This window comes from Ruditapes philippinarum, unplaced genomic scaffold (assembly GCF_026571515.1).
Source record: "Ruditapes philippinarum isolate M1 unplaced genomic scaffold, ASM2657151v2 ctg3229_1_1_1_1, whole genome shotgun sequence".
Taxonomy (NCBI): Eukaryota; Metazoa; Mollusca; class Bivalvia; order Venerida; family Veneridae; genus Ruditapes; species Ruditapes philippinarum.
In genome coordinates, this window is record NW_026859245.1 from 215,001 (window position 1) to 279,488 (window position 64,488).

At 31.8% G+C, this 64,488-nt stretch overlaps 3 protein-coding genes across 3 annotated transcripts; 1 reads left to right on the forward strand and 2 right to left on the reverse strand.

The window, feature by feature from the left end:
• Positions 1-4,859: 4,859 nt before the first annotated feature.
• On the reverse strand, positions 4,860-17,389 carry LOC132755775 (heart- and neural crest derivatives-expressed protein 2-like). The gene is made up of 2 exons (XM_060746691.1): positions 16,577-17,389; positions 4,860-5,404 (listed from the first exon to the last, which is right to left on the reverse strand). Exons 1-2 carry the CDS (start codon positions 17,132-17,134, stop codon positions 5,288-5,290), a joined length of 675 nt encoding a protein of 224 aa, XP_060602674.1. The 5' UTR covers positions 17,135-17,389; the 3' UTR covers positions 4,860-5,287.
• Positions 17,390-21,259: 3,870 nt separating this feature from the next.
• On the forward strand, positions 21,260-34,311 carry LOC132755771 (L-aminoadipate-semialdehyde dehydrogenase-phosphopantetheinyl transferase-like). Its single transcript, XM_060746688.1, has 6 exons — positions 21,260-21,480; positions 22,443-22,615; positions 25,006-25,231; positions 31,489-31,613; positions 32,527-32,746; positions 33,617-34,311. The coding sequence occupies exons 2-6, from the start codon at positions 22,451-22,453 to the stop codon at positions 33,742-33,744; spliced, it is 864 nt and encodes a 287-aa protein (XP_060602671.1). The 5' UTR covers positions 21,260-21,480; positions 22,443-22,450; the 3' UTR covers positions 33,745-34,311.
• A 612-nt stretch (positions 34,312-34,923) lies between these two features.
• On the reverse strand, positions 34,924-51,412 carry LOC132755768 (transcriptional regulator ATRX-like). The gene is made up of 16 exons (XM_060746685.1): positions 51,275-51,412; positions 50,507-50,687; positions 49,850-49,987; positions 49,258-49,433; positions 48,402-48,641; positions 47,400-47,581; positions 46,154-46,215; positions 44,568-44,748; positions 43,663-43,852; positions 43,069-43,187; positions 41,985-42,162; positions 41,333-41,518; positions 40,477-40,639; positions 39,851-39,984; positions 39,293-39,397; positions 34,924-38,300 (listed from the first exon to the last, which is right to left on the reverse strand). Exons 1-16 carry the CDS (start codon positions 51,395-51,397, stop codon positions 38,043-38,045), a joined length of 2,616 nt encoding a protein of 871 aa, XP_060602668.1. The 5' UTR covers positions 51,398-51,412; the 3' UTR covers positions 34,924-38,042.
• Positions 51,413-64,488: the final 13,076 nt, after the last annotated feature.

The window sequence follows — 64,488 nt, forward strand, 5'->3', positions numbered from 1 at the left end:
GCACATATATGTTGCCCCCGAGTTGTGTCATTTGATACAACAGGTAAAAGCAGACGACAAAATGCACCATCTTTAAAACATTATAAATTTGAAAGATTTAGATGTATCTTTAATATAAAATGGAGGAAGCCATGCTAAAAACTAAAAAGCTAAAGGGTGTGAAATTAAGTCGATTTTTCTGTCTTTAAAAATATCTTTTTGATTAATGAATATTTGGATGAAAGAGGACTCTTATTTACGGTGTCCCATTAGGATCATAACTCGAAACAACGAAAATACGATGGTGTGGTGAAAAGTCGATGGTACGATTATGAAAGTCGAGAGTACGATGGTAAAAAGTCCAACATATAATTTCGCGTTTTCACCATCGTACTTCAGACCTTTCACCGTTTCGTTATTTCGACTGTTGGAAAAACATAGCATATCATGACTTTATAATCCTATCTGTCAGACCTTCTAGTTTCATCAAAACTTTAATTGTATAAAAAAAAAACCTATAATGAAACAGGTAATTATCTAATACCATTTCGTATTTCTTTTTTTCCACGCACTAGAAAGGCGGGAAAGTTCGCGTGCAGAAGTAGACTCCCAGGGTGCACTCTGGTAATCAGTTAATTACATTATTGTTTTACATGCTGCTTGAAACACAGCCTGACAAATGTTAATTGCCTGAAACTCTCGCAAAGTCTCGTCTGTCAGCGGCGATCAATATTTCAACCTCTGAAATTCTGCGGTTTCCACATCTTTTAATCAAAAGTCCCATACATTAAATACATCTTCTGTCTCGCGATCTTGCATGCGTCAGCTTTTATTAGCGTTGTATACTTAATTCACTCACTAATTAATGCACTAATTAATGATTATAATGACATTTCAAGCTCGTAAGTTTCAATTTTTTTGGAAATTGACCAGGTGTGTACTGTAAATATTGTTAACAATTACTTTACTAGTCTTGCATTGCTTTTGAATGTAATGATTTATCTAATGAATTTCAAACTCCAAATTCTAAAATTTAGCAACAAATAAATAGTGTGTCGTCTGCTCAAACTGCACTGGGCATGTTATGATTAAGTAAATGGCTGATTATGAAATGGACACATACTGTTTTATTTTTCATTTTTACTAAAATAAGATACATTTTTGCCAACTAAGCCTTTATGTTAAATTGAGTCCTGTATATTTCATTCTACAGTAACCATTTTTCTGAGAATGTTTCTATTATAACACTTAAGTTACAAAGTAATTTGAGAGAAAATGATCATTTCGTTGTTTTATTTGTTTATTTATTTATTTATTCATTTCTTTCATTTTATTGACGAATTTATAGTTTTGTTTCGCAAATCTACTGTTAGGAAATGTATACAGACGGATTAACAAGGATTAACAAACAGTGCAGACCATGGTCAGACGGTGCGGATATGCCGACAACCCTTGGTCTGTACAGATTGCATGGAAAGACCCTAGCAGACAAAATGTTGATATCCCCTTGGAATTAGGATCATGCCGAGAAAACCACTCAATATGTTAAGGATTTGTCCTCCAACAAATCTCTACAGTAACATTTACTGTACTATTTTTTTTTTTTTTTTTTTTTGAGAAATTTGTAGAGTTCACATTGCACTACGTAAGCCAGTATCTATAAACATGGTTAACTGTTTGATTGTTTGACGATGACTGTTAAGTTTGTTGACATAAATAACAAAATAGTTAACCCAACAAATGCTTTTTAAAGGAAATCTAGCTTGTAAAGGACATCGTATGACGTGTACTGCGAATTCACTTATATTCGAGGGCATGAAATTTCGTGGTTTTATCAAAATGGGCATTTTCGTGGGTTCTTAAATTCATGGATTTTCAATTGCTTGAAAAAAAAATAACCTAACGCAAAGTAATCTTACACTTAATCGCCGCGCATTTTACTTACCGCATGTACATTATCTTTACGTATCAGATAGCGCTTCAATAAATTCATTACACAAAAATCGGCGGAAAAAGCGCTGATGCATGTTTGTAATATATAGAATAGAGACATAGCCAGAAGTATTTATTGGGACAAAATTTCGTTGGATCTTAAATACGTGGATTGACCTACCCACGAAAACCACGAAAATTCGTGCCCCACGAATAAAAATGATTTTACAGTATATTCGCAAGGACGTACAGTTCATTTTTTCAGTCAAAACCGTGTTGCCATTTTGTATTTTCATTGCACTCTTGTGTCTGTCATCAAAGCAAAGTCAAATGACAGCATTAGATTTTCTCGTTCGAACAGTTTTTTTTACTAGATTGTTGCGTCATTTTTACGAAATATTCTGAAAATGAAACTGCATCGAATTTAACTTTTTTTGTTTAAACGACATGTTCTTAACATACGTTAATCATACCTATTTAATCTATCTCTGTATAGAATTATAAAATTGAGTTTGCTTGGAACTCTTACATATACACAAAAATAAATAAATATCATGTAAGAACACAAGATTTAATATAGACCTGAAGTTTGTTTCTGTGTCGTCTGCAAGGCAATATGAGCAAATTTGTAAATTATTCCTGTTTATAAGCCTCCATTTTCTTTATTCCATGGACGATGCTTATTTTAGTTTCCTGAATATTGCTTGTTAAAAGATTAATATTTTACAGCCAGGCTAATCTATATTAGAAAATTATAGAAGGTAATGGCCATCTTAGCAAGATTTAGGAGTGCTCATTTACTTTAGATATCGGCTGTGTGGCGTGCAGACGAGACTTTACGTCTGCACTATGTCGTCTGCTGTTCTACCCTTTATGGGAAGCAATTGTCAAACGATAGGACACAAGAAGTCCCGAATTCAAGTCTTTATCAAGTACACTTTTGACTTTCTTGAGCAAGAAATTTCTTCTACATTGCTCACTCTACCAATGAGCACAAGAGGTTAAGAATTCAAGTCTTATCAAGTACACTAGATTTCTTGGGCAAAAAATGTCTTCTATATTGCTTGCTTCACCCATGGCGTGGTATAATTTCACAAGAGGTCACGAATTCGAGTCTTATCAAGTACACTTTAGTCTTTCTTTAGCAAGAATTTTCTTCTACAATGCTTGCTTTACCAATGGCGTTGTATAATTCCACGAGAGGTCCTGAATTCAAGTTATACTTCCTTGAGAAAGAATTTTCTCCTACATTTCTTACTATACCAATTAAATGGTTTAATTCCAAAAACAGCATGATATAGACTGTCATGTGCGGAGAGGAAGGTCGAATTATGGAATCTAGTAATCTAATGACTAAAGGTAACATGGCTAAAAGCGTGCGTATTTTCTGTTCACTCTTTTCTTTATATTCAAATCATATAAACTGACTTAAAAGATTTTTACATGAACAAATGGGCGTTATATGGTAAATAAGTTTTTCATAAAACAATTCAATATAATGCACGTGATACTAGAGTATTCAAATCAAGATGTAAAACGTTTAGTATGTTTCACATACATTATCACGAAGTCTGTGAGAATACATGTACTGCTTTTACGTGACTCAATTAATACATACATTATATATGTCAATTTTTAATTTTATTTTTATTTTTTTTATTTTTTTTTTGGGGGGGGGATCTTTTTACAAGTGTTCATGTATTTACAAATCAGTGAAAAACTTAAAACGCATTGGATCTATAATTTGACTACATTTACGTCTACAATAAACATTATATAATTAAGAAATAAATTAGCAATCATTGAAGTCATTCAAATTTGCATTTACACAATTTTGGGTTTGAGTGTTTCTGTGTTGTTTTTTTTTCTTCTTATTTGTAATTAAAATTTATAATAAACTCATTATAATTCCGATGAAAAATTATTATCATATTAATGAAGTTGCAACATAATCTTATTATTATATTTAATACAACACTTTGGAATGAGGCAGTAATTTGATTGTATGAGTTTTGCACGTTGTGCACGGGTCATTTTGTACACCTGTGGGGGCTCACCTGGGGCGGAACTATAATGTTGGGTCAATATATTTCTACATTTTTTACATGTTTTAATTGAGATGCTCATCTGATTATCTTTCAATCGTGCAGAACCATTCCATTTTGATAAACATGACATGTACCTTAGATTATATCAGATTATTTATCGTCTGCGTGCAATTATTTAGGGTCATTTATTGAAATGAATTCTTTGTTTTTCACCGTTAAGCATATCATTTTTTACTGCAAAAACTTTTTTATCATTATATTTTTGTATGTTCGCACAACGTTTCTAACATATTTGAGATATTAATGCATGTTCGCAGAGCCTCAAATTCCAAAAAGATGTTGTACATAAAGTTCGTCTGCTAAAACTTCCGTGGAATGATATCGTTACTTAATGCATTCGTAGATATTTTTTCTCATAGAAAAATGACAAAACTCCGGCAATTAACTCGATTTGATTGACACTCATATTTCAAACTTGATTATACGAAATGCTTCAAATTTTAAATTTTCACTATTATCGTCTGCTAGGCTGCCGCCTCAGCGAGAGCGTCGCCTATTCCATTTAGTAAACGCGGGAACCCGGTAGGGACTAATCAGTAGTTGGAGAGAGGGGAGCAGTTATTAATACTCTATGACAACATTTTTATGAGCGTAATAATGACTTCATGCTGGCATGATAAGTATAAATGTCATGGCATATCAATCAAAATTGTCACCGTATTTTCCCGGAATATTAAGGGAATATTGTTTTCAATAAATCATCTTTCTGTACATGAATTTAATTTGGGTTAAGGAATAAAACAGTTTATATATCCTGTATATAAATCAATTTGTACTTCATAAAGTTCGGGTGAATAAGTAAAAGATTTGAATACATGAGTATATGAGAGGAAAAATATGTCAAGTTATATATTTTATTGCTTCTAAATATAAATTAAAATAAGTGTAAAATAATAAAGTATAAATTGATTAAAATTCAACATTTTAACAACAACCATATATCCACAACAATAAAGTCTTTATTAGAATCCTGAAAAAGAACACTGCAACAACCTTTGTTTTCTTTGTGTTATGAACATGTTTCCATATATTTAGCAATCCATTAGTTCGGAGACAAACTTCTTTCTGATTGTCAACAATTCATAAGCAATTTAAATAAAATTAACAGTTTTTTTCTCGTTTTTTGGTCCCAGGTATTGAATACAACATTTTAGTAAGCTAAATACTGAAATGGCAGAGAAGTTCTTTCTCCTAACCCTCAATTTATTCTTCACGAGCTAACCTGCCGCCCGTCCGGTTTGCTTCACGTTTTAATTTCCACGAACGCTTCATTCGGATGGCTTCAGTTCTGATGCCCAAACATGTTCGGGCCACCCACTTCTTTTGTCCTTTTTACTTTGAGAGGGGGAAACATTCTCGTCTTCCTCGTCTTTTGGAGAGGCTTTCTGAAAATATATGATAAAATTGATACATTAAAGGCCCATTATGCCTCAGAAATCCATATTTTTTAAATTCTTTATAAATGCCAAACATGTGTTTAATAATATTTAAATTATGGTTTAAGAGCATGTTAGATATTCAACGACTGGAAAAAAAGAAACGCTGAACATGTAGTGATGTATTGTAAAGACTGCAAAATGTATACATTTTCCATACAAAATACTAATTCACTAAATATACCATTTGCTATCGGAGCAAAATGACCAAAATGATAGTTTATGTATATGGCAAATGAGTACTTTTTTGGAAACTTAGACAATATACCAAGAAATGGAAAGTTTTTTGAAAAATGAAAATTATAGCATTTTTAAAGCATAATTAATTGTATCTATATTAGATCTATAAATACGAATTTTTAGAAATATAATCGCTTTGTTAGAAATTTATAATTCGTGAAGATCTTGGCTTGCAACAAAAAGCTTTTTATTTAAATAGAAGCGATTCTAAAATATGCTTGAAAATATAAGTAGTTTGTAACAAACAATCAACAAAGAATCTGCACTGTTGTTATAAATTAGTTTTGGCATAAATGGCCTATTAGCCATCCATTTGTCTACCACTTAAGAATTCTTGCATCCGAAAGATTCTTAGCATTTTCCATAAAAATAAACTTTTTTTACGAACGGGCAGACAGAAAAACAAAACGTTGATTCTATTAGTTTTAATTTAGGAATTTTGCATTCATCATTTGAATGAATTATTTTTCATTCTAAACAATATGTATTATCTAAAACGGGTGTACAACGTAATATAGTTCTTGAAACTTAACCATGAAAATAATGGGGAAAATCCACCATCAAAATTAAGGAATAAGAACTCCTATTCTGTAATTATTCCTTAAAAAAGACTTTTTTCACATAAGATTTCCCATTCTGATTTATCTGTAAAATCTCATAACATTTTGGTTTATATTTCAATTAATAACATTGCGTAGATTTTTTTCTATTGCAATATAACCATTACGCATTTTTTATAACATACATTTGATATAAAATAGTCCCGTCAAGCGGTGATCTTGCCGTTTTTATGCTTATTTTTCCTTGAAAATATCATGCGTTGAAAAACAAATCTTACAGGCAAAATACATAACACTTATTAAATTTCAATATCACATGACTAGGCAAAAAATAAAATTTATATACATGCATAATTATCTCTTCATAAAGAATTTTCACGTGCACTTTTGCATGTCGTCTGCTCAAAGTTATGTGTTCGACTGTTTGCTTACAAAAAAATCTTATCTGAGTGTAAAATAATCTAAGGGAGACTTTTTCTCTTTAGTAATAGAATAACCAAGAGAAACTTTAATAAGAAACAGTTTCTGACAGTTTTCCGTCTCAAGTTTAAGCAAATTATAATAAAAAATTTCTTAACAAAATAAATGTTTTTATTTTTAAAGAAAGAAAAATGAAATCTGATTGGCACTTCCTACAGACTACCTAACATATTAGCGGTTATATAAATCTAATTATTTTAGAGTTATTAATGACATAATATATTTGTTACAGACGTATCTTGTACTGTCAGATTTTTAAATTGTTAATGTTGAATTTATGTCGGAAATGTTTGCCGGGTTCATTTATCTCTCTGTTGAATATTAGATTACCAAGATGATAAATGGGAACATGGAAACGAGGCCGGCACGTCCGTCATCGTCTACCAGACGACTTCTTAACATTTTCTGCCGAATAAAACTTGACCATCGTTGTCGAACGTTGTTATGTATTATAAAAGAGCAAAGGAAACAAGAGGGGAAATACACAAAACAACAACAACAACAACAACAAAAAACCAAAACAAAAAACAAACAAACAAAAAACGATTGTTGGAAGGGGTACAAAAGATACAAAGGCCAAAGACATTACAAAAAGACAAACCATCTAATAAAAACAAATTAAGTTAAAACACCGAAAAACGTTACTTTTTCTTTCACGGATATTTCTAAAACGGTTCTTAATTGAAATGAAAACGAATGCATGTTTAATTCAATATCAGTGAATCGAATGTTTTTAACAAAACTAATGTGAGAAACTGGATGGTTTCCAATGTCAAACGGTACAAACTCGCATCTCTTTTCAACTTGTTTTTTCTCCTTATCTTTGTTGATGATACTGTTTAAATGATAACAATTACATGCAGCTGGGAGGATGGAGGATGAGGAACATAACTATACAATCAAATCAGTTAAATACTAGAATAAATATGAAACGTAAGAAAAATTTGTGTCAAAATAACAGGGACATTTTTTTAAAAATTTTTTACAACCCGGTTATTTTTTATAATTGGGGTTTTTTGTTGTTTTTTGGGGCCCTTTTAAAAACGTAGCTTTAAGTTTTGGGGTTTTTGTTGAAAGGGTTGGGATTTCCTCCCGAGAGGCCCCAAACTATTTCAAGAAAATCAAACTGGAGACAAATGTACGTAGATTTTAAAGAGAAGTAAAATGATTCAAGTAATATTTCACTTGTTAACTGCGATTAATGACTGATTTTGCAGTGTTTATCACCATATTTCTACCGCGTTGCTAACGCAGTAAGGGATACTTTTGCATAATTTGACCTCTTTTTAGTAATTAACGTGGACTGAAAGCACCGATTGCAATTAGTAAATTACTTATATTGTTCACGTGCCAATCTTTAATTGCTTGAAATACTTTCTATCAAAATTTATATAACTTAAATGTATGAAGACCGTTTGAATGTAAACATCTTATTCATGATATATGATAAATGTCAATTATGTAATAATCATCTCTATGGAATAATGGGGTAATGCTAAAAAGACAAAATTGATCATGAATAATTGCCGTTTTGCCCTTTGTTTTAACAACCATTTTTAAAATATTTTGATTATTTCGTAAAGAAAAATCTTAACTATTTATTTGTAGCTTTGCAATATTCTTTGTGTTAGAAAATCTTCAACATTATCTAGAAAGATATGCTGTTAACTAGTTGTAAGATTATAACTTCACTTTTATCTCAAAATAATCATGTTTCATCTATGTATATCTCAAGTTAGGGCTGCCTTCATCATCTTATAATCATGTATATATATCTGACTGAAATGAACGTACAATTTCAAAACCATTTATCGTTTAATAATTTATTACTTATCTGGTAATTGATTCTATCAACATTTTTTTAAAACTTTCGATAAATTGTCATCTCGTTATCATGAACTAAAATAAAACTTAATTCATGATAAAACCATTATGATTAGTTTCTTTACAGATGTGATAACTGATTCTATCTATTATCACTCTTTTGTTTCTTGTTATTAAATAACAATATAATTTTAATACATGTATGTATTCCATATTAATATTTACGAATTTAAGGCAATTATTTTGTCTTATTTGGCCCTGATTTTTTTATCTTTTTTCTTTCTTTTTTTTTTTTGGGGGGGGGGGGTGGGAAAGGGGGTTGTATTGGTAAGAGGACGAAGCTTTCAAAAATCTCAAACTGAGATCTCAGGTATCTCCATCACAGCATAAACACTGACCAAAAATACTCCTGAGATTTTTCAAATCTCGTGGTTTGCAGGCCTTTTCATATTGTACCAGTGATAACAAATAACGGCCTAGTAGACACTATTAAATTAAAGATAAAGCAGAAAAATTTAGTATCCAGTATAATTACAACTGTTTATTAATAAAACAGAATATCTAAATTACCTAAATTACCTAAAGTCCCTAAAGAGTTATTATAGAATCACTTTTTTCAAGGCAATTAATAAAAATTTTACTATTTTTTCGCTAAAACTAGCAAATTTTGACTTGCTACAAAGTGCATTAAAGTAAGAACGTGAATATCGTTCCGTGCGAACCACAATAACCCCACCTGGGGTGAGAAAAACTCGGAATATTGTACGCTCAGTGAGTTTTCTCACATTTAGAGAATTATTTAAAAGTGCTGGCTTAAGATAGGAGTAAAATTTAATGCATTGTGAGCTCTCAAATGTGTCTACAAGAAACTTTGATGCATATTTTTTGAAAATAATAAACGCTTGTGCACTGAATGATGAATAGAAATACCCCCATTACACTAATTTAATGCGTTTTGTCAATCGGTATTTTCTGCAATAAATTTACAAAAGGAGGTATTGTTTCGCGATAATTTTAAAACTGCCTGGTATTTACCATTCAGCATGTTATATTGAATTTATAAATTGTAATAAATACTAAAAAATGTTTGATTTAAGGGAAGTACACGGGGTAAAACAAAATTTCATTTGGCACAATGCCAAAGAAGGCCTGTACAAATGCCACAATTTTGTCTTGCGTGTAGGCAAAAGATAATTTTTGAAATTTGATATCTTTATTAAACATGGTGGTAAAGTAGTTATTAATTTTCAATTAAGATATTAAACCCTTCGCTTTTCGCTTTTAAATGACAAGAATATTTATTGCACACGCTTGCAGTTTTCATAGAATATGTCAAGTTTGTTAATACACCGGAAATGTTGAAGATGAATATCACTTCATACTTATGAGCCATTACATGCATCTGTGTTATTTTGTTGTTGTTGTTGTTGTTGCTGCTGCTAATGTTGTTGGTTTTGCTACTGCTGTTGTTGCTTTTCTGAATGGTGTGTGTAAAAGGGAAAGGGGTGTTATTTTTCTCGGACTTCCTCTTCCATTATCATGCTAGTTTTTTTTAACTAACTAGAGTTATATATATGTAATGTTATGCATTTGTTTATGTTGTCTACAGTGTCTACTGTATACTCCTTATCTCACTATTCTAATTAAGTTACATGACATGTTAAAGTTGCCTGTGTAAAACTGCAGATCCCTTGATTTTGATTCTATTTGCTATCAATACAGTATGAAATTCAAGTACTTTCTTGCCCAAAATGTTCACACTTGTTACTCTACTTTGGTCCCGTATTAACAACCGAGCAAGAACTATAATCACAATTTTAAAATTGATTTTGAATTTGAAACAGTTGTTAATTCCATTTTATTTTAAATTAAATCAAAAAATGAGCAAATCCATCTATGCATCTAACGGTTTCTTTACGTTTATATTATTACAGTTATATTACAGTTAAGCATTTAGTTTTATTACATGGATATGAAGTGACAGAACAAGAGAAAGAGAGGAGGAGGAGTAAGAAGAAGAAGAAGAAGAAGAAGAAGAAGAAGTAAAAGAGGAAGTAGAAGGAAAAAGAAGTAGAAGAAAAAAGAAGTAAAAGTAAAAAGAATAAGTAGTAGAAAAAAGAAGAAGATGAAGTAGAAGAAAAAGAAGTAGAAGAAAAAAGAAGAAGTAGAAGAAAAATAAGAAGCAAAAGTAGAAGCTGAAGTATCAATGCTAAATAATTTCTAGGAGAATAAGCTAAAATATTTAATAAATTTTCGTTTTTTATATTTTTATGTTAAAACGAGACTAACTACATAATGGGTAATTAGGTATGAAACTAAAGAAACAATTTTAAATGACATAACATTGGAACTGATGTATATACCGTAATAAAGGTGTATTCGATTCTATCTTAAGATAATAATAGCGTTGTTTATAACAAAATCGTTTAAAGAAATGAACAAAAAGCTGAAAGATGGTAAATTGTCTAATTTGTACAAGTCTAGACTGCCAATTAAGACTTACAGGACCTAGAAAGTAGAAGCAAATGATTTGAAATTGCTCTCGTTTAAAGCTGTGTTTGATTCATTTCTAAAATAAGAAAAAACACTCACATTCAAAAGAAATAAAACTATTTTTATCAAATTAAACAAAACGATACAGGTGTTTTGCCAAACGCACGAGATAAGCGTGCATTTTATATCTTTAAATGAAAACTTCCTCTTCATGGGGCAGAATATGTGTTTTTAGTGTTTATTTGCGCGTGTGTGTTTTAAAACATAATACAAATAAAAATTAAGAAAGCTCCATACTTCATTAATATCCTGGTTGATATGTTACTATATCATTTTGACATAATGCTTTGAATATGGAGATGACAACTTTTGATGTGAAGGGTTTTGGTAAAATACTATAGAAAGTCCAAGGGACTCCACTGAGGTTTTTTTGACATGACGGGACTGAAAATAATTTTCCAAGATTAATGTTTCATTTGATAAAGGTCTAGATCGATAACTTGTGTGCAAAAGTTAAGATCATCTGCTCACTCCGCTTTTCCAGAATAATCACTCTAATTGTGAAAAATGACCTAATATTGAAAAGCGTTGCAACGTTTTTCACTGAAATCGGCTATGAACAGCAGAAAAACTACTATTTTCAATCTATTTTTGAGCAAATTTCTTAATTTCTTATGAATACCTTTCCGTTTTAAATACCCCAGCTGATCTATGTAAGAAAATCGAATTTTAAGTTTTTAGGATTTTGGACTTCAGTGGAGTTCTTAAGCAGGCGTTCAGCCAAACTGTATGAATGAGTAGGTTGTCTTCGTTGTGAACTTGTCGCATTACCTGCATGTCTATGTTGCCACTAGCACACAGAGAATTAATTGCGTTTAGATTACAGATTGCTTTATATTTTTCAATTGCTTGACTTTTTACGCCCGAAATTTAGACACCTTTTCGTTTAACAAAAAAGTAGTTCCGGATGAAAGTTGAGACAATAAACTTTATCATTACGATTCAGATATTGCATATGTTTTACTGAAAATTAAAATACCTTTAATGATAAAAACCAAATAATATCCTGTAATTCTATACTGTTTTTAATTTGTGATGTATCAAAAAGATTTTTTTAAAAATATAGTCCATGCCCCTAAATTACCTAAACAATTTTAAAAACGGCAACTCGTTTATATTACCGCACATATATTGAGCCAATTTGCACATCGGGATACAAGACCATGCTCTAAACAAAATACGGAAAAACGCAGCGTGTTACATTAAAATCACATTTTTTACAAGTTTTATTTGAATAAAATCCTGAAATTTGAACGCGGAAGACTATAATCTTCTATATCAGCCGAATCTAGATAGTCTACGTCTTCAACATATCATAAAATATATAGAACTGTCTGTCATTATTTACATCCGACATCATTAAATCGCAAGCCCCTGTGGTTTTATCAGCCTCGTTATCGGGCGCCCCGTTTGGTACCCGGCCCAAGTAACGGAGAAATGATCGATTTATCAGGCTTATCATGTAAAATACACTCAATACAAATAAATGACATTGTAATATAAATGTAGACGTTTTCCATTTAAAATCCAAATTGGCATTAACGGGACCTGGGGTCATTTTAATGATAAGATCCCAATATGAAGCACAGTAATAATTGTATTAAAAATATTAATATTTTTTGTTCCATTTACTCACATTTTGCTAACATAGTTTAATTTAGAAACTTAGTATTTCCTAAAGTCAAACAGATATATTCTTTTATTTCTTCCAATATTTCAATAGTTGAAGCTGGATTATTTATACATATATTACTTTATAAAAGATAATATCGTTTACAAAATTCTTTTTTTCATTGTCCACTTAATATTCCGGTATTTTCAGAATTGAGTATATTTCAGTTTCATTTCACTAGGCCCCCAAAAAAGCTCTTGAAATTATTTTATCAGCTGTCATATTGGATTGGACCACCAGTGGATGAAGTTAATGAAAAGCTATGCATACTGGTATTAAAGTTAATGCATTATTTTCTAGCGTACGTTTTCAACTCAGAGTGTTTTTTGCAGTAGATAATTATACAGTTATTGGACATAAAATGTTGTCATAAAACTTTACCCGTGATGACAACATTCTGGGTCACACGCATCCACCCCCAGCCCCGCCCCTCTCTCCTCCCCCTCCTCACATTTACTGCACTTGAAGCATCTAAGAAGTGAAACATAGCAAGTTTATTTAACTGCAACTTTAACCCTTAACCTGCTGAATTTCTTAAATGGACTTGCCAAGCTTCCATTTTTGGAATTGTCCATTATCAAATTCGGGTATTTCAAGATGAAAATATGAAATTGGTCAGCCAACAGTTTTAGGGCCTGATCAGACGGCCTGCTGGGCTGGATGTGTAGTCTAGGTTTAATGAGGGTCCATCCGCCCTTTCAGGCACTGAGAGTACGAGTACAGACCCTCGGTTGGACTGGCAGTCTGGCAATATAGTGTTGGTAAAAGACTAATCATTTTCGGTTCCAAAAAGTAAAGATTTAAGTTATCTTTCAAAGATAATTGTTCAAGATTTGTCCCATAATGCTTCATCTTACAATAATTTCATCTTTATAAAAGTTGTAAAAGAAATACTAACTTTACTATATCTAAAAATATTAACAAGCATTGACTGTCCATTCATATGTATAAATTTATGTCTGAAATACTAAAGGCGTCCCTGCGCGCCTGTTATCTTCGGTAGGCACTTCAAATTACCTGCACTTTTAATGTCTGTCATTTCAAATTACACTTACTTAAGCATCCACTTAAAGATAAATACGCAATTTTTGTCAAAAATCATTATATTCAACTATATTCTAATAAGACTGAGCCGACGAATTTGCAATTTTATTGAAATGCAGTTCAGATAAAAGAAAGTATCAAAACAATAGCCACAGCCAAAAAAAAGCCAACAACAAAAAACTTTCTAGTAATGATATGAACTGAGTATATTTTACCCATAAGTATGATTTGTGAGGTACTTTAAAGGCAAAAACAATGTTTAAACTGCCTGCTTTTGTAAATTTCAATCCTTAACTGTAATGGAAATAGGAAATAGGGAATATTGACGATACGTTAACAACAACAACAACAACGTTAGGAAGTATCAACCTTATGCTGCAGACGTTGTATTGAAAAATATTTCTAGCAACCTTTAATTTCATAAATAATTCTCAAAATATGTAACAAAGAATCATTAAAGCTGCCCGAATCCAGATGTGTAAATATTTTTAAAAAATGAACATGCAGGAAATATATAAATTATATGTAAATAAATGTATATGAATATTCACAACCAGCATGACGTTTTGTTTGTTTTAAACATAATTCGAATGAGTATTTACTATGTTGTCAATGTTCATATATTATATTTTGACATGTTCTAATAAAGGTAATGTCTATGTATAGTTAGTGCCTTCAGCAAGATTAACGCTTAGCAACTTGGCGAAAATTCTAAAGAAAATATATAAATTTAATTTTTCATGAAAAATTGTCCTTGAATCCTCTGTGTGGCCAATTTGGCCATTTTGTATTAAATTTATACAGTTATTATCAAGTGTGATGATAATGCAACGTTATTAGCATAATTAGGTTTTAGATTTCGTTAACAAGGTAAATCATATAGGCAAGTGCAAGACATATTTTTTGTTTCAACATATTAAAGCTGCATGCCTTCAGATGGGCCAAAATATTTAAAGAAAATCAATCTTGAAAAACATGTACTAAAATTTTAAAAAAGTAAAACATTAACAATTCAAGAAATAATTTACATGTTATAAGCAATTAATGACTGTTTTTGCAGTATTCATCACGATATTTCTACTGCGTTACTAATGCAGTAAGGGACATTTTTGCATATTCTGATTTGGTCTTTTTGGCCAATTTTCGCAGATTTTTTATAGTTTGTAATGTGTAAATTACTTTCTTTGTTCATTTGACAATATTTTACTGTTTAATACTTTTTTAAAAAATGTTTGCTACAATTAACATGAACCTGGAGGCATGCTGCTTTAAATATCCGTTGCATTTTTATCAAATTCCAATTAGTAACTAAACAAGATCCGAATATTTATCAAAATATTAACTTCACTTTATCAAATTAGTACAAAATCATTACATTGTCAAATCAGTCACATGTATTAATCGTCACGTGCTTATGCTTTAAATTTATACATTTTAAGAAACTAGAATTTTTTATCGTGACCAACCGTTGTTGCTGTTTTGAATTGAGTTTACTACGCATGTGATGGTCATCTGACATATATATTTAAGAACAGTATATATAATCTTAAAGAACTTATGTTTCCTGCAACATTTTCCACAAATAAATAACATGCAGACTTATGTTTTCAAGAAATTTTACTCTATGAAAAACTACAATCTCCGAGTATCAGGGGGGAGCGTAGCGCACTAAATTATAAAATATCTCAAAATCTACAAAAATTTGCCTACTTAAATTCATGTGAAATAGAATCAAATTTTATTTCCGTAAGGTACTTTACTTTTATATGAAATGGTTTAAAAATAAGTATTTCATTACAGACCCAAACTGAGTTTATTGGTCTTTTATAAATCTAAACACTTGAAATAACCATTTTTCTCACCACAAATTTCCACATTAAATTTTGACATTTATATATAGTTAGATAAAAAGATCATTTTTCATTTCCTCGGTGGGCGACAAATACATTAATGAAGACAAGAGGGGCCATGTATTATCTGTTATAATGGATTACTTAATTACCTCCGCGTTCTCTATGATAAACTAGTGAAAGTGCCAATCTGATTGGTGAACGTAGTCGTTGGTCATGTTGTTGTTTTCTTCAAGATGTCATTAGTTATGGAATGTCAAATCGTGACTTTATGCACGTGAAAATCTTAAGGAACGTGAGGTCACGGACATAAGGTCACTTGGTTTGTTGACATTATTTTTTTCTTATATTCAATTTAAATTAACAAGTATGGAAGTAACTGGTTGGAAAATTTTATATACTACTAGTAATTGGTAAAAGCAAGATAATATATTGACATTTGAAAAATATATATGTTATAATGAAAGAATATGGAGATGAAAAAAACGAAGTAATTTTGAAACCTTGCTATATTTATTATGCCGATTTTCCAATAAATGAAATGCTATAAAAATTTAACAAAGACATTTCTCAATTTTGACTTTCATAAAAAATATTTAATGTTCTTTAAAATCTAAAATAAAATGTTTGAAAATTCCATTTAATTTAAATACGACAACTTATCAAAGCGGTATATATATAAAAAACTAAAATATAAAACTGAAAATGAATATGTTATAAATGAAATATGGCATTTGTGAGAAAAAGGGTTTAAACTTAAAGAGTTAGTATTTGCATGCGGCGATATGAAGTATTACATTTAAATGGACAAGCTACAAAACAAACTATATTTTTTCTAAAAGGAAATACAAAGGCACAGAAATAATTCCTCTATATTTTGGTATTTTTATACACTTACATCCATTTTACGTATTTTATCCATATCTATATGATGTCTTTCTCGTTTCCGTGAAATCTCTGCTTTAAACCCTTTTTCAGTCAATTTAGGGTCATCCTTCTTTAATATGTCCATCAAATAGGAAATATATGAGATAGCTAGCCTTAATGTCTTGATTTTAGAAAGTTTAGTGTCCGACGGAACGTTTGGAATACAGTCTCGTAAATTTGTGAACGCGTTGTTAAGACTCTGAGTCCTTCTTCTTTCCTTTTTACTAGCGTTCACTTTTCTTTTCACACACCGTTCACTTCCGAAAGGATTTTGATATGCATCGTACGGAATATGTGCTAACATGTCCGCCTGTCCGTGCGTGTGTCCGTACGACTCTGGGGACATTGGGATCTCCGGAGTGCCACTGAGCACCCAGTTGTGAAAATAAGTCCTATCACTGACATTATAATCCGGGTATCTTACTGCCTGCCCCGGGTATTGGGACGCGTAAAACTCGTGCGCTGACGTCACACCCATAGGACCCGGATGTGCGTACCCGGGATGGTAACCTCCAACACTGAGGCTCATGGTTCCACTTTCCTGTGTTTTATCTCTTCTTGTTATCTGTGTTTAGTCTCAAAAGCAACGACTGGTACTCTGCATCAAATCATTCCTGATCACAGACATAGAATACGTCTGCTAATGCATGTATCAAAACACGAATCTCTGCTAGCCGTCCAAATTATAGGCTTTATAGCGGTAACTGGTTTAAGAAATAAGCTTAGACAAAAGCCAGAAACATCACTTGCTAAGCCAGAATTCCTAAACGTGTGATGTCCAATGAAATAATTGGTGTAGAATAGCTACTACATGAATGGGTTCTTGAAACAAGTGTAATTCTGGGAGGAGAAAGTTCGCTCCGCCTACTCTATTTGAAAATACGCCCATTTTCTTGGATATTCATAAACACTCTGTGGTTTGAATGATTGTACGCTAAGGAGGAAAGTTTTCGTTTCAGTTATCCTTTAACCGTTCATACTTTAAAATATTTTTTTAAAAAGTAATAAAGCAATATGTTTTAGATAAAAAAGAGAAAAAACAATGCACGGCGCAATTAGTTTCGTCAGATTTTATAAAGTTTTATCTCGGTTATATAGATAGAAATTGTCAAATATCCTGGTTCATAATGGCTAATATTCGAACAACGTGGGACATGACATAATTATTATGTTATACTAGTATTCCAGGGACAACATAAAATGATCAAACATATCCATGCATTTTACTTATCTAAATAATGTTGTTATTTTGTATATTTTCGATTTGAATATACATGAAGGGATATACTGTCCTAACATCACATGCAAGTTAATTATAAGAGTTTTTTTTTATTATTTTCATTGTAATTTAATACCATATATGGAAACAATTATTTTAAAGGTTAAACTCAACCAAAACAAATATGTATTCAATTCTATTTTGTAGATATCTCAAGCGTAAATTGTTATGTGTAATAGTTTGGTTAAACACATAATGTTTGGTATGTTTTAAGTATAAATCTAACAATTTCCTATAAATATTGATGTTATTTCTACCTAAAGCTGACATTTATAACATTGTAGAAATGATACTCTATTTTAAAATTACAGTTTTTTTTCATCCTCTAACCATATGATATAACATGTGTAACCATATAATATTACATGTATATATATATACTTTATTGGTCTTCTTAAATTGTAGGCTGAAAACCTACGTATTGAAGGCTCAAAACAATTGATTTTTTTAACAAAAAGTAACATTCTTTAATTTCTGTGTCCTTAAAACTTTATATTTTACTTTCTCTTATTTTAACAAGTCGAAAAGTTCTTTCCTTCTATTTTCAGATATATATATATATATATATATATATATATATATATATATATATATATATATATATATATATATATATATATATATATATATATATATATATATATATATATATATATATATATATATATATATATATATATATATATATATATATATATATACCTGGTGTCATGCTGCCAAAATATGATATCTGACATAAGTAGAATTTTATATCTGACATTATTAAAATTTGATATTAGACAAAATTAGTATTTGATATCAGACATAATTAGAAATTGATATCTGACATAATTAAAATTTGATATCTAACATGGTAAATGTCTAATATCTGACATAACTGCTATTTTATATATACGACTTGAATTTGTATTTGATATCCGAAGTAATAAATATTTGATATCTAACATGACTTGTATTTTATATCTGATATTAGAAGCATTTGGTATTTGACATAATTGATATTTGATATCTGACATAAAAAGTATTTGATATCTAATATATTTAGTATATAATATCTAACATAACTGGCATTAAAATATCTTGAAAAATGTGTATTTGATATATGACACAATGTCGTATTTTATTTTTGACATAAGTGGTATTTGGTAACTGACATAATGGGTAATTGTCCTAATTGATATTTGACATAATTGTTATTTTGGTGTCTAACATAATTAATATTTGGGGTCTAACATAATTGATAATTTGTGTTTAAAATAATTGATATTGGTATATGACTTAACTGGTATTTTGCAGACAACATAACTGGTATACCGTAACATCAGTGGTTTACTTAATCATGCTCTAATCTTGTATAAATTTAGACGAAGAAAAACAGTGATCCAGAATAGGCTTTCATGCTTGTCATACGCAATGTTTTGTTATTGGATTGTTTCTTTATATGTAAAAATACAAATAGTATTTTTTTTCTTCCAATAGCCCTTTTATTATATTGCAGAATTATTGTAATGATTATATGTATACATAAAGTCCTTTTGTTGAACCATCTAATAAGAGTTAAACTAAACCAGTTAGTGAAGTTTATGAAAAAAATGGAATTCGTCGCCAACATCGCATTTTGAACAAACATGACACTTTTCTTAGATGAATTGTTCCTGTTACTAAATCTGAGAAAGAAGGTGTAATCTTGGTTCACTACGACCCGGAAACATGCTTACATTTCTTTCCATTTGTTATGACGTATCTATACCTGCAAACTTTTACTATTTCTGTGAGTTTAGGAAAGGCGACGACGGACAGGCTGATAGTGTTTACGCTATATGCCATAAAATAAAAAGATATTGAAATCTATAGTCAACAGTATTATACCGAAGTCTGTGATCGTTGAAGTATATGCCCTTCTAGCACGGCCATTATTCTTTGATATTAAACAATTTCTACGGAACCTCTGGGCAATATAATGCTGGAATGTTGATGATTTAGTCCATAGGCCACTGAAATAGTTTACATTTATCTTCATTATTCACAGTCGTGTGTAGGCTATCTGGCTCCAAACATTTTTATATCTTGCTCTTATTAACCGCTTATATAATACGGAGAATTTTGAGTAAATGTTCTACAAGATGAACTTGATTGTATTAAAGTATGAATAATTGCCTTGCACTCTTCGTTCCCAAACCGTTTGACGTTTGATGAGTTTTTAAGGAAAAATGTTTTCAGTTTAGATATATCGGATTTCAGGTTTTTCTCAATTTACAGAAGAACCGACTGGAATAATGGCGAGGAAATGCAATTATGGTAATATATTGCTAGACGCAGAACAGATCTATTATTTGAAAATATCAGAGAATAGTTTTCATTTTGTATACTATGTGTATTTGCTGTCCTTATGTTTCGTTGGCAATGTGTATTAAAAGGTTCCCATTCTTACTATATGTGCTTATATTTTGGCATTTCCCCTATTTATTCCTAACGTTCGTGCACAACGTTGAGAAGGCACAGAGCATCAGCAGATCAGGTCCACTGCAACATGTAAGTGGGCTCTCATATTTTCTACAGCTCGGGGTAACGACTTAGTCTACGTGAAGTTATATTTGTGACTCCAGTTTAATCCTCTGATATTTCTTTGAATCTTCCCTGTTGTAATTAAGTTACATTTACTGGAGCACATACGATCTTTCAGATTTTCGCATATTACATGTACTATGATAATGAACTGGCTGTATGCTCATTCCTCTCTTTGTTATGTCCTCGATTTGTGCCGCTGGACGCGAAAAGCAAACACAATGTCAGGTGATGTTTAGTACAGGGGAGATAATGCAGGTTACATGCATATATAAATGGTATTTTTGTGGCTATTTCGCCAGACTGTAAAATTAAACAGGCAAAAATGTATTTCAAAGTTTTCAATATATATATCAAAATCTGTAAATAGTTATCGATGAAAGAAGACTGTGTGAAATTTAAAACAGTGTACATTTCCATACTCTGGATGGAGAACATATTCATATGGGCCTTTGGAAAATAGAAATACAACTGTCCAAAATAAAATAGCACATTTTAAAGTAACGATTTTCTTAAAGATACCCCACGCATTTGATATCGCATTTTTGTTTGATCTGTTAATGAAATAAATATTATATACTTTGCGGCCATGTTCGTCGTGTATCTTAATTTGGAATGATGATATCTGTTTAACAGAATAAATTCTATTCAAGATAATTGATTAAAACCCGACCGAAAACTAAGCCAAATGTCACGCTGTGACATACAATGATACACAAGTAATTGTCAATTACATCGAATCTTAGTGTTCTGATAGAAAGTAAGTAGCGCGCAGTTGTTACTTCCCTTTAATTCAAATTTTCCATTTGTCTCAAAACGAAAGTAGAGGTTACAGTAGCTTAATACATGAATTTATAGTTATGATTTATTATAGCGGCTAGTAAAGCACTGAAAAGGGTGAAGAAAATAAAACTGTTTTCTGTTAAATTTATCTCTTCAGAACGGACGAAATCATTTTCAGAAATTCACAAGACTATTTGTACAGTTGTATTAGTTCTATTTCTTTATTTGTTTAGTTGGGATTATCAGAGGTATGATTTAGACTGATATTGATTTTTGCTTTATGGCACAGGTAAATGAATAATAAACTGTAATTAATTAATCAATATTGTAAACTGTATTTAGATAAAATTGAACAGGTCTAAGATAAGACCAAGAAATTGAAATAATTGGTGGAACTACATTTGCAGTTGTACATGTAAATCTTTTTTTTTTTTTTGAATAATTCTTTATTTCATTTTAATCTAAAAAAGACAAAAACATACTTTATCTGTAATTCATGCCATTTAGGTGAATTCTCTAGAGGTGACATCTGAATGTACAGAAAGTATTGGGAGACCAGCTTTTAGCTCGAGAATAGGACTTTTTTGTTAAGAGTCTTCTGCTTCAGGCAAATAAAAGCAGGATTTTTTAAAATGATTTTTTGGAGAAAAGTTTTGAATTTACATGTGTACATATATATTTCAGATACTATTTAAGAAATTTTGCTTCAGAATCTTAAATAAATATTTATATCAGAAAAAAGTATTTATTTCAGCTTAACCAGCAAGATCTTATCTGATTGAGTTTGCTTCATGGACTAACCTGCAGTTATATGAGCCGTGTCACGACAAAACCAACATAATGGGTTTGCGACCAGCATGGATCCAGACTAGCCTGCGCATCCGCGCAGTCTGATCAGGATCCATGCTGTTCGCTTACAGACCCTAAAACAAGTAAAGAAACTAATAGCGAACAGCATGGATCCTGATCAGACTGCGCGGATGCGTAGGCTGGTCTGGATCCATGCTGGTTGCAAACCCATTATGTTGGTTTTGTCATGACGCGGCTCATATCAGCTTTGAATTCATAGACTAGTTTTTTATGTGATACAGTAGGCCTCAACCAGTATCCTCTTGCAAATAGTATATTAACATGATTTTACGATGGTCTATATATTTAACATATTGTAAAGATAAGTATAATTATATATTGTATATACTTTTTATTGTAGTAAAGTAGATGAGAATTTCAAGGTTGGTGATGACAAGTACTAGATGGGCGTTTAATACCAGACAGTGGGAACCTACGGTCTCTGACTGGGTTAAGGCAAGTCAATGTATTCAGTCAGAAGAGAAGGAAAGGATTGGCAAGTTTGTGTTCAAGAAAGATGCAAAGTCTTCAATGGTATGTAATTTGTTAATATTCATTCAATTATGCATAAAGCTTCTTTAGAAATTTTGATAACAATTGTCACTCTTAATGTAGAAAAATGGCTCGAACAGTTTTGGCTCGAAAATGGGAGAACTAGTTTTTCCCCTAATTATTGTACGGTTAGAAAAAACATTTTTGGAAAAATATAGATTTCCTACTTTAAGACCAAAACTGTCTATCTATCAAAAAAATCATTACCATGCCCTTTTGATATATAACTTTTCCATTAGCCTCTGTTTTATTTAGTCACATTTAATAATAAAGAAATAACAAATTAACATGAGTTTAAAGATTTGATTCCAACGGTTTATTTACTATTTCTGCTTGCCTTATTACCGAAATATTATGTCAAAGTCACATGGTTTGGCCACACTGTTTTTGTTTTGCTGTGTTTTATGTGACACAAGCTTATTAAGGCCATTTTTAGCTCGACTATTCGAAGAATATGAGAGCTATTGTAGTCGCCCCGGTGTCGGCGTCGGCGTCAGCGTCCGCGTCAGCGTCTGCGTTGGTTAAAGTTTTTTGTAAAGTCAAATATCTCAATCATTACTTGAGATATTCAATTGAAACTTACAATACTTATTTATAGTAACAAGGTACATCAGATTGACAAGTTGGATAACTCTGCCTACAATATTGACAGAATTATGCCCCTTTGCAACTTAGAAATTTTGGTTAAAGTTTTTTGTAAAGTCAAATATCTCAATAATTACTTGAGATATTCAATTGAAACTTACAATACTTATTTATAGTAACAAGGTTCATCAGATTGACAAGTTAGATAACTCTGCCTACAATATTGACATACTTATGCCCCTTTTTAACTTAGAAATTTTGGTTAAAGTTTTTTGTAAAGTCAAATATCTCAATTATTGCTTGAGATATTCAATTGAAACTTACAATACTTATTTATAGTAACAAGGTACATCAGATTGACAAGTTGGATAACTCTGCCTACAATATTGACAGAATTATGCCCCTTTGCAACTTAGAAATTTTGGTTAAAGTTTTTTTGTAAAGTCAAATATCTCAATTATTGCTTGAGATATTCAATTGAAATTTAAAATACTTTTTTATAGTAACAATGTACATCAGTTTGCAAAATTGCATAACTCTGCCTGCAAAATTTGAAGAATTATTTGCCCCTTTGAAACTTAGAAATTTTGGTTAAAGGTTAAAGGTGTTCAAAGATATTTACTTGAAACTTTACACAGTCATGCACTTAGGGTCATAATTGGAGGGTCATAATTGTATGTCACTGACCAAGTTCCATAACTCTATCTTGCATTAAGGCTGATTCATATCCCCTTTTCTACTTAGTCTCTTGGTTAATGTTTACATGCAAGTTTTACATATCTCAATAACTATTAAAGATATTTATTTAAAACTTCACATATGCATTTAGGGTCATTATTGTAGGTCACTGACAAAGATCCATAATTCTATCTTGCATTTAGGCTGATTTTTCTCCCCTTTTTCAACTTAGAAATTGATGGTAAAGTTTTGCTTGTAAGCTTTTATCTCAATTACTACTGAAGGGTTTGTGCCTTTTTTTGGGACAATTTTATGCATTCATAATAATAAAGCAGTGATTTACTTGATAAAACATCTTAATTAGAAGCCTTTGTACCTTTTCTGTCAAATTTATGTATTCATAGGTAATTAGTATTATGATACTCAATAAAACAACCTTGTGACATTACCTTCCGAATAGTCAAGCCAATACTGTATAATTAGACTCTCTCTAAGGCCTATAACATGAATTTATTAAAAAAAAATTAGACCTTTTGTGATCTTAAAAAATTTAACATTATCAAGGCACTTATACTATCAAGCACTTAGAATAGTCGAGCGTGCTGTCCTACCGACAGCTCTTGTTTTGTTTGGTTTTACGGCTTACTAACACAGTATAGCTCATATGGCACCAAAACAGGAAATAAGATTTGGGTTAACCACTTCAAAGCAACATCAGGGGTCAAAACCACCTCACCTGCTGGAGTTAAGAGATGCATAGACTCCATTTATTCAAACCCATATGCCGCCTCTTATAATCATGCAGGGATAAACGGTGGCTGCAGTTCTTATGCCTGAACCATTAAAGGCAACCCCTCAACCACCAGGGGCATTCAGTTTTCCTGGTCAGATAATGGCAATTTATTTTGTTTGTTTTCATGAACAACTTCTGGGTCGAGTTCCAAATTTGTAATCTAGCAGAATGGCTTCTTTTTGTTTTAAAAAGATTATTGTCACTACAGGGATTTATACCCTTGATGAAGGACAAGAGAGAGGTGCTAACTTAGCTGTAATTAAAATAGGTTTTCAATATTTGATTGTTAATATAAAAGTTACTATGCTTATTACAGATAGGTAGATTGATGTTACGGAAGATGTTACACAGGAGAACAAAGATTCCCTATGCTGATATAAAACTAGGACGGACTGAGAAAGGCAAGCCCTATCTGATGAATAATACACCAGAGGGCTGTGAGAAGCTCAGTTTTAATGTATCCCATCATGGTGACTATGTCGTTCTTGCTGCAGAAACATTCACAGACGTTGGTATTGATGTCATGAAGCTTGAAACACCAGGTACAATAATTACACTTATTTCTCACCTTAAAGAATATAACCAATGAACTTACAGCATTTGCACCATGTGAAGTTCAAGTAGAAATCATTATGCTATCAAACCTTATCAATTTATCCTCGCTCTCATTTCCAGAGTCCAAAAAGTTTATATCAAATCCATATCACACCCTATATAGCCTTGTTTTCATTTTCAGAGTCCAAAAAGTTTAAATCAAATCCATATCACACCCTATATAGCCTTGTTTTCATTTTCAGAGTCCAAAAAGTTTAAATCAAATCCATATCACACCCTATATAGCCTTGATTTCATTTTCAGAGTCCAAAATATCTATACCTAATGCATAGCATACTCAATCTAACCTTGTTTTTTTTTTCATTTTTGAGTGTCAAAAATTACATATATGAAGTTCTTGTTGTTATTTAACAAAGTTCTGACAGAATGTCAACAAATAAAGATATCAGAACAATACTGATTCTATGGGACTCATACACAGCTATAAAACTTATATCCCACTCGGCTACTACCTCATCCAATATAGGAATGACAGCTGTCCAATAGATTTCAGTATTGTAGTAAACATTGTAAAATAACCTCATATAATCATAAAGGTAGAAACACTAGGCATATCAAATAGGTGGAAATGTCAGGTACAATAATTTCACATATCATATGGGTAGAAACACTAGGTACAATAATTTAACATATGATATATATAAAAACACCAGGAATGTTAATTCCACATATATAGGTGGAAACACCAGGTACAACAATTACACATATCATATAGGTAGAAACACCAGGTAGAATAATTTGAATAATTTCACATATCATTAAGGTGGAAACACCAGATACAATAATTTCACATATCATTTTGGAAGAAACATGAGGTACAATAATTTCACATATCATTTAGGTGGAAAAACCAGGTACATTACAATAATTTCACATGTCATATGGGTAGAAACAACAAGTACAATAATTTCACATATGATATATATAAAAACAACAGGTACTATTATTTAACATATCATATAGACAGAAACACCAGGTACAATAATTTCACATATCATTTAGGAAGAAACACCAGGTACATTAATTTCACATATCATATAGGAGGTAATACCAGGTACATTAATTTCACATATCATATAGGAGGTAATACCAGGTACATTAATTTCACATATCATATAGGAGGAAACACCAGGTACAATTATTTCACATATCATATAGGTAGATATGTATGTAAATAATTAATTATTTTGTTAGTTTTAGTTTATTCTTCATATCTATTCCAAAGGTTTTGAATCCAAGTTTTCTGTCATAGCATGTAAACACACAACCTTGTTGGTCTATAGTGGAAGGTCTGTTACACAATGAATAATTAAGTTGATAGTATTTTGTATTAGACATAACAACAAACCATGAAAGAATGGTACAAGGAAATTGTTGGCAAGTGATATTACATATATTTACACCTTATAAAAAGTTATATATGACTTTTATTTTACAATTTTGTTATGATACCTAAGTTTGAAGATTGAGAGTTACAGTTATTTTGAAAATTCTAACGAAGGTCAGAGTAGTAAACAAAACAAGTAGGAAAAAGAAAAAGTTTAATTCATGTATTGAGCTGTACAAATAACAAGATGAGTAATCTTATAGGTTAAACTTTGTCATGTAGGTCAGATAATATTAATCTGTAGAGGTAAGATAAGTTACGGTTTCTAGATCATTGACAACAGTGGCTGATGATACCAGTTCTTACAGTTAGTTTGAACTCAAGTAACCATGACATCTTGATACAACATCTGGTTTCTAACATTCTGGGAGTGCTCTTCAGTGACAAAGACTCAAATGGTGTATTGCTACATGTATTTTCTATTGGAGTTTATAGATAAAAAAAATTTTTCTCCCCAAAGTATGAAAAATGTACATGTTATTTGTTTTTCAAATTTAACTTGATATAATTTGATCTTTAAATTAGTCATACCAGCTCATAATTCTAAATTGTTTTACATAGAAACGATGTCAAGCAGTCCTGTTCATTGTTGTTATGTTATATTAAAGTTAACCTAAAATTAAAACAAGTAAATTGTTAATATATATGCGGGTAAAATTTTTGCATTATTTATTATGTGGATGGTTTGGAACTGTCCATAGTTCTATTAAGGGGATTTCACCATAGGCACTTTGTTTCAACTCAGTTTCAGTTATATTCAGATGATCTCAATTTCCATTATATTACTGATTTGCTATATTACCAATTATTCCAGTATTTTGAAAACAGTGGGTTTTTTTTGTATACAGGGATAATCAGTCATATGGCAGTAATATTAAAAATGGACTTTTTCATATAATGGAATAATCGTTTATAATGGCAAATTATCAATATAATGGCAATTGAGTTGACAAGTACCTATAGGATTCACAATCAGTATGTTGAAGTTGAAAAGCCAACAGTATAAAGACTGGCCAGATAGTATTCTAGTTCAGGCTCGTCTGATTTTACAGTGGACATGGTGGTATGGATCAGTCAAAATATTCACTGGTATACAAACTGTTAAACTAAGCCAGGACAATTTTTGGGTTTTTTATGCAATGAATCAAGTTCATGTACTAAATGTACCAAGCATTTGACTTCATTGACCACATTTACATTATACATGTGCACATATAGATAAAACACCAGAAATAAAGATTTGTTAAGCGTTACATAATTGGTAGATGTAAATTGGAAACTTTTTTTGGACCATCTTAGATTACGAGTCTTTTGAGTCATATAGATTTGATATAGAAAATTATGATTTAAATCCATAACAAAATATCCCAGGGTGCATAAAAACTTGTCATTTTATGAGATGCCAATGATTTGTCATGTTGGTGTTCTATTGTTTCCCATAATGACTATTAATTAAGGAGTGTAACAAGGTGTGTGGCTAATGACCGTACCCAGATAAGCTAATCTCCGGTATCAGGTCTTTATTTCCTGTAACAAGATAAAACGCTCCTGTTATAAAAAATATACTACTTTAATTCACATGTGGATACACAAGTATGAATGAAAGTTACATTGTAACATTACTGTTGATTCATGTTTGTAAGGATCAACAATGATGACTTATAGAACTGAGGTCCAGACAATGATTTTTGTGTTGTTTTGTACAAAGGCATAAAATATTGCATACATGTGAACTTTTTTCAATGATCAAGTGGGAGATTTTTCTTCAAAAAGAGGGAGATTTTAGAATTTGAAATAAACAAAGAATGAAGTTCTGACATCAAAAATAGGGAGATTTCTTTAATTTGTGAAAATACCCATTATTTTAAGAAAAATCTTTTAAAATATGACTGCAAAAAGTGGGAGTCTCCCGCTTTAAGTGGGAGAGTTCACATGTATGATATTGTAATTAAGGAATATGATCCTGAATCTGGCCAGTTATTTAAAGCGAACGATTCTTTTCTGATCTTTTATTTTTAGAAAGAAACATCAAATAACAGGTTATAAATAGCTCTTGGGACGCTGTTCTGAAAAAGGCTTAACAGTGATACGATGCACTTTTCCCAAATAAAATTACTGACATACTCAGTTTGAACAACACAGAATTGTGTTTTCAATTTTTTCAACAGAAACAGAAAATAAAAGCTGTAAGCCACTTTAAGGTTTATAACTCTAACCCTGCTTGCAGCAATAGATTCTACCTGTACAACCAGTGTAGACCAAGATCAGCCGTCACATCAATGTCGTCTGCTCATTGTCTGTACTGTTCACTATCTACTGATGAGTGGTTTCTTTTTATTCTTTCTGTTTTAACAAGTTTTTGTTGAGCCCACTTTTACAGGTGCTCTATTATAAGTTAATATTGAATATTAAAACTAATAGAATAAACAATGGAGAAATTTTGATTTTAAAACTATGACCTTGATCTTGATTCTGATCCTTAAATCTTATTGAACACGCGGCCTGATCTGATACCTGCTTAATTTTAGCTTTTTAATATTAAAATAGCTTGAGTTAACAATTATAGACAATTCCAAAATCAAGACAACAAAAGGCCAACTTCAACAAGAAAGATTGAAAATTTTCATTCCAACTATATATTGATTGCTTAAAAAGCTGTAGAATTAATAGGTTCAGGGTTATAAACTATAAGTTGTTAAGTTGTGGATTGTGCCGTTTTCTTGAACTAATTTTTTTTCTCTCTCAAAGAATTGACCTTTTGCATGTTGTGCTTTGAACTATAGTAATGCTCTTTATACTTGTAATCTTTTGGCTTGTTCAAAAAAAAAAAGTGATGCAGGGGTGATTTATATATAGTGGATATCAAGAGTATCTTTTCTTTGAAAAGTTTCAACAAGTTTAAACGGCTCAAATATAGCCACTCAAAGTGATAGTAATTCGACGCGGTTATATCTATATATTGGCACTTACTTATCCTGGCTTATCACTTGCAAAATCTAGAAAATTAAAATTTAGTAGAACATCAAAATTATCTACCTGACTTCAGGCATCAATTTTCAGGGGGAAGCAGACGTAAATCATTTGACCGTCAAAGTCGAGATGTTTCACTTTGCCGTTCATCTCTTTATAAAAGCAGTTTAGAAGATACATGAAATTGAATATTCTTATATCTTTTCACTACTTCAAATGAAATTTCTCAGTTTTATCATGTCGCGATAAATGAGGCGTGACGATACCTACTCATCTCGTTCTTGAGAGATCGCGTTTAATGGTCATAAGGTCCACCATGATCAAAACCTGTCCAATTAGTAGTAAACTTCCCCTTGCATTTATATCCTTGGGAAAATTTGTAACATTTTGGGAAAATTTGGAATTATAATTGAAAAGTGCATGAATGAATTCCTGCAAATTATGTTAACAAACCAAAGGTGACGAAAATAATCATTTTATGTGATAAAATTTGTATTTTCACACACTCATTTCCTGATTTATATGAATGGAACTACTTTTTCAATGCTAGATAAAAGAAAAATATGCTTCATCAGTGAGAACAAATCAAGTTCGAGGTTTTATTACACAAACATAGCTGACAAAAAAATACCAAAAATTATTTAACTGTTTATATTTATATATTAACACAAAATTACTAGTGTTGATAAACCAGAATTTTAAAGAAATAATGTAAATTATATGACAGTTAGAAACAATCATATTTTCATATTGCTCCTTGCTTCTTTGCTGCTCCTATTTTGTGTACAGCTCCAATTTTAAGCACAGCCATTTTTTTACACAGCACCTATTTCTTTAGTGACTCCTATTTCAATACAGCTCCCTTATTTTATACAGTTCCCTTTTTTAATTCCTTTCTCAATTTTATCTATTTTTTTACAATACTCCTTTTCCTCATCACATCTCCTTTTTACTGTATAGCTCCTATCAATATTTATTTAGATGCACCTATTTTTTAAACACCTATAGAAACATCTCCTTTTTCATTTTTTCTGTATTTACTTAGCTCTCATTTTTCTATCAATTCAGTTATATTTTCATATTGCTGCTATTTACTATACAGCCTCCTTTTTCTATTATTTCTGCATAGTACAATATGGGTCCTAGTTTCTATACAGCTATATTTTTTCTAACTTCTTTTTGTAGCTGAACTAATTTTTGATTACAACTTATATTTTTTTTACTTTCAGACTTTCTAAAGAACTTCTATTTAAAATGCAGCTTTTATTATTGTACAAAGCTCATATTTTCTTTACAATGACTATTTTCAATACAACTCCTATTTTCTATACAATTATTATCTCCTTTACAAGACTTAGTCCTATTTCCCAAACAATTGCTATTTCCTACATGTATGTAATTTTGTATTCCTATATAACTCCTATTTTCTATATATTTTTTGTTTCTTTATAACCTTTTATTCCTATACAAATTCCAATTTATAAAAACTCCTATTTTCTATACCAACTCCTATTTTCAAAACCTGAAAATACATGCATGAACAAAATTTTTGTCTTCAGTGAGCATTAAATACTTTTTTGAGTGTGTTTAGCTATGATGGCTCCAGCATATTTGTTTTCTAGAAGACATTCAGTTTGATACAAAAATAAGTCCTTTGATATTTGAACAATGGAGAAAAATATATACAATGTACATGTACAATCAATTACTGGGTATATGGCAAAGACCAACATATTTTTCAGAAACTTTCCTATAGGGAAGGCAAAATTAGAATTTATTATCATAAAAAATATACAAGTATTTCTTCTTTTACACCTTTTCATACAGTTGGTGCAAATTCAATCAGTGATTTTTTCCACACGATGCGACGACAGTTCACACAAGATGAATGGGTTTATATAAAATCTGGAAAAACAGAACAAGATCAGCTTGGAAATTTTTACAGATTATGGGTAAATCAAAATTTAAAATTTCTTTGTTGAATTTAATCAAGGTTTAATGAAATATTGTATTATTTGCATTTAACCCCCCCCCCCCCCCCCTATAATAAGCACCCCACCACAATTTTAGAAGAAAAAATCTTTCCTGATAGATTTACAATACATGAAGAAAAAGCGATCCAAAAGATTTATAATCCATGAAGAAAAAGCAAAATACAAATATTTTTTTTCAAAAAATAACAATTAATAACTCCAGTAATCAAAAATAAAAAATATCCTGTATTATATATTAGATCATAAAAATGAATAATGATTTTTATAATTGATTGTATCTTTAAAAAAACATATTTTTAAAGCACATTTTATAGCTTCTAAGTAGGGCCGCCTTTTAAAAAAATGTAAGTCCAAAGTTATATGGAACCAATATTGTATGTGCGCTGTACATCATTACTTTTGCATCTAGTTATGTCACTTGACTTCACCCACAGTTATGATATGAAATAATTAGCATAAAGTTAATTTCATGAGTGTAAAGCAGTTCTGAGCTAATGATTCATTTTACTTGTGTAACTGCAATTACTTTTTATTGCCTATCTTAGAGGTGTGCCTGGCTGTGTGGTTAAAGTTAATGAATTTAATCCGCTTGTCTCTCACGGCAGTGGGTTTGAATCCAGCCTGGGACTTCACATTTTATCATGTGAAAAAGCTATCCAGCTTGCTTAGGGAATGTTATTGGTTCTGCTCAGGCGCCAGTTAGTGCCTGAAAAATGCATGGTGTGGGGCCAAAACCAGGGTCCCTTCTTTTCCCCTGGTTTTTTAAGCTGGAAAAAGTTTTCGCCATAATTTTTTTACCGGGGTTTAATAGTTTTTTTAGAAAACAAAAAAAAGGGGGACGACATTTCTAAAATTTTATATCATATTTCAGTGTCTGAAGGAAAGTTATGTAAAAGCACTAGGTGTTGGTATAGGGTTTGAAGTGAAAAGACTCAACTTTTTGATAAAAAGTGACCTTCCCAGTGTGGGACAGACTATTGATACAACACAGTTGGAGGTGGACGGACAGTTTACTATACACTGGACATTCGAAGAAACTCTTCTTGACAACCATTGTATAGCAGTAGCAGAAACATCTTCAAATCCTGTAAGTTATAATGAATGATTTTTACCTAAAGATCAACTTTTTTAGTTCCCCTTTGCTTTTAAAATGTGCAATAAAGTGTATTGTTTAAATTTTTAAAAAGAATTTTTTGTTTTTAATTTCACAAAGCCTTTTTAGGTATTCAGGTTTGGTTTTTGTATTGATTTTTTTGATCTCCTTTTGTGTCCATGATAAAATGTATTAATAAAGTTTTGCAACCCTTTGGTAAAATTTGTGGTCAATTTGACTGAAACAATTAAAAAAAAGTGAACCCAAAAGTAATTTAAAAGGATTTTATTTGTAAATTTTTATGATTAAAAAAAAATTTTTTCCTTTTGAAACCCAATTAAAAGTCGTTTGAAAAAATTTTTTTGCATGTGATAATTTTATTAAAAGATTTTATCGAGAAAGCTTTATTTTGAGGAGGGTTTTAAATTCCCCAGGCCGATTTAAAAAGGCACAAGCCCCCAAAGTGGTGGTGAAGTTGATTTGGGTTTGTGCCATAAAAGAACACAAATTCAAAAAAAAACTTTTTTGGTTAAGTTTTTTCTAAAATACTGAAGGGAAAAGGTTGAAAATTATTTCACAAGAAATTTTTTCTCATTATTATTCAAATGATGGTCACAAAATCCCCGTAACCTAAAATTACTTTTTTTACAGGGGTTATGCCCCTTTTTTTACTGAATAGGTTGTTGGGGGTTAGGAAACTCTTTTTGATCATTTCCTTTTTTAATGCAAGGGTTTTTAGTCGCAATTATTGGTCAAAATTTTTATGCATACAAATTTTTTTGTTATGTTATTTTTTATGTAAGCCCAAAAAATTTTTTACTGTACCTTATAAAATTTTTTTTTTGATTTCCCCGGGTTTGTAAAATCAAAAACCCATTTTTTGAAGTACTCACATTCAATCAGCTGCTTGAAGACAGCAATCCTCTCAGTGATCCAGATCAAAAATATGGTGAAGAGTTTATAAAGAAACCAGAAAGACCCAAGTTACAAAGATAACAAAAGTTATTGCTAGTGATTAGAAACTAAATTACAAATATAATGTTGTCAAAGATAGATGAAAAATTATCATTACCGAGTAATTGTCATTTTCTTTAAATCTGCACACCATATAAATGAGAAATTGTTTTCCTAAAAATTCAGACTTTGAGAAAATATATAAATAGTTACAGAAATGTCAACTATTCATAGTTCATCACACTTTGTATGCATATGATTGAATTTGCTGCTTTTGTCATGTAAGAGCTGTGTGTATGTTCTGACAAATTTTATGTATTTTTGTGGATATTTAGTGCTTTAGGCAAGGGCAAATCATTTATTTGTACACTTGACAACATATTTTACTATAATAAACAATTCTTCAATTTTATTAAAATTAGAATAAACATGGAGTCATGCTGCTTTAATATGTTTAAAAGATAAAAATTGTGATGAATGTTACAACATTACTGAAGTATTCTTTGAAATTTTGAAAGCAGTTTAACTAATTGCTAAATTTGTCAGCTGATTGGTTGATTGTAAGCATACAATTAAAATTGTCCAATGATGAAGCTGAACATGAATTTCTTTGTTGTTCCTTTTTAGACTTCCTTTTCTGTAGGAATTAAAAGAGAATTGGCAATTTAAGTTTAGCCATTTGTAGACCATTTGTGAAGCTATCCTCTCTGGACACAAAAGAACTTAACTCTTGTTAAGCATTTTTGACATAATAGTGCCATTTTCTTCATCAATCTATTTTTTGACTGCTTCTTTTCATTGCTCTAGAGGTATTTCAACTTTACAGAATTTTTTGTATTAAATCATTACAATTTACATGGGACTGTCACAAAGTCAAATCAATGCAAGTTTGTTGAAGGAATGACCAAGTGGTGAATGCCTTGGACTAGAAGTCTGAGGATACCCCCTCCATGCATTGCTTCAGGCAAAAGCAGGTACATGTACCCCCTAGTTGAACCACCACTATTTAGTAAGATGACTGAATAGCTTTATCACATAGAAGAATCCAGTCCCAATTGGAATTTGAAGTGGTACGCAAGTTGTAAGTCTGCATTTCACCACTCAACCATGGAGACCTTTGGGTCCTACAGAAATAAAACAACATGCCTAGCCATGGAGACCCTTGGGGTCTAATGGAATCAACACATGTCTACAACCATTTATTCAACAACAAAACACATCTTTCCTTCAACTTTTATTAATTTTTTTTTAAGATGACAACAGCAAAAATAATTTACAACTGAAATGATTTAATATCAACTTCTATAAATAGATCATGGCATTCATCATTCTCATACCCATCATTTCCAACACCCCAATCTTCTGAACCATATAAAAATGGTATAATTGTATTCCCATTGAATGAAATAGCTTTACAAGATATCCGATGTCAATGAAGTTTGATTTAACTCGTAACTGTTATATAGCTGTATGCTCGGGGTATATTTTGTTTTTGAAATAATATTTTTATAAGAGACAGTCCCAAATGCAAAGCAGGAAAAGTATGTAAACAAATTTAGTATATGTCATTAAAAAAAAACCTACCTTAATTCTCCATCTATAGTAAATATTTATTTTTGAGAGTGTGTCTTTAAGCTAATAATTTCATACACAATCGCCTAAACTAAATTCTGTATAAACTAACTATAGTTGGTACTTTAAATTTGTCATTTATTCATCATGTTAGAAGCAAAGAATGATCAGCACATGACCTAACACAATTCAGAGATGAGTTGATACATAGAAGTTACTTATATCATAATGACATTGTAGAGGAATATAATGGATTGGATAATGATGTATGACAATAAATGCACCATTGAAAATACACAAAAAATAAACACCCCAAACCGCTTAGTTAAAGCCACAAATCACATCATCATCATCATCCATTTTATCTTGTGAAGGCAGATCACTGAGACATTGCTCTATATATGGTTCCATGCACAAACAATATTACACAGTCAAGCCATGACACCCTTTCAATTAAACCAATTAAACATTGTTATTAATACATAAAATGTAAGTAGTAGACACTAATTAATTAATCCAATTCGCTTTGATCATCATAATTGTATAATAATGATTTAAACCTTATCTACATAATATTAAAATTGATAATGATATAAAAATATATATAGTATGTGACAGTGAGTGGAATAATATTTTTATAAATCAAATCTACCAAGATGCACGATCCTTAATGTATGCATTAATCTTAATCTTGCATCTAGGTACTATAAAATACCTTAACAGTTCAATCATGTTATCTAAGAACAAAACACAAATCACATAGAAGAAAAACAAAATGTTCGAAAATTTCAACAGAGGCTAAACGCTAAATTTCAAAATTTTATTTAGTATTTTTATGAAAAGGATTTGTCATTGGATCAGATTTTAATACTGCTGTCAAATGATTTTGAAATTAATCGACAAACAGAATCAGATTCAGAACAGGAACTGTTGAATATTGACTGTATGTAAAATGAGCCGCATCACGACCAACATAATGGGTTTGCGACCAGCATGGATCCAGACCAGCCTGCGCAGTCTGACCAGGATCCATGCTGTTCGCTATCAGTTTCTCTACTTGTAATAGAGTTGATAAGTGAACAGCATGGATCCTGACCAGACTGCGCGGATATTGAAACCAGGTAAGATCATAAAGGGTTCTAATCAATAAATTTCTAATTTTATACCAAGAGTTTTTGTTTGCTGAAGATACAAGGGTCTTGGATTCTTTCCTTTCTTCTTACAACAAACACTATTTAAGAATTTGAATCAACATTTTATGTTGTTGTTTTTAACAACATTCTACTATACTAGAACCAGTCTTAAGATACTAGCATTTGATTGGCTGAAATGAGATTTAAAAATTTGAAATAGACCAATGGCAGTGTTAGATATACAATGATACATGTATTGTATCAGAGGGCATGGTTTTAATTTGCTAACACAATACTCTTACACTACCGGTACAATGAATGCCTGATTCATGTAATGATTTTTAATCTGTACATGTAAGTTATTTATTTCAAAATCATAATTATTATTCAAGGTAAATTGTATGAACTAACATGTTGTGATGATTAACGTGATGTCATCATATTTTATGAAATTAAACAAAAACAAAAATATGACTGAAATTGTATGGAAAGGGAACATATATCAAAAAAAGAACAAATTTTCAAACGGAATTAAAGAAAGCAAATGTGAAAATGAATTCTCAAACACAAAATAAAGGAAGGACAAATGTTAAAAAAAGCAATATTCTATAAATAGAAATTTATCAACACCATACACATGTTCAAGGTTGTTTAGATTATCACAGTTATAATGGCTGTAAGTAAAATCACTAGTACTGACTCAATAAAATATTTAACCTTATTTCTTAGCCTGCCAGAGGGGACCGAATCTAGCCACAACACCAGGCTAGACAAAGGTCAACACAACTGTTCTGTCTGATTATGGTCTACACAGTTTGCTATTTAGTTGGAACATATTTTGATATTTCCCCTAAAAATGATGAATGGTTTTGTCCAGATTGAAAGATGGGCGAGCTTATTTTATATTTTTAGCGGGATAACTGTTAATTCTTTGTTTAGATTATATAACCTGATAATAAAATCAACTTTAAAGTTAAAGTTTGCAAATTAAACAAGTACAACCCCACCCCCATTTAAAAAACAGTCTCCAAATTTACATTATATAATTCAATTATCCAAATAAAAACCAATCTTCTATTTGATATGCATGGACAAAACTTGCAAGCCTTTAAATGTATTGCCAATTATCCCAATTTCCAACAATACCTATTATAGCAATTCAAAGCATTTCATTTAAATTTTTTTAACCAAAGACAGAACCTCCTGTACACTGTTTAATATAGAATACAATACAAAATTCTTTCCATCTGTAAGAAATAAAGGATTAAAAATATGACAGTCCCAAGCAAACACTACAATGTTATCAAATAGCATAGCAAACAAATAGTTAAGACCTATAAGACCAATTAAAAGTTGTGTGCGATGACCATGAAATGCCATAAAACTTAGTGATTTGAAGGAAATGATGAATATCTGTAAACACTTCGTAGACTACATTAAAACTCACTACATTGTGGGCAACATGACAAAAATTGTCAAGATTTCAGACAGAGAATTAAAAATATCTTCAATAAGTTCATCTAAATAATATTAGAATAATTCTACATGAAATGATCTGTCCAACATATGCCCTTGTATTTCCAGACTTCAGCACTAGCATTCAATGTCTACGCTAAACTAAACTGTAAACAATCCTCATTTCTTTTGTTGATCGTTACTTAAATTAGTGTTTAAATTAGTGTTCATGCCACTAGCACGTATTTGTAGCTGACTCAATGTCTGTGGTCGGAGCGCCTGCGTCATCAATGACTGCATGCCAAGGTTAGGGCCAAGACCAGGGTTCGCGCCCATGCCGTACACTCTCTGCTGGTTGTTTATCATAGCTTGCTGACGCTGAATCTGCTGCTTTATCTGGTTCAAACGATTCAACTCGTTCATTCTCTGCTGCTCCAACTGTATAATACAAGTTTGTATACATTAACACATGTCTATTCGGGTTTTTTGTATGTTTCATACAAGGATTTGTGGAATACAAGTTTGTATACATTTACACATGTCTATATGCCTTTTTTTGTACGTTTCATACAAGGATTGGTGAATACAAGTTTGTATACATTTACACATGTCTATATGCCTTTTTTTGTATGTTTCATACAAGGATTGGTGGAATACAAGTTTGTATACATTTACACATGTCTATATGCTTTTTTGTATGTTTCATACAAGGATTGGTGGATACAAGTTTGTATACATTTACACGTCTGACATTTACACGTTTCTTTTTTGTATGTTTCATACAAGAATTTTTGTGTTTTTATACAAGTTTGTATACATTAACACATATCTATATGCTTTTTTGTATGTTTCATACAAGGATTTGTGTCATACAAGTTTGTATACAAACACATGGCCATACGTTTTTTTTGTATGTTTCATACAGGGATTTGTGTAAAACAAGTTACATTAACACATGTCTGAATTCTTTTTTGTTGGTTTTTTGTATGTTTCATACAAGAATTTGTTTCATACAAGTTTGTAGACATTAAGATTTGCCTGCATGCTAGAATTTTTTTTAGAAATAACAGCAACTTCTTTATTTATACCAATTGTCCTACAATGCATATAAACTTTTCAATTAAAAAGATTTTGAAAAAGTTGAATTATACAAGTTATCAGACATTGAATTCATATTTACGGACCTTCACAGACACACAATCTTTCCTGTTTTACATCTTTTCTCACTAGAATACAAATATCTATCTTTTTTTCAGTGACTTACAAAATTTACATAAAACTTAATCCTAAAACATATGTAATGGCTTTATAGAACGTTATAAACAAAATCGAACAGTCTAGATCTTTACCCAAATATATGCAAAACAAAATTCCTATAAAAGAATAGGGCAACAACAGTTTTTATAATGTTTTATTATAGACTAATTTACCTGTCTTCTCTGCAACTCCGACTGCTGCATGATCTGTTGTGTGAGAACTTGTCTCAATACAGCCTGTACACGCTGCTGGAATACCTCTGGTGGCAGGTTCGGGAACTGAAAAGGGGAGGTAACTTATACGTTAAACAAAACAGAAGTGGACTTATGTGTAACAATCACTTGATGTACAATGGAGCATGAGCTTTCAAATTAAAATTTAATTATTTTCAATGACTTAAATACAGTCATTTTTAATGACTAAAAATCATACATTGAATCATTATTTACACTTTGTACTGTATGAGTCTTCAAACCATTAATGTGTATTGATTTTTCATTTTTTTAATTGGCTTCGTAATACCAACTTATGTATCAATAACCTGCAGTACAGATATGACCCTTATATATACACTTCCTTTTAGATCAGACAAAATGTCATTCTGAATAAAGATAAGGATTTATATATTTGTAGAAATTCTCTGAAAAGAAAAAACAACAACAACAAAAATCCACTTAAAATGAAGAAAAAAAGGAGAAACAACTGAATTTTCAAAAACAAACATGACTTACCCTTGCTTTAAGATCCTGCACTATTTGTAGCACTGCAGCTTGACCAAGGTTAGCTTGACCCTGCATCAGTAGATTCTGCATGTTCATCTGCTGTGTAGCAAAAAGTGCCGGATTCAAGTGTGCACTTCCCATTGCTGGAACAAACCATTATGTTCATATTGAAAATTTGTGAGGTTGTTATGATACATGTATATTTAAAAGAAAACCTTTAAAAAGACGATAGTATTAAACCAATAATTATTTTCAATAGCTTACCATGCATAAAATATATTTATCATATACCAGTTGTGACTATTATAGTATAATAGTTTAAGTATACCCGAGTTACTTCCTTTACTTCATACTTAAATGGTTTAAAATGGTGTAAAAATGTTGACATCACACTTTATGAGTGTTATTTTACTATAAACAGTTCTTATTTTGGATATGTGATAAATAGAATATTATAATTATGTATATACTTCCAAATGTAAATTTTCTTTAAATTCATTCTGTGTTACTATAAATCCAAACTAACACAAACTTTTTGCTTTCCCAAATTAGCAATTTTAGCCATAATTCTTCCAAGGTTAAAACCACTTCCCAATATAGAGAAAACCCAAGATTATGTAAGATTTTATGTTTACCTTTATTAATGCCCTTCTTTTCATCTTCGTAATCTTCCCAGGCAGCCTTCTTCTCGTCTTCTGTCAGTTCTTGTGATACAACATTCTCGAGTAAAGAGTCGTGCTCGTGGTATGTCACGATCCATTCCTTGTTGTTTGTCATCAACTCAGCTAACATATGGTCCTATATCAACATTATTATTTAATGTTATTCTAACAGAAAACAAACTTTCCTACACATAATTATTACTACATTAACAGATTTATTTTAAACATTTTTTGTCTAATGCTTAATTTTGCAAGATTCCGTCAGCTAGTATCAAAGATGGTGCCAGTGGGTTAAACCTCATGATCTGTTGTTTCCTTGAAATGAAAAAACATAACAATCATTGTTTAAAACTGGTTTGTTCCATTAACAGACTCCATAGTGTGTATAATCCTATACTTTCTTATACAAATCAAACTTTAATAAACTATTCTAATAGTAATTACATGTGGCTATTGAGGAACTGCAACTATCACTTTCAATCACCACTATCACATTAAAAACTTTTAGTACATATTTGTAGCAATTTATTAGGCCCATTTTGAAGAAACTTGTGTCACTAAAGAAAAATAATGTAAAACACGTTTGATTAAATAGTTACGAATATCTCTGTAAAAAAAAGAGTAACACTTGAGTTATGGGGCCTGTGCTCATCATGTTGTCAGATAACCACAGAGAACAAGGTGTGAAGTATTAACTCATTCCTATCAGTAGTGTTAGAGATACCAACTTGCACATAAAAACTTAAGCAAGTATGAGGGTGATGCCAACCCCGGAGTGAGTACATTAGCTCTACCAATTTCTTAAATAGTCGAGGAAAAAAAACAGTACCTTTGGTAGTATAGGTAATGGCCGATCTTTTTTACTTGGATCATTGAGTCGATCTGGTTGAAACTTGTACAGTTCTTGAAGATCATTTGATGTGAAGTGACGCTCTATCTGATGCTCGTCAACAACTCTCTGTGACAACGACTGCTTTGTAACTTGACGTTCATAAATCTTCTCCTCCATTGTACCCTATACAACAAAAACAAATTTTACGAGTTCTAGCAGGGTTAACTTTTCTACAGGTTAAGGGAGGGAACTTTCCCTTAAATGTGAGTAAAAAAAACACTGTATTTCTACTAAAAGGAAAGAAAAAATTGAATAAAGTTTATATTATCAGAATATTTAAATATAGTTTCCATAAAAAATTTGCAGTAATTATTTTGTTATTATATCAGAAACAACCATGTTAAACTTAGACTAAGAATGGGACATTACGTGTTTAAAGTGACAACAATAGCCTTAAACCACCTAGTGATTAATTTTTGAATCAGGTCAGACTGTATGTCCGTACAATTTTAAACAGCTGTGTTTACAACTCAGTTACACAGCTGACAGCTCAATTTTTGTACACTGTATTAAGATTATAAGATAGCAATATCCATGTAATCAAACAAAAGTTCAATGACAAATCAGCACAGACAGAAAAATATCTCACCTGTGCTAGGAATCTATACACATATACTGGCTTCACTTGACCAAATCTGTACACACGGAAAATAGACTGGATATCATGTGATGGATTCCACGACGCATCAAATATGATAACTCTGTTAGCAGATACTAAATTTATACCTAGTGACCCAGCTTTTGTCGAGATCAGGAATAAACGTGCTCTGAAATAGAAATTTGCCATTATGAAAAAAATATCTTTACCATGTGACAAATTGTTTTGCAGCTTTTTGACGTTTAGTTCATGCAGACGGAACAGCTCAGCTAATACTGTCATACATAGACGTTTTGAGAATCAATTTTTTAGTATACGGAAATGAACATTTTTGCTCATATTTCCTGACACAAAATATCTGGAATTTTAAATTCGGTAAAATCAACACATTGAAATATCCTCTTATACAGTATATCATTGTCACAATATATGTATATCGATTTTCCTGCCTTACTTTTCAAGATGCTACCCTTAGTATGTTATTTGAGTCACACAAAGTCATGTAAGTTGAAGCTACTACTAAGTTCCTCAAGTTGAATAGATTATTTACATACAAGAAAATTCTTAAATCCTCACATGACCAGCACAACAGTATAGAGTAAATGCCTGGTTAAAACAAACCATACACATATTATCATCTGTACCATTGTAATCCCTACAGAAAAACCTACTTATAGAGGATTTAATTACTTATTTGGTTTATTAATACTGGAATTACATTGAAAAATCTTGAGAAAATCTCATGCTTTTTGCCCAAAGTTGTAACCTTACAGTGAAACATATATGTACATGGTACTAAAATAATTTGAACTCATTTATCATTGACAGGCCGTTGTTTCTGTCAAATGAATAAAATTACAATTTGTTCCATCGGCTGACTAACATTCTCATACAAAATGGTTTGTTAATTATTTTTGGAATATAATGTCCAATTTTCCCAAGTATATGCAATTTGTCATGAAAACAAATAACAGATCATGTAAACTTCATTTTTCCTACACACACAACTTTGCATATCACAAACATGGCGAAGCATGGTGAAAAGGAAACAAGATCAATAGTTTAAATTCATTACCTGTAATTTTCAGGATCATTAAACATATCTTGTGATGCTTTTCTATGCTGCGAGTTTGTAGATCCATCCATTCTAAAATAATCGAGTCCCTTACTCCAGGATTTACCATACTGAGAAAACTGTAATAGTACAATATATAAAACCATAAGACAATAGCCAAAATCTTACTTTGTTTCAATAATAGACCTGCCATGCCTTTTATAGGGCATACTCCATAAATAATATAAGGACTGAAGTACCAGATTTTGACTGAAGTACCAGATTTTTACTCAGATTTCAACACATTTTGGTCATTTCTTAGCAGTTGGTCCTGACATCTAAATGATTTTCCTTGACAAGTGGCTAGTAATAACCTATTTCTCTACAAGCGACTGACTACTTATCACACATGACTTCTGAATGAGTGGTGACAAACAAATCACCAAAAGTCTCCAATGCCCGAGATCAATTTTTCTTGATTATCAGTTGTATAGAGTTGTCAGGAAATATAAAGCATTGATTAAAATAATGAGCAGTGAAGACCGGCATAATCCTTGCAGCACATCATTTTATCATTGACATTAACATTCACAGAATTATTTAACAAATACATACTCTTTCTTTATTTTTCTCCTCTTGAGTCTTTTCTGCACCATTTTCCTTCGGCACCTCAGTACTCGACTCACCAGATGTCGATGGTTTGTTAGCATCGGTCGTGTCATTTACAGGGTTGTTTGCCTCGTCAATCTTCGTCAAGAAATCTTCTATAATATCTAACGACAGCAAACTCTGACTAAATACCAATCTGAAATGATACATTTATATATGTAAATACAGAGACGTAAAAACAATGAAAGGTTATTGGTCTACTCTTTCCTTGCTTAATTTGAATAATTGCTTGTAGTGCTTTGTATTAAGGGCAGTCAACTGTGAGCAATTTTGTATCAAACTGCTAAAATAAAGCAGCTGTCTGGGGCAACATGAGACTGTACTGATGTTTGATTTCCATATATCGTCAGCTAAGTGCAGTAACAGAATGAGTCCTTCTAAATTTAATAAGAGATAATCAGTTATTGCACTAAAGTTATGATATCTTCATACTGATGACTTAGATCAATTATTATCATGTCTGCACTCAAAGAGTTAGTTAACTGTTTATGCACATGAAATTTAACAAAAAATCTATTAACAGAGCAAAACCATTTTTCTTGGTTAGTTCTTCTAAATCATAACCCATGTTCCATCACTACCATCACTGTAACACAAAATATAGGGGGTATATTTATTTTGCAAATAACTTTCAAACAGTTACCCCCTTTTTTTGACAATGAAGACAGACTTCAGGCAGAATTCAGCGAATAGGGAAATAAAATCTATAGGAACTAAAGAAATAGTTTGGCGAAATCATATGTTTTGTCTCCAGAAAAGCATTATCAACAATATAAAACTTACGCTTGATTTTGAAAAGAAAAAGTTCATAAAGAAACAGACCATAATAGAGGAAAAGACTAAATACTTACACTTTATCACCAATATCTTCACACATTTTCAGGATTTCAAACATTAAGGTCATTTTCCCACTAAGTTCAAGTCTAAACTCATCCTCCTCCTTCACAAACTCCGCCCACCATTCTGATGTCACTTCCTTTGGTCCCGTACTGTATCCCATATCTTCCATCCAAGAGGAACCAGCTCCTTCTTCTGTTAAAATATTTGTAAAATACTCAGTGTTACTAGGAGCTTGGATTTAAATATTATTATTCACTGTTTCTAGGAGCTTGGATTTTGATTTTTATTTGATGGTGAGGTTTTAAGTCACACCGTCAAAGCCATATGGATATTTTGAAGGGAAAGTTTAAGATAACAATCATGTATGTTCAATCACTTACAGAGATTCTCTTGTTATATGAAGAAATGACAAAATTGGTACTTAACTTTTGAGAGAAAAAAGATATGAAAACAACATTACATTTTACTCCAAAGTATAGCAATTACTTTTCACACAATAAGTCTCAAAAAAGTTTTCCTAAATAAGTATATAAAGCATGTGGCCCCTGAGGTAAGGCCAATATTGACCCAAGGTGCATGATTAATACCAGTTATGCCTGCGTCCACAAAGACATGTAACACGCCAAATATCGAAGTTCTGTGCATTGTAGTTTTACATAAAAAGTCTCAAATATGTATGTCCAATATAAATCTTTTCAAGCTAAATATCTAAGCTCTAGACATTGTATTTTCACACAATAAAACTTAAATGTGTTTTCCTAAAAATCAAGCAATCCCCAGGCCCCATGTTCACTAAGAAAAGATCAGGATCAGGATCAAGTGATCCTGATTTTATTTTCACTGTTTAATGTTACTAAAATTATTTGTGTTTTGTTGAATTAAATTGTAAATATTCAAAATGTAAAAATATGCTGATTTGCAAAGAAAACTAACTTTTTTGGGATAAAATCAACAAATAACAAAACAAATACAAAAATATTTGGATCAAAATAAGGATCAATTTTAGGATCAGGATCAATATTTGGATCAACTGTAAAATACCCATATCTTGCAAAATTAACAATTAATTTATTCTAAAATTTCATATACTTGCTATTTCAAGTCCAGTTTTATCAAATTTATAATTAGAAATATCTATGAGGATTGACAATCAAGAATATTAGGGTTTTTAAATTTGATCCTGATCTTGATCCTGATCCTTAAATCTTTGTGAACACGGGGCCAGGACGGGGCGAAGTCTAGTCTCAGGAAGCCAAAAACCTTTGTTCTTCACATCGTCACATTATAAGTTATACTTCTGCCAAAATTTTGAAATTGATACAAAATGACAAAGTGTGACCTTGTCTTAAGAAAGGTCAAACCTGCGCTCTGCAGATTGTGCCATTATGGTTAACATTTCTGCTAAGCAGTTTCAATTTCCTTCCACCGGTCCAAATGATGCAGACCAGACACAAGATTGCAAACAGACGGACGGACAACCAGGTGCGTAACAATATGTACCCAAAATTTTTGTGGGCGAATAAAAAGCTATGCATTCATGTTCTATTGTAAAATTCAAGTTCACAAAACAGTTTATTAAAAGAATCAATGCCTTTACCATTTCCTCTACGTTTAGACGTCCACTTCTTCACAACTTCATCTGGATTTTCTTTCTTTGAACTGAAAATAACAAATAGATACAAAGTGTTATACGATCAATTATAGCCTTAATTCATCTTTAGAAGGCTAAACAGCATATACCCTTCAATCTGTAAGAAACATTTATACTTTTTAGAGAAAATTTCAAAATATGAGCTGACTCAGTAACTTATAGCGCAGAACATGATCAGTCAGCACGCAGATGGGAATATTCCTGAGCTGCCAGTTAACTATTTATATCTTTAAATACATAAATCAGAAAGTATGACAATAGGAGATGCAGCCCCAAATTCCCTATAACAGTGGCAAAATTACATACTTAAATACATTATAAAGGTAAAATGTTAAATAAATAATAAATATATATGAGCCGTGTCATGACAAAACCAACATAGTGGTTTTGCGACCAGCATGGATCCAGACCAGCCTGCGCATCCGCGCAGTCTGATCAGGATCCATGCTGTTCGCTGTCAGTTTCTCAACTTGTAATAGAGTTGACAAGCGAACAGCATGGATCCTGATCAGACTGCGCGGATGCGCAGGCTGGTCTGGATCCATGCTGGTCACAAACCCACTATGTTGGTTTTGTCATGACACGGCTCATAATTATGATAATAGTATCATAACTATTTAAGTTTCACAAACCTTTGACAAGGGTAACTAATTGACAAGGATTTCAATGTCACTGTCATCTTTACATAAAGACCTTGGCTCTATCTCTACCATATTTAACAAATCAAGGCTCACTTTTTTTTTTTAAGTTATTGCTCGCACAAGGATTTTGCCCAATGTTCTTATTGATTGACATGCCAAGGAATGGAAAAGAAATGGCCAATCCTTTTATTATTTTCTTTCTTTGTATAAAGGACTAAGGCTCCTTATTCTACTGTTACAGAATGAACAATTGTTTCTTTTTGTTTTCTTTACTTCATTTCTTATGCAACGCTGGATGGACAAAATCATCACAATATGTTTCCTTACTTTCAAAGTAGTGGCATATTCCAAGAAATTAAGAATTGGTAGTAAGGATAGTAAAGATAATTCTTAAAATCCAAAATCATGGTTGAAATTTTGTTTAAAATGGCACCCGAGTCTTCCTACTGTAACGCCTGGCAAGAACCCACATAACCTATTTGGTATCAGTGCATCTTTTACCCCTTAAACACAAAATATGAAACGAAGATAAACAAACAAGCAAAACTTACTCTTCATCAGAAGACGAGCTCCCCTTGTCACCTCTTGTTTTTCTCTTCTTCTTCTTTTTATCATTAGTGCTCTCGTCACCTGAAGAATTATCTTCTGAAGTGGTCGAGTCATCAACGAAGGAATCTTCATCACTGCCACTGTCTTGGATGAATGAGTCATCATCTTCATCATCAAACTGACGCTAAAATTTCAAATATAAAACACTATCGATGAGTCTTACCTAACAATTTCAAATATAAACCTGCTAAAAAAATAAATTCCACATTTCAACAAAATTGTTTGTAAAGGTTATATTGGTGACTTTCCAGTTTTACTGGTGGAGGAAGAAGACTGGCTGGTGGAGGAAGAAGACATGTGTGTCTAAGTGCATTATTTCAGGCACGAGCAAATGCCCGAGTAGAACAACTGACCTGTTAGCTTACGGTAAAGCTTCCTCACATAAAAGAATCCATTCCTGACAAGATTCTAGCCCGCAGTGGCGATTTGAAGCCAATGGCTTGAAGCCTTCATTTCAATAACAGGAAATACATTAAAACTAAAGAGAGAAAATTATTATGGGGAATTTAAAGTGGTCCCTAAAGACATGTCCCTTAATACAAATGCATGCTTTAGCAAGTTAGACTACACACCTTTTCAGTAACAAGCATAATATTATACAGGCAGAAGGAGTCTATATCATTACAAGTACTTTTTTTTTTTATCTCACAACACAGTATAGGTCATATGGTGACTATCCAGCAAGACCTCAGGAGCCCTTCCTTGCATTATTTCAGGCACAAAAGGCACCTGAGTTGAATCACCGATATTCCGTTAGCTAGCTTCCTCATATGAAAGAATCCATAGTCCTTGTCGGGATTCGATCCAACAGCAGTGAGGGGCAAGCAGTAACATGAAAAAGTTACATTTATCAATCACATCAAAAACTTTATTCATTTCATTAGTCTAAAGTACATTACACAGCATGATATAATAATAATCTCTTGAAAGTTACAAGAATATACCTTATTTTCCTGCCTAATCTCGTCCAGTTTTAGCACCCATGGATGAGTCCATATTCTCATTAATGCCTGATAGTCAGTGAAGAGTCGTGCCCCTTTACTCTTTATATCCCCAGTTCCACCAAGGGAGTTCATAGACAGGTAATTCTCATACAAAGTCATCTGTACTTCAGACAATCGTACTGAGATCACATACTCAAACTTTGGTGGCAAATATTTGGTGAGGGCTGAATAATCTTTCCTCTGGAGAAAAAAACACAACATATTATTCATCATTTTTAATTATATTGGATATAATAGTATTAATATCAATTGAAGGAACATTCTTTTAATACTTTTTTGATAAGAACATTCAGTCACACACGTCTAGTCATAGAAAGATAATCAACTTCCATTGAAATATATTTCTTAGTTAGTAATTGTACATGACTGGATAATTATAAAGAGTTCATCTCCTCAAAGCTACAACCTGATCTTTTTTAATTTGATATGGCAATAACGAATGTGTGACATTGAACAGAATACTGTTTGAAGCATTTTTTGACCTAGAAATCCTGAAACAAAAACAACATCAAATCTGATGAGGTACTTCTTTCATACATGATTATGATCAACAATATTTGCACTGTAACAACCCTTACCAAACAAAAAAATGCTCAAACAAGGCCCAATTGCTTTCTATATCCAAGATTGTCAAAAAAAAAACTTTTCTAATTTTAGAGGAAAAGTTAAAAACATAAACAAATTCAGCAACATAAAGGTAACAATATTGCACTGTAACAATTTACTACCAACAGAAAAATTTCTTCAAAAAGATCATTGACATGAACATATTCCAAGTAATTAACAAAAACATTACCTGTACGCAGCCTGCCAACAATTCGTGAAGTATATGTGCCCTATGTTTCATCAGTTTCACATCAAATGGTGTCGAGTCACTACACTGACCGTTAGTAATTGGATTACAGAATCGGTTGTTGAATTCTTTCCTTGTACCTAACAGTGACGGCTTCACAAAGTCAACCATACAGTGATCTGTTGATAAAATTACATAACAAGTAAAATACTTGCCATTTCCCACGAATACCTCTCAGGATGGTAGGTAAATTCCTTTTTTCCCCTAAAAGAACATTGTCTAAGATCATTTGAAGTAACTAGTCAATTTGATATAATGGTTGAATCGTGACCATGTTTTCATCTTTTGAATAACTCAGAAAGAAAACGTCACGTACATTTGTATAATTTACTCAAAGTAAAAAATATTACAATCAATTTTAGTAAACGACAAAATATATATCGTACATTGTGACATTTTGGTGTCGACATATTTTCAATATACATCACTCATAATTTTTTAATGTGTACACATTCTTTCTTTTTTTTATAACCAGTCAACTGTTGCATTTTTTTTCTTACTCAATAAAACTTCATTTCAAAACTGAACTACTCACATTCTCCCAGGTTATTTTGTAGCGGTGTTCCAGTCAGTACGATTCTCCGCCGTGAATCAATCTTTGTCATTGCCTTGGATAATGATGTAGCGTCATTCTTTAATATATGACCTTCATCACATACAATGAGATCTGGACCTGATAATTATAATATAAACAACAGTGTTTCAGTCTATGCTGTAAATCTCAAGCCTTTTGTACAAGACCAGAAAATAATTATATCTCCTATAAGGAAAAGTATGAAAATCTATTTTTAGCCTCAGTGACCTTGACTCACAATTTTATGTTTATCTGTATGTGTAATGCTGTAATAAGACTAAGAAGATATTTTCCCTCTGTTTTAATATATTAGTAGGCAAACTTAACTAACTAAATAGTAGCTGGGACCTAGAAGTTAAGGTATCTGCCTCTCACCCCATGGACTGTGGGTTTGAGCCGCACTTGGGTTACAACCATGTTTTCTCATGTGACACCAGTTCAGATTAGAATATTATTTAATTTTCAAAAATGATTCATTTAAGTTGCAAGACCATGATTCAAATTCATCCTTCACCATAGATTAAGTTTCAAATAATATTCACTAAAAGTAAATTAAATCCAATTTGGATATGGATAAAATTACCAACAAATCTTGCACCAAGACAAGTTTTATTTTACCTGGTTCTGCTAAGGTTTCGTAAAAGATTTTTTTCTGTTTCTTGTTTTTACAGTGACTTCCGTTCACGAGATTTCTGTACATGTCGTAACCGAGGATCATGACACCGGCACCACCTTCGTGCCATTCCTTTAACATCTGAGCACGCTCAAAGTTCTGCTTTACCCTAGACATCTCATATACCTGATAAAAAAACACAGGTTAAAAATTCACACTTCAATTTTTTTTCTGACAACATCAACCCCTAACAACAATACTCAACGTATTGAAATTTACATAGTGAAGCCATTCTTTATCTATGCCTTAATTAACGAAACACACTTATCAAACATCAATTATATTTGTAGGTTGTTTTATAACTTAAAATTTCTCCTGTTCTACAAGTTATTGCGGGTAAAAGTTATCTAATATTTAAAAGAGCTAAGCGTGCAGTGTTTATGCTTGTCAGTTAAAAATTTCAAGTTAAAAAGGTCACAGTTCTATAACTATCGAATTCAGCCTTATGCCCCTTGTCTAACAACAGCACCTTGTCATGATAAACAAATATTCCAAAGTTACATGTTGATATCTTTTTAAATGTTTAAATAACAGGCTAAATTTAAGTTTTTGCATGACAACAACATGGCCACTGCTATCATAATAGCTCGACCGTTTCTTCAAAACAGACAAGCCTAAAAAAAATTTCTTAATTAGAAGCTATTAGAAATTAATCAATTAAATATAAAGAACTATATACTTGTAAATAGAATACTTGTAAATTCTATACAAACCTCAATTTCAAAGTCAACATCTGAGAGCCATATCTCAAACTCATTCACCCAATTCAAGGTTGTATTCAATGGGCATACCACCAAACATTTAGTCATCTTGGTTAACTTTACATTTGATAACATTGTATGCACAAATGTGATGACCTAGAAAAAAATTTTGTTCATACATTGTTAAAGTTCCGTTCATAATAAGAACAGGTGGTGTCGAAGCAAATTACTAATGAAGGAAAATCACCTTTTCAACTACAATAACGTATGCCTTTTGGATGAACATTCATAGTTATTTTTCTCTACCGCTTCTGTACCCAAGTGACTTTATAGGTGTTGCAAGGTTACTAATTCTTCATATATATAATAATATGTCGCAGGAATAACAGATTAATAACAGGTACATATTTTTCTACAACCCACGTTAACATTGTTCTTTAATAATTAACGATCATTAATATGTTAAAAAGTTTATTGTGTAATTTTCACAGCCTAGCCTATGATTCATTGGATACTTAACTGCTTTTGGAACCATACTGTGTGAGGCAAGTTTGATTTTACGAGTTACTCTACTTTCTAATCTTTTTTAAGGAGAAATGGGACTGTTCATATAAGGGCGTGAACATCACAAGACCTCCTCAACTTATAATACATGGAGCTAGATCAAATAAGCACAGCTTATATTACTGCCTAGAAACCGATCGTTCAGATAATAAGGACAATTATAAAATCTATAAACACAGCTATTCGTCAAGAATATTGTAAATGGGAGAATAATTTCCAATTTAAATCTAAAATAGTAATTAATAACTTGTTGCTCATAAAAAGATTGATTCCCATAGTTTTATTAGAGTGTGCTGCATGAGGGTACAAATGGTCTTTCCAATTTTTATCATCTCAAGGCCCTAAGTCCGGTATTGGCTGTACTATAAGCAAACAATAACGTTTCAATACTAACACCAATTTCATAAAAAACCGTGTCACGACCTTTAGACTCATAGTCTAATCCCAGGCGCAAGATTTAAAACAATTTAACAATCATCCTTAATAAAACTAAAAACTGAATTGCCAGCTTGCCATTTTAAATATATAGTTTCACACAGAGCATACTTTACGACCTAGATGTTAGTTATCTCTGCTGACACTCATTATATACAATAGTGACATACTCGATTAATTGGCTCTTATTCCAGGCATAACAGATGAGGGCCCTGAATCATCAGTACACTGTCCCTTTTCTCTTCTTTCGAGTCTCGCGTACAACTCTCTAACAACAACAAGTTAACATAATTATCCTGACAGCTGAAATCAAAATTATATGACATGTATAATAGTAGGGAAACAGAGATGGGTTCACATTTCTCATGCAGTCCTGCATGAAACATTTAGATAAAACCTCAAGCTATTACTGCCTTAAGATATAGATGACTACATAGAGATTCCTAATTTGTAAAATATTTAGTTATGATTATTACAGTACTGGTATTATAGCTCTTATATCTCAGACACGTTGCATATAGTAAATACAGAGCCTGGGATATGTAGATTGTGTCTAAGTTACTTGCTGATCAAAATGCCATGTTAAGAGTTATTGACTTAGCCTTCTTATTCAGGCTCTCATAATAAGTGTGTTGAAGTTTTCAACTGCTATTTCTTTTCATAACTTAAGGAGAATAGCCTACTTGCAGATCCAAAAATAAACATAAAGTTTTGCCAACTGAGTCACGAATTTTCTGAGTGACGCTGGTGTGTGGATTACATATATCAGCTCCTCAAAACAGTCTAAAAAATCAATACAGATAAATAATTTCTTAATATTGAATTTCAAATTTCATAAATAATCTTTTATTTGTATTTTCCTTTCAACTACTGGAGGGTATTTTATTCTTATATATATTTATTCCGTGTTTTTAAACTTTTCTATAAGTTCAGAGTCTCCTCTTCAATCAGTATTTTCTTCTTTTCCTTATCCATTTCCAGTACACATTTGGTTGTTACAGGAACTTTCCTCGGTGATCCGAGAATCTTTGCGATACTGTCTCTAGCTGCTCTTCTCTAGGCTTGTGTCATTGTCTCTCTATCTGTACCCTCGTGGAAAAGGCTCCTCTCCTCTTCTCACCTCTCTGAACTTTCAACATACGTGTTTACTGAAACATATAATTACGATTATTATTTTAGTTTATATTTTTCAATACGTCCGAATATAACTCTGTTATTTCTTGTTCTCCTCAACTGCTACTCCCACATCAATTTATGACATCCACTCTCATGGAAAAAATTTTGTTGATTTTTAGATAAATTTGTAAACGTTAAACAGCTGTAGGCCAACAAATTTTTAGGATTGTAGGTTGCTTTACATTTTCTCTAATACCGTTTATTTTCTAATAAATGCATCCTAAGATGTAACTAAATTATTTCCGAATAAGGGGTGGAGCTATAAAATTTTAAAAGAAAACAAATAACAACAAACAAACAGAACAATTGTGCAACAAAACCACCATAGGTTCTCCAGCTACTATATAATATGCTTATACCTTATCACAAAAGTCCATGCTTACAATGGATTCATTACATAGGTTTATATTGTAGCGTTTTTTTCGCATGCGTTATTTACATGCATCGCAGAATCACTGTACATAGGTACAATATGGCCAACTTTGCCAAGCTTTACTGGTGGAGGTAGATTTCAGGTGCCTTTCTGTACATTATTATAGGCACAAAGGGCACCAGAGTAGAACCATCCACCTTCTGTAAGCTAGCTGGACAACTTTCTCACATGAAGAATCCCAAGACACTGGTGCGGCTTGAACCTACAGTGGTGAGAGGCATGTGGTTTGAAGTCAACGACCTTTACCACTCCGCCACGGATGCCCCTTAACAAATGTACAGTACTAACAGTAGTGTTAGAATAGTTACATATCTTACCTCTTTTGCACTCTCTGCAATACGCTATTCTGTCTCTCCTCCTCAGCTTTCTGGGCTTTTCTAGTTTCACCCTGTGAGCGTTCTTACTCCCATATACTCTTCCTAGATCTGTTAACGTCCATGGTTTACTTTGGTGAACCAAATCTTCATCCATATCCGCTGCCTTCTTCATATCTATAATGTCAACAGTATTTTTTAAACCTTTGAACGCACCTAACAACAGTAAATGGACTGGCCCAACCTTTTGCAGTCAGGATAAACAAACTGTTTATCAATAACAATGTAATTTTGTTGTGATAAATGCTTTCGAGTGATCACCGCTTTCTCCAGAATTTTACAGGAAATAAGAAAATATGTGCAAATGAATAGCAACCAAACTGTGCTGCAATGGTCATATGGTATATTATATATATCTTATATAATATAACATATGTAAACACGCTCCATATTTAATTCACAAACAAACAAGTATCCCATTCTACAATATGACATATTTATAGCAAACTACCGTCCTAGAACTGACTATTTTTTATTTCTTATATATAATCGTACACCACTATACAAATACATTACATACAACATATCACTATTAACATCACCATATTTGACTGCTTCTTCATCGCTAGAGCAATTGTCTTGCTATTTCTATCATGATAACGATACTTTTGCGCTACTGCTGAGTTCCACTTCTCAGTACACTGAGCTCCTGAGAAAGCCATCGGCACTATCATCTTCTTCTTATCATTTCTCTTTCTATTAACATATTATTATAACATATTAACTGTTTTTTCCAGATGCGGAATAGCAGAATTTAAAAGGTTTTGCTTAAATGGAGAGCATGGCTTTTATTATTAAAATTCATATACTTATTTTGAGAAGGCAGGCTCACTCGATACATGATAAATTGATATTTTCATAAAATTTTCAACCGTGAGCTGGGAAGGTTTTGAAATTTCAAAGAAACAAAAGAAGTGTATAAAAGACTTTACGTTTGCTGTGCGAGTAAGAATAATGCGACTCATATATATCCAACCAAATATTTTGAAACAGACACCGAAGTCACTTTGCCATTAAATCCCATACGTTCTCTCATAGACCCAAATTATACTTATGTTGAGTAAAGAATACAACAAGGGGTAAAACTTAACCAAATCACAAAACAACACCCTTCTTAACTAGCCACCACTAAAACATTTGATGGATAATTCAAGTTATGTTTAAAAGTTTAAATTTCTGTGACAACGAAATTCTTGAATGTTTGATGCACTTTCAGCCACCTCCACAGTGCATACTAATTTACCAGTTTTTAATTCTCGTTATATATCCTCAATACAATATTAATTAATGAGTTTGCATTAAAAATGATCAAACACAATTACCAAAGATAATTGAACACACGATGAGTGGCACTATATGACATATGACACTATTAAGAACTACTCTAGCATATATTTTTTAATGAATCTCTATCATATAAGAGAAGAGTTATTTCCACCTACCCTTTTCTCCATTAATCGTTCTCTATTACTTCCCTGTTGTCACTGCCAGTATATATCTAGAGATAAAATTGCTTTACATGATCTGATAGAATTAGTAATGTCCATGTGGATAACTCCCCTCCTTCGTTTCTTCTGTTGGAAGGTTCACCAAAGTCTCGGGAATCATCACTATGCGTCACTTCAAATCTTCTTCTTTCTCTTCTTTTGTGATTCAAATGTATAGGGAATGATATTCTTCTACAAAGTGAAAGAATTGAATAAAAATACTTTTCATAATACTGTATAAATAATGATGCAACAGGTCCAATCATCTTATAATGATAATAAACAAGTGACAATCCGTGTTATTTAACAAAAGTTAAGAGCAGTTTGACATATTATCCAAACAATTTGAAGTGAGGATTTCTAAATCCTTTGCCAATGTCCAAAGTTCTCTCAATATGAAAATCAATTTCCATTATTTCTCTATATTGATTGAAAGTCTTTCATGTAATAACAAAGTGCCTCTTTTTTATCGCTTCTGGAGCCAGAAAGTGTTTCAAGCCAGTTGTCACCAGCAAAGAGCTTGAAGGCCAGCTTGCACTTCTGTGCCATCTGACACCACTCTAATACTGTGTTCAGTTTAATCTAGCACCCAAAAGTTACTGGACCTTTTATATTAAAGTAGCACAGAGATATGACTAAGACACATGGCATACTGGGTGCAATTTGGGGGATTTTTGAATGAATTATATGAAGTATAGTAAGCAAGAGACCTCATCGAAATTAAAGCTGCATGGTTGTTCAGTTAATGATAAACCACCTGCATGCCAAAATCAGCAAAATAAAGTTGAAAAACTATACCAGGATCATCAGAAGAGTCACTGGACAGATCATCAGGTCTATCATTTCACTTCACTCTCTTCATCAATCAATAGCTTTCCTAGCCTGAAATAAAACATATCTCATAATACAACCAGCTCTTTTAAACTTGTTTTGTTTGGAATTTTTAAGTCAACTCTGACACAGTAGAGGGTCATGAACTGTTAGTGACCTTTCAACTGTACTTGTGAAGGAAGACCTCATGTGCCCTTTAGTGCATTAATTTTAGGCATGAACAGGTAACCTTGAGAGAGCCATTAAATCATTTTATATCTCCATAAGCTTTAGCTGGATAGTGTGCTTCATCATTTTTTTCAACATTTTGATTTGAACATTTCCAGTATAATTTCATCCAGTATGCACATGAAATAATTGCAATAAATGCCTATTCATACCTGTAATTTTCTCCTGTCATCTCAAGTCTTGAAGATTCAAATGTATGAGAAATATCAAAAGGATGAAAGAGTGCGGGAGGCATCATGTTCATATTATATTTACCTGTTTGAGTTCTTAAGTTGTGATCTGAAATATTTTTCAGTTCTCGCTATACTTCCGATGTTCATCGTCAGCCGTCTTCGGAGATATCTCTTCATATCTACACACAGACAGATCACTATGTTCATAATAAACATAAACCATATATTATATACTAATGACTATAATACAGAATACACTGTGGTAAAACTTTTTCTATTTAGACCAAAGGCCATTATTAAATACTGATTATAGTATAATTTCCGAAGTTTCTTAACTCTTGTTGTTAGAATATTGATTTATTTCTTGTGAGCGTTAATGTTTTTTTTTCCTCACAGGGTTGTGCTAAAGTGCATCACTGTTTAAAGTTTTCAATTTGTGAACCTTTCTAGAAATGATATTGTAGAAACATATGCCAAGACTACAGAAACAATATACCTAACTTATTAAATACTTCTAGAAACAAATACTCTTACTTTTAAAGGTGCATACATATATACAGGCATTTGCATTTGAAGGTTGCAAAATTGTTCTACTCTTAATGTCAAAAAGTTCCTGACTCTAGTTATTCTTGAAATTCATACAACGCAGAATTTTCAGAAAAATTAAGATCTTTAATCAAGTTTTGTACAAATATATTATAACAACAACTGAATTAAAATCTATTTAAGAACACCTTCAACAGGTTCTCTCTCTTTCTTTTCCTCCTTATTTCTCTCGTGATTTCTCTTCTTTGCCTATTACTTTCCTCTTTTTTTATCTTTCTTTGGATTGTCCTTTGTCTCCTTTGGCCTGATAGATCTAGACCAAATGCTTTTGGGTTTCTCTAGACAAACTTTTAATATCTTGTTCTAGATCTTTTATCAAAAATTGGGTCTGTATCAGAATTTTTCTGTGTTATTTTCAGACTTTACTTATCGCAGCTTTGTCTTGTTCTTTGGAAGGTTTTAGAATCAGGATCATCTTTCAGTACCACTTGATGCGTCACCAATGTCTCTGGTAAAAATTAATACATTCTTATATAGAAAATCAATGAACTTTATTTGCATTTCCTTCTTGATTTTTATTTAAAATTTAAATAGGAACGAGTTACACAATTTACATGTTATTAAAGAATATGCCTCATGAGGATGATACATTTGCATATGTCATTTATATCTAATTTTTGCTTCACAAAACCGAATATTCATCAATTTCTCTTCTGGTCTGTCAAAACAGCTTTCAACACTTATATTAAAACCCTTAACATAAAGAATGGTCAGTTCACAAATTAGATGCAGGGCAAGTTCCATTATACTCAAAAGTAAGGGGCAGTTTACAAACTACTATACACAGTCAGGAGAGAAACATCAAACACTTGCTTATAATAAATATTAACATACACTGAAGTTGTACTCCTTACTTAAAAAAAAACAAGTTTTTTTTTTTTTAATCAATTACTTCGTTTATAAACATAGAATATCCTCTCTAGATCTTGACTCTTTATAGAATGGTCAATCTAGAGGAAGATAACGTGAATTTTTGTTGTTGTTGATATCTTCTTACATACAACGATTGAGGTAAGTACTATGTCAGATAGAGTTTTATACAACAACAACAAAACATTTTAATAATCATAATCAGTCAAAACCACTTAAAGCAGTCATATTTCACTATCATTAATTTACTTGGAGTGTTCTATAGCATTTCCTTTGCCACTTTTGTTTGACTTTTTCTTACTTACTCGTGTTCCTCGTGTATGATCACATATTCTCTCGACTCCTATAGAGTCCTTTTTGTAAGTCTCCAGTACTCCTAGAAAGACTTGATTGACTCGTCCTTTTATTCATAGGTCGGAATCAAAATTTATAGTAGATCGTGTATACTAGAATTTGTCAGTAAATTGTTATTACAGTGATTTCTCCATTCCTCTATCACTATTTCTGTTTGTCGCTCTTTTTGACGTATATCTTTTTCTAAGATTACATATAGAAATGAATAATAAAGGATTAAATGTTAAGATATTCTTGTTATTGAATATGTGTAATTATGGATAATTTACATGTAATAGTTTTACATATACAGTGCAAAGTTTCTCAAAAAACCTTATCAATTATTTAAAAGCTTCACATCCTATCTGTAATATACTTGCTTGCCACTACAAAAATAATGAAGAATTAAATTTTTATTGACAAAAAGTGGATACAAATGAAAAAAAACCAGGGTCCTTTTCTTTCCATGTGCTTGTTTCTAATATAAATAATCACAAAAGAGGAGATGTTTTATAAAAATCTGACAAAACACTTGTTTAAAATCTCCAAAGGTAAGTTGTTCCTCAGACATTTAAAAATATTTTGGCCTAAAATGCCTTGTAAAGCCTAAATTAATGGCAACTATAATGGTTATCTGCCTTAAATTTCAGTTATCTCTATGTGCTTTATCATACTACAAATCAAGGAACACCCTATAAATAGAGACACTAAGATTAGTAAGCATTGTGTCGCTTTATAAAAAAGCAAAATGAAGAATGTTAGAAAATTAATAATCAAATAAAAATATGAAAACTGTTCTTCTCCGATTTTTTTATGTCGCAATAATAGACGTTTTTGGTTGTACTCTCATTGGTTGATCAAGCTTGCCCGAAGCACGCTTTCGTTTCTGTGATAATAAAACCAAACCCAATTTTAATATACTAAGTTTCTCACATAGTGACTGCCCAACTTATACCCACATGATCTTCTGAATCAGCAGTATGAGCCATAAGCCATCAAGCACTCATAGTTCAAGATCAACTGTTACAGAGAAAATTTGTGCCAGCATGACCAAACCAGAGACGTCTATAAAGGGGTTTCAAAGCATGATCCAGATACCAGCCTTAGCCTCCCTCAGTCTGATCGAGGATTAGTGACTGTTCAAGTATCAGTTTCATCATGAATATTTACTTGCTAATATGGGTTTTGATACTCATTAGCGAAGCAAGTCTCAATGAGCATCCTGAGATCAGACCTGCTGCGCGGTATAGCAGCACTGCGCTTTCCGCTGCAGTCTGTTCTGGATTCATGCTGGTCTACGAATACACCATTATGTGTTGGTATTTTCAGAGCTCTCGGCTCTCTAAATATTGATGCTCCTTTATTGCTGTCCAGAGGATCAAAGCTACAATGCTACCACTCGGGTGAATATATTACCTTAAGATCTGATGCCTTCATATCCTCGACGCTTAAGCTAAAAAGTGGTCAGGTGGGTTTAGTGTCTTGCTATTAATCACATACAAGATTGATAACGTTTTTAAAAGATAAGTTAAATATGTTAAGTATATTCTCTGACACATTATAGGTCATAGTTGAAACTCTCTACAGTACGAAAACTCAAAAATATATGTATTCAGAGAATAATCTAATTTCTCGGATGATCATTTTATAATGTTTTTTTGCTCAAGAGAATATAGATACAAGGTCATCAAAATACTCTTAAGTGAAACCTAAACTCAACTATTAAGTTCTTCTCACACTAATTATGTTGAATGTACAAGATACTCAAGCTTTAGCTTTGATAGTTTCCATGTTATAAGATTTTTACTTATTTATAGTGTTCACTGTAAATTAGGTAATATACCTGTCCCTCAAGACTCAGCTAAACCTTTTATCCGCTCTCCATACTTACTCATTTCCATAATTGCTGTCCATTAGATCTGTCATCGTAGCTCCAGTTATGTATCACTCACATGTACAAAGTGGCTAAGCTCTGATCGTGCGAAGAGCATGTAATGAATAGGAAACCCAAGTCCTCACATATTCTCCTTTTTATCTGTGATAGTGCTTTTCTTGAATCTTTTTATATTTCCTTCTTCAGATTCATATTTCTTCTTATCTGTTCTAATTCTTCTTTCTCCTTACAGAGTGTGTCTTTAGTCTGTCTTATGTCGATTCTGGACTTCGTGTCTTTTCAGAAACTATTTCTTATTAAACGTTTAGTTGACTTATCTTGTGTCTCTGGAGTTCTTCTTCTTCCATTTTCTTAACCTTTCTTCAGTGCTTCTCAGGTTTTGGAGTGTATTCTTTGATTTGAACTTACTGACTCTTTTCAAACTTTTATTAGGCTTAAGCCCACTACTTTAGGTTGCCTGATTCTTCTCCATATATTCATGACTACCTCTTCTCAGTGCATTTCTTCAGGCTCTTTAGTGGGATACTATCTTTTGTTGGAGCTTCTGCTTATCAGAGAACTTTATTGGCTTAGCACTACTATGTTGATCTGGCATCTATCTTCCAATATTTTCTCTCTTACCTCTCTTCAGTGCTTTACTTCAAGAGATTATTGGACATACTTATCTTTGATAATTGAACTTCTGCTTTTCAGAACTATATATATAATAGAATATATAGACCATTAACTTTCGTTTCATAGTATATCTATCTATCCATTTTCTCCTACCTCCTCTTCAGTTACTCATCAGTAAAAATCACTAGAAACTTGCTTCTTTGACAACTTTTTTTTCATTGTCTTACCTTCACTATTCATCATTTTTTACCAGACTCTATCTCGGGTCTGATCCATCAAGATCAATCACATGGACCTTGACTTATCTTTACTGATTTTCTTTGCTTCTTTTTCCTGAATCATCTTTCGCATGAAAAAATTCTGATAACAATCATCTTCTCTTTTCTTTCCGAACTTATATTGAGTAATATCTGAGTTTTCCTTTTTCATAGAGAGAACTTTGATCTCTGTTCCTCATTTTTTCCTTGTGATTTCATCAATCAGGCTATTATGACGATCTACTAGATTCCTCCTTTATCAGGTAGAATCGATCGGTCTAGAATCCCTTTGACTTCCATAGGGACAATCAAAAATTCATATTTCCTACTCTCATCTTCTTGTGAATACGATGTTGATTCTTTTGATATTTATCTTTTGTTCCATTATAAACTCAATAAGCATTTCCTTTAAGCGTATCCATTCTGCACCTGTGATTTTACTCACTCTTCTAATTACTTTTTGACTTCTTTCGGTGCTTTCTTCCTTCTGAACTCATCAGCCTTTCTCACAGTTCTAATTCTGCAGCAGAATTTGTACTCATACCTATTTATTACTGTGTTTGACTTTTTTGATGTTTGTTTTGTTCCGACTCATTATCACTTTTTATTTCGTTGAAAAGCCTCATCCACAGTAATAGTTTTTGACAGGCTTCTTGGAACTTTCAAGCCTTTTTCACTTGTTTTAGATCAGTATATTGTTTAAGCAGTGTGTCTTCTATAATCTTACTCCCAGGTTTATATTGAAAAAAAAATTTATGCTGATGTTTTGCCCGATGTGTTTTTCAGGTTGCTATACGTTTACCAATTCAAATCTGTGGATCCTCAATCAATGTTTATGTAATATGATCATTTTATGGAGAATACACTTTCAGAAAATATATAAAAGAAGTGATCATCATCAAGGACAATATATAATAAAACGCTTCTTTAGTCTACTGACATTCTTGAACATAGATATCTTCATTACTTGGTCATAAAAAAAATTATTCAGGCTCTTTCTTTTACCACTTGTTCATTACTTACATGTAAATCACTTTTAATCTTAGTTAGATTGTCAGTTAACATAACTAATACACATCATTCAGTTGTCCAATTTTACTCTACTTATCATCCCTTTCATTTAACAAAGACTGAGCACAATTCTCCTATATAGAAATTAATAATTCATTGAAATAATAATTTAATCGACATATAATCCGTCTTTACCCCATATGGGAAATCAACAATGTGATAAGAAGGCTGTGCATAAGAGACAATAGTCCAATGTTGTGAAGCAATAGAAACGTCGATTCAAGAATAAGTGCCAGGGTGTTAAAGAAAAACTTGGAAACTGGTTTGATATTGCTATAATCACCCTGGACTCCTTGTTCTCTGGCAAAGCGTGTGCATTTGGAATATTTTAGGCCTCATATGATATTAATTGAACATTATAGGACAGTTTCACGTAAAATGTTAAAGAAGTATTCTATATCCATTTTTCATTTGAGTTGCAGCTAATTTGCTCTTAGACTAAGGTCATTGTTTTGGCTGTGACAACTTCTGCAATGGTAGATTGGTCTTATTAAGTTAGTAATTTTAATAGTAGATAACATTTACGATGATGTAGAACTCATGTGAGTGCCAATGATTTTATACAGCATCACTATATTTTCATGATCCTTTTATTAAAAGAAGGAATATATATTGAACTCTCTATGTAATGCTCTTTTCATGTCATTTATATGGGACAAATGCTTCTATTCAAGTTAATTCAGATACACAATTGGTGGAAATATAGATCCTGAAGCCCTGATGTTAGGCATATTTATTCAATTAAACATACTTGGCCTGGGTAATGAATATCTTGTGCTTATTTAGAAAATTATGGCACTCCTTTATTATGGTTCTTGCATCAAACCATGGCTATCGTCACTTTAGCAAACACCAACCTAGATTCTGCTGATAACAATTATCGATATTTTAGGCCAACTTATTTGCAACAGTGATTCGTACTGGGTCTTGTATGTCTCTCTATAATTACGCTCTATCAATGTAGGATTTAATAGCTGCACTATATCCCTACTACATTATATCTGTTTGGAATTTTGAGACTGCAATACTTAGTTTATCTTATTCTTTTCTGTGTGATACTCTTATCATCTGACTCGACGTGCTTTCTTTGTGCTCATTACGATCCACTCTCGAGTCTAGATCTTTCCTTTCCTACCTTTAAGTTTCTACTGTTATTTGTCACGATCACTTAAACGTGTGGCGTCTATAAGGTAAAACCTCTTTAGTGACTTTTTATCTTTTCTCATTCTAATCATCTATCCTCATATTCTACTATCTTCTTTTTCTTCTTTCTTCATCCCGTTGCTCATCTCTTTGCGTCATTTCTATCTTTACTGATATTCGCCTTGTTCGTCATTTCTTCCCTTCTTTTTCTTTTTTTTTCTTGGGCTTTGAATATTAAAACCGAAGTATTTTGTCACGTCATCTGTCAGTTCTCAGGTTTTTTGGTTTGCAGAGTAACAGTGCCATCTTACTGTCATCTAAAATAGAACAATAAATAAATTCTCCAATCGCCAATTTGATATACTTTAAGGTGTTGAAAGTTCAATGTTATCATTTTTTCATCATGTCATGTTTTGGGGCCATAAATAGTGTTCCCATTCAACCCATAGGGTCCTCATTTTCTTGATGTTATATGAAAAATTTTCCTACAAGTTGTCATCTGGCAGTTGGACAAAACTGTCATGGCGTTTGTATTAACGTGTCATAAGCGTGGAGAACCAAAAATACCTCACATCACACTAGAAGATATTGTTTTAACTTAAGTGTAAATCTTAAGATCAAGGTATTCCTTAGCCCATTTCAAAAACCTTTTTCTCACTCTGCATAAATAGACTAAAAATCATATTAAATAGTCAGTAGAAATAAGGACTACTCTATTATTAATAAAGTATTACGA

Bases quoted from the DNA above. Each gene is read 5' to 3' on its own strand.
- LOC132755775 (XM_060746691.1), bottom strand. From the start codon at position 17,134: ATGAGCCTCAGTGTTGGAGGTTACCATCCCGGGTACGCACATCCGGGT. The intron at 5,405-16,576 runs GTAAGTGTATAA...ATATATTTTCAG, and splicing joins ATAAAATACGTAAAATGGAT to AAAGCCTCTCCAAAAGACGA.
- LOC132755771 (XM_060746688.1), top strand. From the start codon at position 22,451: ATGAGAATTTCAAGGTTGGTGATGACAAGTACTAGATGGGCGTTTAAT. The intron at 22,616-25,005 runs GTATGTAATTTG...TGCTTATTACAG, and splicing joins AAGATGCAAAGTCTTCAATG to ATAGGTAGATTGATGTTACG. The intron at 32,747-33,616 runs GTTATAATGAAT...TTTGTAAAATCA, and splicing joins AACATCTTCAAATCCTGTAA to AAAACCCATTTTTTGAAGTA.
- LOC132755768 (XM_060746685.1), bottom strand. From the start codon at position 51,397: ATGTTATCAAATGTAAAGTTAACCAAGATGACTAAATGTTTGGTGGTA. The intron at 40,640-41,332 runs GTACTGTTTTTT...ATGTTGATATAG, and splicing joins CATTACCTATACTACCAAAG to GACCATATGTTAGCTGAGTT. The intron at 39,398-39,850 runs GTAAGTCATGTT...TCCCCTTTTCAG, and splicing joins TGCAGGATCTTAAAGCAAGG to TTCCCGAACCTGCCACCAGA.